The sequence below is a fragment of the Palaemon carinicauda genome, chromosome 30 (genome assembly GCF_036898095.1).
Source record: "Palaemon carinicauda isolate YSFRI2023 chromosome 30, ASM3689809v2, whole genome shotgun sequence".
NCBI classification, from domain to species: domain Eukaryota; kingdom Metazoa; phylum Arthropoda; class Malacostraca; order Decapoda; family Palaemonidae; genus Palaemon; species Palaemon carinicauda.
In genome coordinates, this window is record NC_090754.1 from 70066580 (window position 1) to 70128418 (window position 61839).

General features: G+C 44.1%; 1 protein-coding gene and 1 pseudogene across 1 annotated transcript; both read right to left on the bottom strand.

The window, feature by feature from the left end:
* Positions 1-39963: 39963 nt before the first annotated feature.
* On the bottom strand, positions 39964-60097 carry LOC137623827 (apolipoprotein D-like). The gene is made up of 6 exons (XM_068354639.1): positions 59963-60097; positions 59661-59749; positions 57463-57555; positions 57006-57217; positions 56359-56561; positions 39964-40669 (listed from the first exon to the last, which is right to left on the bottom strand). The coding sequence occupies exons 1-6, from the start codon at positions 60091-60093 to the stop codon at positions 40555-40557; spliced, it is 843 nt and encodes a 280-aa protein (XP_068210740.1). The 5' UTR covers positions 60094-60097; the 3' UTR covers positions 39964-40554.
* On the bottom strand, positions 51583-53718 carry LOC137623879 (uncharacterized; annotated as a pseudogene).
* Positions 60098-61839: the final 1742 nt, after the last annotated feature.

Consider the following 61839-nt stretch of genomic DNA (forward strand, 5'->3'; position numbering starts at 1 on the left):
GGAGGACTGCCGATGGTCTGCCTGCTGCCCCCAGAGGACGTATCAGACGGAAAGCTCGCCCTCCTCTTCGCCATAGAGGCCTTCCTTCTCCACAAGGGAGTTAGGAGGCGTCTCTTCGGTTCTTCGTCTTCGCAGTCCCCCGCAGAGGATCCTCCTCACCGTGCAACGACCGTTGCAGCTGTATCCTTGGACCTCGCTGAAGATCGTTCGCGATCTCATTCACCTGCCAGACCTGCTGACCTCCCGTCTCCGTTCCTGGCCGCTGACGCGTTGTGGGCGCCCACGCACCCTGTTATCCAACGGGCATCGGTCCCTTCAGGGCAAAAGGGGCTTTCTCACATTGTGAGTACTGTAAGTCCCTGCACGCTAGGTATCCCCTGCGTGCCAACGTTCTCCTGCACGCCCACGCGCAATGGCACGCAAGCGCTCACTTGCTGTTCCTGAGACATTACTTCAGAGACCTCCTGTTCCAGGGACAACGCACCAGCGATCTCCTGTTGCTGAGACTACACGCCAGCGCTCTCCTGCGCTCACCTGCGCGCCAGCGATCTTCTCCTCGCCAGCGCACGTGCTCCTCTCCTGATGCGCGCCACGCGCTCCCACGATCTCTTGCACACCCACGATCTCCTGTGCGCCCACGATCTCCTGCTCGCCAGCGCTCTTCACCTACGCGTCCACGATCTCCGGATCTGGGCGCAGGAGGGAAGAATCTTTCTTCTCCTTCCCGTCAGCGATCTCCTACGCGCCTTCGGACCTCTCCTGCGCGCCATCGCGTGCAGTCTCCATCGCGTACACCTGTTCCAGCTACTGCTGTACGCCCTCCTGCGCGCCCACGCGCTAGGGGTATTTCCCCTGCGCATGCGCGCACGCCTTCTAGAGCTTATCGAGATCCTGCGCGCCCACGCGCGGGTGAGCTATCACCTCCGCGCGCAAGCGCTTGCACTCCCTCCAGCGCACTCTCTGCTTTAGCCAGATCGCGCACTTGCGAGCGCCTGCGCGATCCCCAGAGCGATTCCCATCGGGATTCACAGCGCGAGCCCCCGCGCGAAGCTACAGGAACGAGAGCTTCCAGGTCGCCATCTTCACGTCCCCCCTTCCAAGCGCAGATCGGCGCTCCCGCAGGAGGAGGGGAAAACTTCGGATAGGTCCAGGAACCAACCTTCTTCTTCCTTTTCTTTTCAGGCAGGCCCAGTTGTAGTTGTAGTTTCTCCCTCTCCTGTGGACGAGGATTTTCCGTCCTCAAGGGAGTCTACCGAGGTGAGACGTTCTCCCATCGCGCCAATGGGAGAAACCCCACCTCGTGCAGGAGAATCGTCCCTGGTTGGGGCAGAGAAGAGCCCACGGAAATCATTGTTGGAGTCCTGTATTCCTCCCAGGAGGGAACCTAAGGACCATCCCCAAGTCATCCTCAAGGATTCGACCAGAGCCAACAAGACCCGCAGAGAACGTCCACGTGTCCCCCCCAAGAAGAGCCTTTGGGGACGGGAGACTTTGCTGCCAGTTCTCCAGGAGGGGAGCCACAGGAGTCAGAGCATGCCTTCTGGCAGGTTCTGACCCTGATAAGGCATCTCAACGGGTTCCCGGATCCTGAGATTCCTCCTCGAGAGGGCAAGGACACGGTCCTGGACAGAGTCTTTGGCACTCAGAAGCCCGCTAAGGCTAGTGCGGCTTTGCCCTGGTCCCAAGGGGTGAAGAGTGCCAGGGATAAGGTTGAGGGCCAGCTCTCCGAGCTTGCCTCCTCCAGCCGTTCCACTGCTGGTAAGAAGCTCCTCCCTCCTCCTCGTATCCACCAGAGGAGGTACTTTGAGATCATGGAGGAGTCTTGTCTAGCTCTCCCCTTGCACCATTCGGTGGAAGAGCTCACCAAGGGAGTCCCTCTAGAGAGGCTCTCTTGCCGGCAAGTGTCTTTCTAGGCGACAGAGATCCTAAGTCAGGAGAAGGTTGTGAAGTGTGCCATGCAGGCTACTTCGTGGCTCGATGTCTGGCTGGGGTCTCTTGGCATCCTGTTGCGATCCGAGGACCTGTCTAAGGAGAGCACCAGGAAGGCCTTGGAGACCTTCCTCCTTTCGGGCACCAGCACCATTGAGTTTCTGGCCCACCAAGTCTCGAACTTGTGGGCCAATTCCATTCTGAAACGACGTGATGCGGTGGCAGAGAGGTTCCACACGAAGGTCCCAGCCGTCGAGGTCAGCAGGCTCAGACATTCTTCCATTTTGGGAAAGAATCTGTTTGAGCCTAAAGACGTGGAACAGGCAGATGAGAGGTGGAGAAAAAACGGATTTTGAGCGAAGCGAAAAATCTATTTTTGGGTGAGATAGCCATGGCGTCCTGATGGAAGGTTCCTGTTTGGTAGCTTCCTTGGGTATAAGACTACTAAGATATTCCCAGAGAATTTAACCACAGGTTATCACAGAATTCTAACTTCTGGAGCGAGTATCTCAAAGGTTTCCCTTTAAGACATCGTAATACAACAGGGGACACGCATGTCTGAACATGCCACATAGCTATCTCCACCCCGAACAGAGTTAATGCTTCGGTGTGTAAGGGCTGAGAATAGCTGGGAGCCGTTCCACAGCTAATCTCACTCGTGGCTACTACTGATACTCGAGACGTAAACAAACGGACGCCATTGCTCTAATGACGTCACGCCCGTCTTTATCCTGACGCCAGTTGCTGCCCATCACCATGATACAATTGTGTAGGGTGGGAACAAAACTGGACGAAGTAGTAGGGAGGGTCCATCAGGACGCCATGGCTATCTCACCCAAAAATAGATTTTTCGCTTCGCTCAAAATCCGTTTTTTTTGGGCTCAAGCCATGGCGTCCTGATGGAAGAGTACCAGAGAATCAATGTATCGTGGTAGATTTTCCCCCAGTGTTAAGTGCCTAGGCATTGACAAAACAGCAAAGTAATCTTAGGTAAAGAACCATAGGAACGAAGTATCCTGCCCCCCATTGGTAGGAAGTTCCCATGGGCTATGCCGACGTCAAAGTGGTATTGAAGGGCTATTCATCCTGACAGAAGAACTTTTAAGAACTTAGAGATGAAGCAGAATGTTTGATATTTGTATAGGAACATTCTGAATTAGGCCAGTGGTGGTTGGGCACTGTGTATAGAGTTCATCTCTTGGTTATCAGAAGTAAGTATTCGTGTAGGAACCTTACTGAGACAGGGTGAATATAATTTAGGATTAGACATCTTAAATTCTTCATGACCATAAGAGAGGAGGAATAAATAAAACTATGACAGTATGTATTTCATAGTAGGTAGGAGCTGAAAGAGACGCATAAGTAATAAAATAGAAATTTTATTTCACAATGCAGAAATTAAATAATTTACAGCAAAAGTAAAGTTCATTTACAGTAATAATAATGTACATAGAAATAAAGGCTTGCTCTTGAATCTGAAAAGGAATTTCAGGATTAGTAGGTACTCGTTCTCGAGGAACGCAAGTCTTTAAACAACACATCATGCTCAAGGCATGCGGCACTTGTGTGACACTATGACATTTCACCTGGGATAAGAACAGTTATAAAAGCACTAAGTGTTTTTAGACATCACTATGAATCGCTCGAGGGTCAACATAGGCACCCGAAGAGTTAGAGTCCCAAGTAACTCACTGTTCTACGCAGAGTTAGGTGCAGGTTTCATAACACTACCTGCGGCTACCACAAAATGTTTGACTTCGTGCACTTGTTTCGCATAATGTTTAAAGAAAACTCGCGAGGACTTCCAGCCCGTAAAGTTTTTAAGGCTTTCAAAGTCCATGCTCTGAAAGAAGTTCAGAGACGATGCCACTTTTCTAGGATCATGACCAGCGGGTGTACTGTTCGGATCCGCTCTGCGAATGAAGTAGGTGATTTTCGCTCTTAATTGTTTCAGTGACAGGTCGCTGCCCGATGTTTCTCCTTTGAAGAGTTGGCCTCCACCAAAGTTCGAAGTTCTGCGAAGATAGACCTTGAGACTCTCTACTGGACATAGAGAGACATCCTCCTTCAGGGGGCATATTCTCCAAGGGCCCCATCTTTTGGTGGGTAATTCGTTTTTAGCGAGAAACGTCGGATCAGGGGAGAGGGTCACTTCTCCTGAATCAGCAAACAGGATGTGTCCCTCTTCTCTTGATAATGCCACTATTTCGCTGACTCGAGCTCCCGAGGCGAGAGCAAATAAAAATATAACTTTCTGAGTCAGATCCTTGAGGGGGCATGAATCGTTGTCCAAGTTAGAGGCGAAATGGAGTACCTTGTCTAGTGACCAGGAGATCGGTTTCGGAGGGGGTGCTGGGCGTAGGCGAGCACATGCTTTTGGTAATTTGTTAAAGATGTCGTTGGACAGATCAATTTGGAAAGCATATAGAATTGGTCTAGTCAAGGCCGATTTGCAGGTTGAAATCGTATTGGCAGCTAATCCTTGTCCATGAAGGTGAATGAAGAAGGACATACAGAAATCAATGGTGATTTCTTTAGGATTTTTTGCCTTGACAAAGGAGACCCATTTCCTCCAGGATGATTCATATTGCCGTCTCGTGGATTCGGTCTTGTATTCCTCTAGGAAGTCTAGACTTTTCTTCGAGATCCCAAACCTCTTCTTTGCGGCAAGGGAGAGAAAATCATGAGATGAAGGTCCTTGATTTTCGATGATGAAGCGAAGACAGTCGACTTCTGTACTTGTTGAGAGAGAACTGGGCCCGGGAGAGGGATCAGCTTGGGCTGCAGCTCCAGGACCAGGGGGTACCAGTTGCTCCGGGGCCACTTGGGAGCCACTAGGGCCGCTGTCCCTTTGAAGGTTCTCAGTTTGGAGAGGACTTTCAACAGAAGGTTGGTGGGAGGGAACAGGTATATCTTGGACCATCTGTTCCAGTCCAGTGACATGGCGTCCACCGCTTCTGCTTTGGGGTCCTCGTACGGGGCTACGTACAGAGGAAGTTGATTGTTGTCGCTCGTTGCAAAGAGATCTATCTGAAGTTCTGGGACTTGATGAGAGATGAAGGAGAATGATCTTGCGTCTAGAGACCATTCCGACTCTATCGGGTTTGTCCGAGATAGAGCATCCGCTGTCACATTGCGGAATCCTTGTAGGTGAACTGCAGACAGGTGCCACTTCTTCTTCTCCGCCAGACGGAAGATTGGGAGAAGCACCTGATTTATCTGGGGCGATCTTGAGCCTTGGCGATTGAGACAACGAACTACCACCGAGTTGTCTAGGGTTAGACGGATGTGGATCGAGGGCGGCGGGGATAACTTCTTCAGAGTTAGAAGGACCGCCATGGCCTCCAAGATGTTTATGTGGAACGTCTTGAATAGTGGAGACCAGGTCCCTTGAGCTTGTTTCAGGTGGGAGTGACCTCCCCAGCCTTCCAGTGAGGCATCCGTGTGGATGTTGAGTGATGGAGGAGGGTGTTGGAGAGGAATGGACCTTTTCAGGGCCTTTGCTTCCGACCACGGCTTTAGGAGGCGTCGAAGTCTGTTTGGAAGCCGTCTCTTGAGGTCTCTTCGAGCGATGGATGCCGAGCGTCTCCAGACTCCCGCGGCATCCTTTAGCTGTGCGCGAAGCACTGGGTTTGTCACTGAGGCGAATTGTAGAGAGCCTAGAACTCGTTCCTGCTGTCGTCTTGAAATGCGTTTGGATTTCAGTAGTCGCTTGACAGACCCTGCTATTTCCTTCCTTTTCTTCTGGGGGATGGAAAGGCGGTGTGACTGAAGATTCCAGTGGATTCCCAACCACTGAAACTTCTGAGCTGGAGAGAGGCGAGATTTCTTCTCGTTGATCTTGAATCCCAGGTGTTCTAGGTACTGGGTAACTTCGTTGCAAGACTTTGCACACTCTTCGGGCGATGGAGCCCAGACTAGCCAGTCGTCGAGGTAGGCCATCACCTGGACGTTTCTTAGGCGGAGCTGTTGTACTATGGCATCCGCCAGCTTTGTGAAGATCCGAGGGGCCACATTGAGGCCGAATGGCATGGCCCGGAAGGCGTAGCTTTTCCTTTGGAGTCGAAATCCTAGGTAGGAGGAAGCGTGATGGTTCATTGGAATGTGCCAATAGGCATCCGCCAGGTCTATAGAGACCGTGTAGGAACCTTGAGGCAGAAGGGTCCTTATTTGTTGAAGCGTCAGCATCTTGAATTTGTTGTTCTCTATGAACTTGTTGAGGGGGGATAAGTCCAGAATGACTCTGAGTTTGTCTGAGTCCTTCTTGGGAACGCAAAACAGTCTCCCTTGGAACCTGGTGGACTTTACCTTCCTTATCACCTTCTTGTTCAAGAGGTCTAGAACATATTCTTCCAGAATGGGGGTCGATTGTTGGAAGAACCGCTGGAAGATTGGGGGTGGTTGCGTCCAACTCCAGCCTAGACCGTTCTTGATGATGCTGTGTGCCCAGGGATCGAAGGTCCAACGATCCTGGAATTGGCGGAGTCTTCCTCCCACCGGAAGCACTTCATTGCTTCTGGTGTCCCGAGGACTTGTTGCCTCGGCCGCTAGCTCCCTTTCCTCCTCTACCTCTGGAGGGACGACGAGATGCGTCTCTGCTTGCACCCCTGGACGAGCCTCTACCTTTGGCATGAAAGGTAGTGGATGGTTGCTCAAAGGCAGGGGTGAAGACCGGTGACTGTGACAACACCGGTTGGGGGACCAATTGAAAGGTCTGCTGTGGTTGGGCAACCACTTGGGAGGTAGCGGGTCCCGGAAACTGACGTCGTTGCTGACGTTGCTGGGGTTTTGGCTTTTGTGGTTTCCTCTTAGGCTGAGGTCCATCGTCCTGAGAGGGTTTCCTTTTTCTGGACATGCCCCACTTGTGGAGAAGGTTCCTATTCTCCGTGGCGGCTCTGTCAGTTATTTCCTTGACAAGGTCAGAAGGAAACAGGTGCTTTCCCCAGATGTTGGAGGAAATCAGCCTCCGGGGTTCGTGTTTCACGGTGGCACCGGCAAACACGAATTCACGACAGGCTCTACGAGCCTTTATGAAATGGTACAAGTCCTTCATTACTGTAAGTAAGTGGGATTTGGCTAGTACCATTTAGTGATCAGGTACTCTTGTGTCACAGGCCATCACTTCCAGTTGGACTTGATGAGAAAGAGATGCCGCAAGCCTCTCCTTCGTGTCTTGTTCCCGGCGAAGGAGGTGATCATTGAGCTTAGGGAGGTCTTCATTAAACTGACGTCCGGCGACGTCAGGATCGAGCCTACCCACGACGAAAGTATGCTGAACATCTTTCCAGTGTCGAGCGTCAGGGGGGGTCACGATGGAGAAGGGTCTGCACTCCTCCAGTGCAGGGCAGGGTTTTCCTTCTTCCGCCGCTTTAAGGCATGCAGCTAAGGCCTTTTCCAAGAAAGGAAGAACCGCAGTGTCAGGTGCGACGTATGTAGGATGCTTCTTGCTCAAGGCTGGAAGCTTTGAGCAGGTAAAGCCCCTACTCTTAAATGCGGAGGCTAGCATAGCCTGGGCCTTTGCGAGATCGAACACTATCTCTTCTTTAGGTTCGGTCTCTTCCTTCGAGGCAGGTTCGGAACAAAGCCGGACGTAACAGTCCGGGTAGGCCTCGAAGCTTGGGAAGAACTCCACATCTTCCAACGGGACCGTGCCGATCTTGTCACTAACAAAGATCCTGCCGGTCGCAATAACCATATGCTCTGCATACCTCCACGGGTTGGCATTAGAGCAAGCTGGGAGATCCTTGACCGAAATCTTCTTCGGTTCTCTGGATCCAATCATTGACCTGATGGACTCCTGGTTCTCCTTCAGTCTGTCGTCCATGACAGCTCTAATCAGCCGGATCAGTTCTTGGGTAGAAGAGGAAGGATCCGGGGTCGAGGAGGTAGACGGAATGGACACATCCGTCGGTGTAGGAGTAGGCGGAGGGATGGATGAGGGAGGAGCTCCAAGCTCCGACTCGGTGTATTCCACCTTGTCTTCGTCCTCTTCGGCTCCTTGAGCCATAAGCGTCTTCTCCGTGTCTTCCGAGACGTCAGAGATCTGTTCATCATCCTCGGAATCTAAACGACACTCGTGCATGGACTGAGCCATGACCACATCAGGTTCCACCGTAATTTGGACAGTGGGGATTGCTTCTTTTGGAACCACTGAGTCAGGGGAGGCCTTAGGGAACAACAGGGACCTCAGTTCTTCGGTGGCCAGGTACGGTCCGGTAGCATTTTTCTGAAAGCCACGCACCCACTTGCGCAGCTTTTCACGAGAAATGTCTCTAACCTCCGCTGAGGGAGGGTTATGGAAGGCCTCAACTAGGTGGGCCTGGCAGACCGTACAATCCAGTGGATTCCAGAACTTCAAATCCCCTTTCTTGTCTGCACAAGGGGCTTGAGTCCTGCAAGCCGTATGCCCGTAAAACTGCGGGCGTTTCACAGCGCAGAAGGCGAAGTCACACTTCATCTGCTCCTCCTGTGGAAGAAAGAGAAAATGAGTATGGGGGAGTCATAGGAATGGCTCTTAAACTAAGTTAATATTAATCATTAATTTTAACTTAAGGAAGGTGTGATGCATAGAGAATGAAAACAGTAAAGGAGAACACGCTCCATGCATCTCGCCCGGCTGGTTACCATAAGCTTGGTCCTGGGATAATCCAAATGACCGAGATCATTGGATATAGTTTCCTAGGATTCCCATTATTTTGGAACTCCATGGAAAACCAAGGACAAGATTGGGATCGAATTCATTCGGTTCCCAGTTAAGAGCCAGAAGGCCTCATTAAAGGTAACTGCTTCTGGCAACCAGCCGTGCTAAGATGCACATAGCATGCTGGAATTAGAAGAATGCAAAGAGACAGCATGATCACTAATAGAGCAGTACTAGGTACTGATCTTAAAAGCAAAAGCAGCTTATCTATTTGCTATGTAGGGCTATCCTAGTCTTATGATAGCTACAGTGAGGGGGTGCAAGTATTCTTGACGCCTCTGGGGCATCCGGCAAGCCGCCGGCACGCCGGAGCTCGCTCCCGCATAGATTCTGGCATTAGAACAGACAATTTTCAAAAGTCAGTTAGATACCAGGATGGCGGCCGCCGGCACAACGGCGGCACGCCGGCAGGAAGCGGCGGCTCCGGCAGCCGGAGGATGCCAGGTTGGTGACTGGGATAAGGATGGTACAGGTAGTATCGGGTTTCCGGCAGTATATGCCGGCACTCCGGAGATCGACCGGCAAGCGGACGATTAGATAGGAGTAGGAGAGCCGCCGGTAGTAGCCGGCGGCAGCCGGCAGTCCCTCGGTACACGGGGGGCTGGCAGCAAGGGTAGGGAAGTCACCAAGAAGGAGGCAGGTATTGCCGACAGTAGAGGCGGCAAGAGACCGGCACCCGGATAGATAGAGAGACAGGGGGAGGGGGGAAGGGATGCAGGAAGTACCGTCAGGGTTCCAGACATCCCTCCCCCTCCCTGAGAGGGTGTACCCATGATAGAGGCAGGCTCTAACATCCATAAGCAGGGGTCACTAGGGACCGGGAGCTAGGTAGCCCAAGGGAGGGCTAGGGAACACCCAAGAGGGGAGGGGGGGGAGACTCCCATATGCAGAACTATACTAGTAACTAACCTTATAGGACACTATGAAGGTATATGTACCAGAGCGGACTGCACAGGGAAGCTCGGGTAGCCCTACTCATCCACCCTAAGGAGGAGTTGTAGGACAGGGGACAGATGAGTATAAACTAACCTAAGCATAGGCAAGGCTATACAAGAGATAGGTGGGGAGGGAGAAGAGAGAAGTCTTCCCAGGAAGGGTTTCTGTACCAGAGCGGCCACTAAGGGAAGGGAGGACACTCCCTAACCTAAGATCAGGCTGATCGGCTAAAACGGTGCAAGAGTACAGTTTCAGCATGGAACAGAGAAACCTTCCTAACCCGACCTAGAACAGGGCTAAAAGTCCTGAACTAGGCAAGGAAGAAGACATATCGCTATCGCAGGAAAGTCATAGACTATCCAGCCATAGAGGTAGGCTAGCCTAACCTCACTCTCAGACGCAATCCTAAAGGGGGTTCATTCCTTTAGGGAGGACCGAGAGGTGATATATACTCTATTAGACAATTAATCCCTTTACTCAGAAAAGGGATCAAGGCTAAATAGAGGGAATGCCAAGGCAGGGGATGAAGGAAGCATATAGGGGTCCTAAGGTTAGGTTAGGCTAGAAAGAATCACTGACTAGCCTATCCCCTATATGGTCCCTGAAGGCGAAAACATTTGCATCACTGTCAAAAGTATTGTAAAATAATAATGCCACTATCTTCATAACTTAGTCTAGGATCACTAATAAATCATGCATGAACACTTGTATGTAGGCTCCTGGCCTGGGGGCTATAGTAGCCGACTGGTATGAGGTCAATCGATGACCGATAAAAAGCGTCTAAACACGATATAAAAGTTCCTAGCTATGAAGACTAAATAAACTAATGTATTCGATTAGTATATAATGCCGGAAGCGTTGTTGTGGCTAACTAAATAAGACATGCAAAACAACAACGACGCCATAAAATGGCGGGTCCGGTAGAGGCACAGCTCTGCCACAAAACATCAATTATTTCGCAAAATAATATTTACTTTACGGCCAGAGCTTAATTAAACAATACTGGAACCTTGTACTCAACTTTCCAGAAGAAGGCGAGGCTGAAGGTAACGACATAGCGAAGATGCAAAGCGATAAAGATAACACAAGGGAAAATCCGTCTAAGTAGGGCAGCTACTAAACAAAGGATGAAGACGGGCGTGACGTCATTAGAGCAATGGCGTCCGTTTGTTTACGTCTCGAGTATCAGTAGTAGCCACGAGTGAGATTAGCTGTGGAACGGCTCCCAGCTATTCTCAGCCCTTACACACCGAAGCATTAACTCTGTTCGGGGTGGAGATAGCTATGTGGCATGTTCAGACATGCGTGTCCCCTGTTGTATTACGATGTCTTAAAGGGAAACCTTTGAGATACTCGCTCCAGAAGTTAGAATTCTGTGATAACCTGTGGTTAAATTCTCTGGGAATATCTTAGTAGTCTTATACCCAAGGAAGCTACCAAACAGGAACCTTCCATCAGGACGCCATGGCTTGAGCCCAAAAAGTCCAACCAGGACTCTCTCCTACATAGGGCACTTACATCAAAACCTTATAAACCTCCAGTACCTCAACAACCTCGCCCGTCCAAGACGACGAAACCGACAGTGGCAACAAAGGTAACGGTGTCGAAGCCCTTTCCTGTCAAGGACAAGAAAGGCAAAAAGTCCTCCAGGGAGGGAAAAATCCTAGAGGGAGTGGCTGAGGCCACAAACGCTAGGATTGGCAATCCCCTTGCATGTCCACCAGTGGGGGGATGCCTACAAAGTTGCGCAATCAGGTGGCAGCAATCGGGGCCGATTCCTGGACGATTTCCGTAATCAGTCAGGGATATCGCGTCCCGTTCACAACATCTCTACCTCCCCTGACAGCGGATCCAGTGTCGTTGAGCTCCTTTTCCATGGGATCGGCAAGGGGGCAAGCCCTACGGGCAGAAGTCGAGACCATGTTAAAGAAGGGCGCTCTCCAGGAGGTCGTCGACGGTTCCCCAGGCTTCTTCAGTCGACTCTTTCTTGTAAGGAAGGCGTCTGGAGGCTGGAGACCAGTCATCGACCTCTCAGCTCTGAACAGGTTTGTCAAACAAACCCCGTTCAGCATGGAGACGTCGGACACGGTCAGACTTGCAGTGAGACCACAAAAGTTCATGTGTACACTGGACCTGAAGGACGCGTACTTCCAGATCCCAATCCATCCGTCTTCAGGGAAGTTCTTAAGATTCAGCCTAGACAAGATCTACCAGTTCAAGGTGCTGTTTTTCGGTCTCTCCACAGCTCCTCGAGTGTTCACCAGAGTGTTCACCCTGATTTCTTCGTGGGCACACAGGATCGGCATCTGTCTCCTCCGTTATCTGGACGACTGGCTGATCCTGGCAGACTCTGAGTCGACCCTTCTTCGACACCGAGACAAGCCTCTGAGTCTCGAGAACTCAGCGACTGGTATATCTAGGCATGATATTGGACACCAATCTCCACAAAGCCTTCCCATCAGACGACAGGATAGCAAGGCTGAGGAGGGTCGCAGATCCTTTCCTCAGACGAGAAGAACTCCCAGCCCAATCATGGTTACGTCTCCTCGGTCACCTTTCTTCCTTGGCCCGTCTAGTTCCAAACGGTCGCCTCAGGATGAGATCCCTGCAATGGCGACTCAAGGACACTATTCCCCGGACGTCATGGTCCCTATGGGTCCTGCGGAACGGACGGACCTTCAGTGGTGGGTGACAGACGAGAACCTACGAAAGGGAGTGGATCTTCTCGTCCTCCCCCTGGATTTGATGCTGTTTTTGGACGCCTCAAAGAAAGGGTGGTGGGCCCATGTTCTGAACCACAGGACCTCAGGCCTGTGGTCAGAATCACAAAAGTGCCTCCACATAAATCTGTTAGAAATGAAGGCCATATTCCTGGCACTTCAACAGTTCCAACAGTACATGGCGGGTCACTCCGTGGTGGTGATGAGCGAGACTTACCTGAGTGGTCTCCTTTATGGGGTTTTAAGAAACAAATACTGGATTTATCCGTGCCTCTTTCCAGCCCTTCAGCATTGCTCTTTGAAGTAGGACGACGAAGTGGTCTGGAGATTGTGTTCAGTCTCTGTCCCTCTGGACACAACAACAACAGAGCTTGGTAATGCGCTTGAGGTTTCTTTTGTCTTGGGGAAAGAACCCACCCTTACTGCTGCGCGCACGCTCACAGATTCTCATCTTACTTTTGTGATTCCTAATACCACAGCGCTTAAGACTTCTCGTCAAGCTCGTGCAGGATTATTGGCGAGTGTATGTGCCTCGTCACATGTAGCTTTGGCTTGTGGGTATTTAGACCTTAGTTTAGCGAGAGATTCATGTGCATTGGTGTGCACCCATCCACCAAATAAGCTCCTCTTGCTGACCAAAGTCTACGCATTACTTTAGATTCTTAACATCAATCTCGCAGAGAGCTGCAACGAGCACTACTTTGGTAGCACACACATTTCCAGCTTAAACAGTATGTGCGTGCTCTTCTTTGGCAGCACTAGATCTTGGCCAAGGGAATGCTACCTTACGATAACCCCTTCGCCCGGAAGGGGTTCATAAAAAGCACTTTGCAACTGCTCCAGTGCATTTTCCCTATGGGTCCTGCGGAACGGACGGACCTTCAGTGGTGGGTGACAGACGAGAACCTACGAAAGGGAGTGGATCTTCTCGTCCTCCCCCTGGATTTGATTCTGTTTTCGGACGCCTCAAAGAAAGGGTGGTGGGCCCATGTTCTGAACCACAGGACCTCAGGCCTGTGGTCAGAATCACAAAAGTGCCTCCACATAAATCTGTTAGAAATGAAGGCCATATTCCTGGCACTTCAACAGTTCCAACAGTACATGGCGGGTCACTCCGTGGTGGTGATGAGCGAGACTTACCTGAGTGGTCTCCTTTATGGGGTTTTAAGAAACAAATACTGGATTTATCCGTGCCTCTTTCCAGCCCTTCAGCATTGCTCTTTGAAGTAGGACGACGAAGTGGTCTGGAGATTGTGTTCAGTCTCTGTCCCTCTGGACACAACAACAACAGAGCTTGGTAATGCGCTTGAGGTTTCTTTTGTCTTGGGGAAAGAACCCACCCTTACTGCTGCGCGCACGCTCACAGATTCTCATCTTACTTTTGTGATTCCTAATACCACAGCGCTTAAGACTTCTCGTCAAGCTCGTGCAGGATTATTGGCAAGTGTATGTGCCTCGTCACATGTAGCTTTGGCTTGTGGGTATTTAGACCTTAGTTTAGCGAGAGATTCATGTGCATTGGTGTGCACCCATCCACCAAATAAGCTCCTCTTGCTGACCAAAGTCTACGCATTACTTTAGATTCTTAACATCAATCTCGCAGAGAGCTGCAACGAGCACTACTTTGGTAGCACACACATTTCCAGCTTAAACAGTATGTGCGTGCTCTTCTTTGGCAGCACTAGATCTTGGCCAAGGGAATGCTACCTTACGATAACCCCTTCGCCCGGAAGGGGTTCATAAAAAGCACTTTGCAACTGCTCCAGTGCATTTTCCCTATGGGTCCTGCGGAACGGACGGACCTTCAGTGGTGGGTGACAGACGAGAACCTACGAAAGGGAGTGGATCTTCTCGTCCTCCCCCTGGATTTGATTCTGTTTTCGGACGCCTCAAAGAAAGGGTGGTGGGCCCATGTTCTGAACCACAGGACCTCAGGCCTGTGGTCAGAATCACAAAAGTGCCTCCACATAAATCTGTTAGAAATGAAGGCCATATTCCTGGCACTTCAACAGTTCCAACAGTACATGGCGGGTCACTCCGTGGTGGTGATGAGCGAGACTTACCTGAGTGGTCTCCTTTATGGGGTTTTAAGAAACAAATACTGGATTTATCCGTGCCTCTTTCCAGCCCTTCAGCATTGCTCTTTGAAGTAGGACGACGAAGTGGTCTGGAGATTGTGTTCAGTCTCTGTCCCTCTGGACACAACAACAACAGAGCTTGGTAATGCGCTTGAGGTTTCTTTTGTCTTGGGGAAAGAACCCACCCTTACTGCTGCGCGCACGCTCACAGATTCTCATCTTACTTTTGTGACCAAAGTCTACGCATTACTTTAGATTCTTAACATCAATCTCGCAGAGAGCTGCAGCGAGCACTACTTTGGTAGCACACACATTTCCAGCTTAAACAGTATGTGCGTGCTCTTCTTTGGCAGCACTAGATCTTGGCCAAGGGAATGCTACCTTACGATAACCCCTTCGCCCGGAAGGGGTTCATAAAAAGCACTTTGCAACTGCTCCAGTGCATTTTCCAGTGATAACACCCCCCCCCCACAGCAACAGCTTGTTAGTGAGTTTGACTGAACACTTGGTTATTAGGTAGTAGGTTGGCCAGGGCAACAGCCACCCGTCGAGATAATACCGCTAAAGAGTTATTGGGTCCTTTGACTGGTCAGACAGTACTACATTGGATCCTTCTATCTGGTTACGCTTCATTTTCCCTTTCCCTACAAATATGCCGAATAGTCTGGCCTATTCTTTACATATTCTCCTCGATCCTCATACACCTGACAACACTTGAGATTACCAAACAATTCTTCCTTTTTCAAAGGGTTAACTACTGCACTGTACTATAATTGTTCAGTGGCCCCTTTCGTCTTGGTAAGGGTAGAAGAGACTCTTTAGCTATGGTAAGCAGCCCTTCTCGGAGAAGGCCGTTCCAAAATTAAACCATTGTTTTCTAGTCTTGGGTAGTGTCATAGCCTCTGTACCATGGTCTTCCAATGTCTTGGGTTAGAGTTCTCTTGCTTGAGGGTACACCCAGTCACACTATTCTATCTTTTTTCTCTTCCTTTTATTTTAAAGTTTTTATAGTTTATATATGAAAAATTTATTTTAATTGTTGTCTGTTCTTATATCTTATTCTAATTGTTAATTGCTTCTCTTACTTCCTTGTTTCTTTTTTCTCACTGGGCTATTTTCCCTGTTGGAGCCCCTGGTAATCCCCCCGTTCTACCTATGAGGTGAGAGTCAGGCAATATCTAAAGGTTAAGTCAGAAGAGTTTCCTACTCCAATAATTCTTGCCTGTACAAGTCATATTGCTTGGTTATCACACAGACTACCCAGGCCGTCCCTCTATTAAGCTTACGCACAGCACGGAGGCAAACCCTTGATCAAAATCCAGTCAGTTGGTTAGGACTTCCACCCACCTAAAGGCGAGTCTTTCCCTATAAAGAGCGAAAGGGTTTGTATGGAATGTCGAAACAATAAAATCAAAGTAATTTGTATTTTTCCTAACAATGCAAACCTTGAACTCTTTATACAGATTTGTCCAAACCCCAGAAAGTCCTGCTTGCAATCTAAAGTGATGATATAGCACAGGTGTGTGTGAGCTACCCCCCCTAACTGGCGATGGATAGTTGTACCTTGCTTATGGCCAGTTTCCAGCTTTGCCAAAAGGATATTCCCTATAAAGAGCTCAACGTTTGTATTGTTAGGAAAAATTCACATTACTTCCAAATTTGTTATATTTATTCCTATGTGGATACAAGTTTCTTAGTTATTTATATGGGTTACTCCTATGTTGAATCTCTACGTCCAAAAAGAAAGAAAAAGGTGCATAACTCGCAGCAATATAATAGGCTACTAGACAACTACACTGCTGGGCAGCACTGCAAGGCAACTGTACGTCTCTCCTGTTTGGGTCAAGAGGAGGATCTCTCCTCTTAGTACTGCTCTACGATCATTACTTTTAAAGCTGGTTTACTTAATACTTTGATCTGCATAGATCCTTTTGTGATTTCACATTTATCCTTTGTGTCAGCATTTGCACCAGAAGAATGACTTTTTGCTATTGGAGATATCAACGTTGAAAGTTCTCACCCAAGAACACCACACTCGAGTTGAGACTGCCGTCCCCCTCTCCACCTGAAAAAGCCATATTGAAAGGTTCCTACCTTTCTCCATACAAGTCTGGTTTGCCTCGTACGCATACACTAAAATTATATAATTTCTGAGGTTTCTGGCATTGTTCTTCATGTAAGAATTTAACAGGTTCACCCCAGAATTTGTCCTTTTTAAAAGTGCTGTGAGCATATTTATAAAATCTATTTTTGGGCGAGATAGCCATGTCGTCCTGATGGAAGGTTCCTATAGGTAGCTTTCTAAGGGATATTTGGCTATAGTGATATTCCCAGAGAATTAACTTTCAGGTCTCCAGAATTTAACTCCTGGCGCAAATATCCTTAAAATTTCTCTTAAGGATATCGCATATACTGTATCAGGAGACGTATATCTTGATACGACACATAGCAATCTTTACCTCGAATAGCGTTTTCGGTTCGAGGGGGAAGAGTGGCAAAAATAGAAGGAGAGCCTTACCCTTCCTCCCATACTACTATTGAGTATCTAGATGGCGCTGTATCCAAGATGGCGCTCATTCCTTGTAGCATTAAGCATGGTGCTACCGATATAGTAATTTTGGGAGGGATCCTGCCAAGGCCTTTTCTATCGAAAAGGAGGGCAGGTCCATCAGGACGACATGGCTATCTCACCCAAAAATAGATTTTTCGCTTCGCTCAAAATCTGTTTTTTGGACTCAGGCCATGTCGTCCTGATGGAAATTAACCAGAAAATTACTAGAAAGTACTGTATGTGTGGATTTTCATAGGTGCCTTAACCTTGGGACAATTTTTTCTATGGTCATCCGGACCATTGAGACAAATGACGTTACCATTATTCGTCATTACCACTAATCATAGAGAATGTTAGTGCTTCCTGCCCCCCTGCAGGGAAGTCATAGTCATACTAGACAGTAGAAAATGAGTCTCAAGGTTTGCATACTTTGTATGAACAACATAAGTATCCACTAGATATACAAAAGGTCTCACGATTTGTATATATTGTCGGAACAATTAAGTGTCAACTATATCCATTGTTTGTAAGCATACAATAATGAGGTTTACTTAAATAAATAAGAGAACTCTGGCATATTTAATGTGCTAATTGCAGGGCGAAATAGGATGCAATTACACTCTAACAGACATTTATTTAGAATAAATGACCAAATTGAAAAACAAATGTAACGAGTGTAATGTGTTAAGGAAATTATACGTACTGTACAACATATACAGAAAATATTTTTCTCCCGGAAGGGGAAGAAATGATGAGTGCCACTCTAAAATTGAAAATTTTGATAAATTTTCCCAATATAATTTCTGTAAATGTATACTATTAACACTGTGTACTATGTGCACACGGCACAAGTGTTATCAGCACGGGTTAGTTGCAGGAAGTTCGTTCTGTCGGAGGCCACCATCAGGCATGAGCCGAACAGACTGATAGCTTCCTCCTGCTGGGGTAAGACCCTCTTCCCTCAGACCGAGGTGGATAAGGTTCTTCAGGACGCAGCGAGGGCAAACCAGAATTTGCAGGTAAGGTGGGGTCTCTCAGCCAAAAAGAGGTTCGAACCCCAGAGACACACATTCTTCAAGAAGAAGCTGAGGTTTAGTCCTTACAAAGCGGCCCGGGGTACCTCGTCCCCACAGCCTTCCGCGGCCTCGACTTCTCGACAACAGGCGCCTCCTCAGCAGGTAGTCTACCTCGCTGCTCCCCCTGGTACACAGCCCAACCCCTCTTGGATGCCCTCACCTGCATACAACCCTGCCTACGAACCCTCCGGTTCCTTTCGTGGATACCAAAGAGGGAGTTCCAGAGGTAGAGGACAGTTCCGCCAACGCGGCGGGCCCAGAGCAAGGGGTTCCCGTGGAGGGAGGGGCCCTAAGTTCACTCCCTCCCAATGATGTGATGCCGGTAGGAGGGAGACTTTATCACTTCCGGGATCATTGGACCTTCAGTCCATGGGCTCACAGCATAATATCAAGGGGCTTGGGTTGGAAATGGTCACAGGGATCCCCTCCTCCACCGGTGACCTTCTTCCAGAGACCCACTCCCATCCTGGAAGAGTACACTGCGGAGTTACTCAAGAAGAGAGCAATCAAGCGGGTTCGATCCCTGAAGTTCCAAGGCCGCCTGTTTACAGTCCCGAAGAAAGACTCGTCGGCGTTGAGGGTAGTTCTGGACTTGTCGAAGCTCAACTCTTACATCCTTTGCGACAAGTTCCGTATGCTGACTATCTCTCAGGTACGGACCTTACTTCCCCGTGGGGCCGTCACCACCTCTATCGATCTTACCGACGCCTATTATCATGTCCCAGTAGCTCGAAACTTCTCTCCTTATCTAGGCTTCCGTCTCGGCAAGAGAGCCTTCGCATTCAAAGTCATGCCCTTCGGTCTCAGCATTGCCCCCAGGGTATTCACGAAACTGGGGGAGACGGTGCTCGAGCAACTCAGACACCAAGGGATACAAATCGTCGCCTATCTGGACGATTGGCTCATTTGGGCCCAGTCGCACCAGGAATGCAAAAGAGCTACGTCGAAGGTACTCCATTTTCTCGCCAAACTGGGCTTCCAAGTCAACCTCCGGAAGTCCCGCCTACAACCATCAAGCCTCTTCGAATGGTTAGGCATCCGTTGGGACCTCTCAAAGCACAAGCTCTCCCTTCCTCCCAAGAAGGTGAGGGAGATAGCTTCCAAGGTCAGGAACTTTCTCAAACACAAACAGGTGTCCAGAAGAGCTTTAGAACGAGTCCTCGGCCTACTCCAGTTTGCCTCACTGACCGATCTCCTATTAAAAGCCAAACTCAAAGACATCAATCGAGTTTGGAGAAAGAGGGCGACAATACCTTTAAGAGACAAGACCTCGAAGATCCCCTCTGTCTTGAAAATGAGACTACAACCATGGTCCGATCGGAGGAACCTCTCCAAGTCGGTTCCTCTACAGTTCCCCTCTCCACAAGTGACAATTCATACCGACGCGTCTCTGAGTGGTTGGGGGGGTTACTCCCAACATCAGATGTGTCAGGGCTCTTGGTCACCCGCCATGAGACAGTTCCATATCAATGTTCTCGAAGCCATGGCGGTGTTCTTGACCCTGAAGAGAATCTCCCCTCCGAGGTCGACCCACATCAGAGTAGTCTCAGACAGCACGGCCGTAGTCCACTGCCTCAACAGGGGGGGGTCCAAATCACCCAACCTGAATCAGATCCTGGTCACTATCTTCACCTTGGCAGCCGACAAAGACTGGTTCCTGTCAGCAACTCACCTAGCAGGAGTCCAGAATGTGATAGCAGACGCATTATCCAGGACGAGCCCACTGGAATCGGAGTGGTCCCTGGACATGCACTCCTTCCGGTGGATACTCAGGCTGGTTCCAGGTCTCCAGGTAGATCTATTCGCGACCCGACTCAATCACAAACTCCCGTGTTATGTGACACCGAACCTGGACCCTCAGGCTTATGCCATGGACGCATTAACCCTGGATTGGAACCATTGGCAGAAGATCTTCTTATTCCCTCCAGTGAATCTTCTACTGAAAGTCTTGCACAAACTCCGCTCCTTCAACGGGGTAGTAGCTTTAGTGGCACCTCACTGGCCAAAGAGCAGTTGGTTTCCTCTCCTCCTCGAGTTGAAACTCCGTCCCTTCCGGATCCCATTCCCCAAACTGACCCAGGTGGTCCAAACACGGACTGTGTCAGATTCCTCAAGGATAGCCAAAACCCTAACTTTGTGGATTTCATGAAGTTTGCGGCACGTAGGGACGCAAACATCGACCCAGATAATGTCCTCTTTATAGAATCAGACAAAAGGGACTCAACGATTCGCCAATATGATTCGGCGGTTAAGAAACTAGCGGATTTCTTAAGGACTTCAGACCATTCGGTTATGACTCCTAATTTAGCCATCTCCTTCTTTAGGTCCATTTTTGACAAAGGCCTAGCAGCTAGCACTATAACCACCATTAAGTCAGCTCTGAGGAAAGTCTTCCTGGTTGGGTTTAACATTAACCTGGCGGAGTCTTATTTCTCATCTATTCCAAAAGCATGTGCTAGGCTTCGACCTTCGGTCCGTCCTCAAAAGGTCTCTTGGTCTCTAAATGATGTCCTCAAACTGGCCTCCGACACGGACAACGAATCCTGCTCTTATATCACTCTTCTTAGGAAGACTTTATTTCTAACAGCTTTGGCCTCGGGTTCCAGAATCTCAGAACTAGCAGCTCTCTCACGAAACTCAGAGAACATGGATTTCCTCCCTTCAGGTGAGGTACTTCTTTCACCAGACAGGGCGTTCCTAGCTAAGAACGAGGACCCCCAAAATAGGTGGTCCCCTTGGAAGATTATTCCTCTTCTCCAAGATACTTCTCTATGTCCGGTCACCACTCTCAGGGCCTTTTTAGCCAGGACTGCTACCCGATCGTCTGGCCCCTTGTTTATCAGAGAACAAGGAGGTACCATTTCCATACGTGGCATTAGGCAACAGATCCTATACTTCATTAAACAAGCCAATCCGGGATCATTTCCCCATGCTCATGATATCCGATCGATAGCTACCTCCATCAACTATTTCCAGAATATGGACTTTGATAACCTTAAGAAGTACACGGGTTGGAAATCTCCTATGGTCTTCAAACGCCACTATCTAAAGAACTTACAGGCTCTTAAATATCCAACGGTTGCAGCTGGGAGCCTTATCTCTCCCCATTGATCTTTTGTTCTTCCTTTCATCCATCTCTTCTCTTCTCCCTCCTACCCGCCACTCGCACCACGACGCCGCTTCCTTGGTGGTTCGTTAGCCCTAAGTGTATTACATATTAGGTTAATATGATTGTAACTATTATTGTTTTCCCTTGTTATTAAGTTGGGATATTCTTAGCCATGTCAGTTTTGTTGCATGTTTTCCTCTGATACTCAGAGGTTTCCTTGTTATCATGTTTGTTTATCCTTACTCTCACTATGCCCTGTGGCTAGTTTATATTTTATGCCTACTTACCTGAATTATATATGATTTTCTTTACATGGTGTTGTTTCTCTCCCCTTATTAAATTAGTAGTTATTGTTGGGCTTGGAAGGCATTCTCTGGTACATTTTCGCCCGGCGCCACAGGTTCGACCCAGAAAAGGGATTTTGACGAAGGAAAAATCTATTTCTGGGGAGAGACCTGTGGCGCCCGGCGAAACCCTTCCCCTTATTTTACACGATCCCACCCTTTCCTTTCCAAGCCATCATGGTCAATACAGAAGGATGTTGTTCAGATGGCGCTCGCGTCGTGGCGTGGGTGGTGCGGCGATGGGGATGTGTCTAGGGCCTCTGTATTGGCCCATCCCTTTGGCGAAGGAATTAACTAAATGGAAGATAACCTGTGAATAGTGGATTTCACGCGCCTTTGCTTTATACACGACACCCAAAAGGTGCTCGCGCGAGGGTTGTAACCTCAGCATTCCATGCTTTTATCTTTCTCTGGTATAATTGGAAGGTTTTTATCAGAAAAGGTATACAAGAAGGACTTTTCGCCCGGCGCCACAGGTTCGACCCAGAAATAGATTTTTCCTTCGTCAAAATCCCTTAATTCCACACCTGAGATTTTGAACAGTCTTAGTGTCACCATGGTGACACTCACTTAAAAGGTATCGCACTGTAAGTGTCAACGCCTTTTCACCCTAATTGATAGTCCCAATCAATTAACTGTTCATCGCAGCACTAGACGACAGATTTTAATACACTACCTGCCGCCACCACATAATGCTTCAGTTTGTGGACTTGCTTTGCGTAGTGTTTGTAGAACACTCTGGATGATCCATCCAGTATATGAGTGAAGACTCTCAAAGTCCATATACTGAAAAAAGTTCAGTGATGAAGCAATTTTTCTCGGATCATGACCTGTGGGTGTACTGTCAGGATCTGCTCTGTGAATGAAGTAGGTGAGCTTCGCCCACAGTTGTTTTAGGGATAAGTTTGATCCTGAAGTTTCTCCTTTGAAGAGCTGTCCTCCCCTGAAGTCTGAAGTTCTACGAAGGTAGACCTATAGACACTCTACTGGACATAGAGAGACATCTTCCTTCAGAGGGCAGATTCTCCAGGGACCCATCTCTTAGTGGGTAGCTCGTTCTTGGCGAGAAAGGCTGGATCAGGAAAGTGATTCAGTTCTCCCACTTCTGTGAACTGAATGTGGCCCTCATTTCTTGATAAAGCTACTATTTCACTAACTCTAGCCCCTGAGGCTATAGCAAATAGGAAAATAACCTTCTGGGTTAGATCCTTGAGAGAACAATCTTCATTGTTCACAGATGAAGCATAATGTAGGACCTTGTCCAAAGACCATGAAATGGGCCTCAGAGGAGCTGCAGGCCTAAGTCTAGCGCATGCCTTCGGGATCTTGTTAAAAATTTTGTTCGTCAGGTCCACTTGAAAGGCGTATAGAAGAGGTCTAGTCAGGGCTGACTTGCATGTAGTTATCTTGTTGGCTGCCAGACCTTGTTTTTTGAGGGTGGATAAAGGACAGATGGAAGTCTATTGAAATTTCTTTCGGTCCTTTTGCTTTAACAAAAGCAACCCGCTTTTTCCAAGACGATTCATATTGTCTCTTAGTTGACTTAGACTTGTATTCTTCTAAGAAGTCTATACTGCCCTTTGAGATCCCAAATCTTTTCTTAACCGCTAGGGCAAGAAAATCATGAAATGAAGGTTTTGGGTTCTCTGTGATGAAACGAAGACAGTTGACTTCTGAACCGGTGAGATAGTGCTGTGTTCGGTACAAGGACCAGCCTCAGCCTCAGTTCCATCATTAGAGGGAACCAGTTGCTCTTGGGCCACTTGGGGGCCACTAGATCTGCCGTTCCCTGGAAGGATCTCAGCTTGTTGAGGACCTTCAGCAGGAGATTAGATGGAAGGAACAGGAAATTCCTGGTCCATTCGTTCCAAACTAGGGAATGGCGTCCATTATCTCCTCTAGAGGGTCCTCTTATGGGGCTACATATCGAGGTAGTTTCTTAATGTCGCTCGTCACGAAGACGTCGATCTGCCGGGACTTGTTCCAATCTGGAAGAGAATAAGTCTGCGGCTGTGGACCATTCTGACTCTGTCGGTTTGAGCCTGAATAGAGCATCCGCTGTCACATTGTGGATCCTTTGTAAGTGAACTGCTGATAGGTGCCATCTCTCTAAACAAAGGATGGCTAATATCACATGGATTATATGGGACGATCTTAAGACTTGTCGGTTCAGACATCTCACTATCACTTCGCTGTCCAAGATCAGCCTGATGAGGACTGATCTGCGAGGGGAGAGTTTTCCCAACATCATGAGGACTGCCATGGCTTCCAAAATGTTGAAGGGAAAGGCCTTGAACAGAGATGACCAAGTCCCTTGGACTTGACTTTGATGGGAGTGAACTCCCCATTCTTCCGACGAGGCATCCATGTGGATGGTCATCGACGGCAGAGGTGGTTGCAAGGGCACGGTCCTCATTAGGCTCTTGGCCTTCGACCATGGGTTGAGAAGTGATCGAAGTAAGGCCGGTATCAGTCATTTTAGATCTCTTCGCGCGTTTGATGCGTATCTTCTCCAGACTCCTGACGCATCTTTCAGCTGTGCTCTTAGCACTGGGTCTGTTACTGCTGCGAACTGGAGAGAGCCCAGTACTCTTTCCTGTTGGCGTCTTGAAATCCTGTCGGATTACAGTAGTCTCTTGACAGACCTTGCAATCTCCCTCCTCTTCCCTGAGGGAATGGAGAGACGATGTGACCTCAGATTCCAATGATTTTCCAGCCATTGAAACCCATGAGCTGGAGAAAGTCGAGACTTCTTGAAGTTGATTTTGCATCCCAAATGTTCCAGGCACTGGGTTACTTCTTTGGATGCTTGCAGACAAGCCGTTTCGGATGCTGCCCGCACCAGCCAGTCGTCCAGGTACTCTGTTACCTGAACAGCTTCTAGGCGTAGTTGTTGCACGACTGCATCTGCAAGTTTCATGATGATACTTGGGACTGTTTAGTCCGAAGGGTATGGCTCTTAAAACATGCTTAATCTTCTGTAACTTGAATCCTGGGTAGGAGGAGAGGGGGCAACTGACTAGAAGGTGCCAATAAGCATCTGTCAGGTCTATCGAGACTGTGAACGCCCCTTTTTGTAACAGGGTCCTTATGTGTTGAAGGATTAACATCCTGAACTTGCAGTTTTTTATGAACTTGTTGAGTGACGACAAGTCCAGAATGACACTGAGTTTTCCTGAGTCCTTCTTGGGAACATAAAACAGCCTTCCCTGGAATTTGATGGACTTTGCTTTCCTTATAGCCTGTATGCTCAAGAGCTATAGGGTATATTCTTATAATACGGGGTTGTAGTGTTGGAAGAATTGAGGAAATGATGGTGGAGACTTGTTCCGTTTCCATCCTAGTCCAATCTTGATTAGGCCATGGGCCCAAGGATCGAAGGTCCAACGATCCTGAAATTGTTAGAGCCTCCCTCCTACCGGAAGCATCTCCTTGCTTCGATTAGTAACTATGGGATGTTGTTGAGCAGGCCGAGAGGAAAGTCCAGACTTCTTCGTCTTCCTTTTAGGTTGGGGACCCACATCCAGGGGAAGACTTCCTCTTTGAAGAGATGCCCCACTTTTGGAGAAGGTTCCTATTCTCCGTGATGGTTTTCTCGACTACCTCTTAGACTACGTTTGGAAAGAGGTCTTTACCGCAGATGTTAGAAAATATCAGCTTCTTGGGTTCATGTTTCACTGTTGCAGCAGCGAACACGAACTCTCTACAGGCTCTTCTAGCCTTCATGAAAGCATACAGGTCCTTTACTAGGGTGGCCATATGCATTTTGGCCAGGACCATGAGCATGTCTGGGGTACTTCGTTGGCATGCACACATCTCTATGCAGTTTTGTAGGGATAAAGAGGCTGCAAGTCTCTCCTATGTCTCTTGTTCCTTGCACAAGAGGAAGTCAGAAAGTTTAGGGAGATTCTCGCTAAACTGTCGTCCAGCAATGTCCGCGTCCAGTTTCCCTACTGAGAAGGTTAGGTGGACTTCCTTCCATTCCTTCTCCTACATGGGCAAGGCTAATGACAGAGGCCTGCACTCCTCTAGTGCAGGGCATGGTTTGCCTGCCTCCACTGCCTTGGCAACAGGTTTAAATGCCTTCAACGTAAAGGGGAAGGTTATTGAAGCAGGAGCAAGAAAGGTAGGGTGTTTCTTGCTCAAGGCGGACACTTTCGACACCGAATAGCCCGCCTTTCTCAGGCTACTTGACAAGAGAAGCTGTGCCTTATCGTGGTCGAAAACCATGACCTCCTTCGGTTCCGTCTCCTCTTTTGACATTGGTTCATGCTTCAGGCGAATAAAGCAATCAGGCTAAGCGTTAAAGCTTGGCCAAAACTGGATAGTCGTCTAAGGGGACAGCTCCCATCTTCTCTGAGATGTAGAGTTTGCCGTTCAAAATCGGCATAAACTTCGCATAACTCCAGGGATTGGTTTTGGAGCAGGTTGGGAGGTCTTGACCTCTGGGTCGCTTGTATGACCCTCGGGAGGCGATAAGTGGAGCTTCACGGAGCTCTCTCTTGAATTTCGCTTGCCTTGCTTCGCCTCGTTTGCAAATGTTCTCCATTAAATCCGTAAGATGGGCCAGTGCCTGGCTCATGTTGTCCAATGGAGGGGTAGAAGGTGAAGACATCGAGGGTAACGGCTCCGGTGCCGGCACGGACGGAAGAAACTCCGACTCTACATCATCATCATCATCTTCCAGAGATAGAGTAGACTCCTCCTTGGGATGATCCTTAAGTAGATCCTTTTCAGTGTCCATAGACACTTCTGACATCCTTACCTTCTGGTGGATGTCTATACTTTGCAATGCCTCCCTGACATCCGTCTCGATGGCAATCTGGACGCAGGGAGGTCCGAGTCGTGCTTGGGGCACAACCATTTCACTACCCGCTTTCGGGAACAGTAAGCTACGCATCCTATCGTTTGGTAGGTATGGTACCGGAGAGTTCTTCTGGAACCCTCTTATCCACTTGCGCAGCTTTTCACGTGCCGAATCCCTCGCCTGCGTTGACTTGGGGTCGTCGAAATCTTCGGTCACCAAGGTCCAGCAGATATTGCAGACTTGGGGGTCCCAATATTGCAGGGATTCGGTAATGATGGTGCAGGGGGCATGAGACCTGCACGCTTTGTGACCGTAGAAGTTTCTACTCCTATGGTTGCAGAAGATTGCATTGCATTTCATCTGGGGTTCCTCCTGTAAAGGAAAATAAATGAGTATACGATTGTTTATCTCACATGATAAACAGATATGCAATTATTCATATTCTAATCATTATAGCTTAGGATAGTAAGCTAGAAAGAAATAGGGAAAGACACATACTTGTGTATCCCTGCCAGCGAATTGTTCTGACCTCCCCCCAATATTAAAGATATAGAGTTTCTTTTATCAGGGCAACTCAAAGAGAAGGGTTCTAACCTCTAGGGATAGAAAAAGTGTACACTGCCACTGACCCTTCTAATTATTTAATATTATGGGGTAAGTATTAACTGATTTCCAATCAGAATATTGAAGGAATTCTATTCTTTCAATATAGGATTGGTCTTAGCAAGACTGTACAAGGGTACACAAGGTATGTTGGAAATCAACTACTGTATAATAAATACTATAGTTTTCTGTTTTTTGCAGTATATACTGTATTGCAAATATACTGGCTACTATATAATCATATACTGTAGTTCAGCCAGCGTGTTGCCAGCATGGCTAGCATCTGGTGGCACAGTCCGGCCGGCATGTCGCCGGGTGGACTACAAATTAGAAAAAGACACATACTTGTGTATCCCTCCCAGCCAATTGCTGTGACCTCCCTTTCCAATATTAAGACTATAGAGTTAACTGATCAGGGAAAACTCATAAGAGAAGGGTTCTAACCTCTAGGGATAGAAAAGTGTAGTACCACTGACCCTTCTAAACTATTTAATATTGTAGGGTAAGTTGTAAAAGGATTTCTAATCAGAGTATTGAAGGAATTCTATTCTTTCTATATAGGATTGGTCTCAGCAAAATACTGTGCAAGGATGCACAAGATATGTTGGAAAATAACTACTGTATAATATATACAATAGTTTTCCATCTGCAATTATACTGGCTACTGTATAATCATATACAGTAGTTCAGCCGGCATGTTGCCGACAGGGCTAGTACCTGGCGGCACCGGCCCAGCCAACATGCTGCCGGCTGGGTTAGTACCTGGCGGCACTAGCCAACAGAGAGAGAAAAAAGCATCGAGTGAAGGGCTGCCTTATTAAAATGTATGTTTACACTAAATAAGGGTGTAAGTATATAATCTTACTGCCTTCCTCCAGAAAGAGGGTTCAAATGAAAGGGGAGAATGTATCATTCAGGCTTCCATCCAGCCGCAGGATCCGTTGCCGTAATTTGCCGGTTTCAGGACTGTGGATGGCAGTCCAAGGGAGGACTGAAGAACCTTCAGTAGCAGAAGGGTCTCCCACCGGCATCCATCATAGCCGGCACAACCTTCCCAGATCCTTGTGTCCATATGGGAAAGACTGAGTGACTAAACAGCTGCTTATGCAGTAGCCCGGCCGGCCCCGCAACCCACCCGGCAAGCGGTGAGATTGCAGGACAACGGCCACAGGATTGCGATGGCTAAGTCATCGCTAAAGGACAGAGAAGGGAAGGGAAAAGGGTCCTGTATCCAGTGTAGAAGGTCGCGGCAGGATTTCCACCACTTCCACACAAAGGTGAAACAATGTTTCAGTATCGGCGCCATCCTAGGCGGCAGAAGAATAACCTATCATCAGCCTAGGGTCTCCCGAATCTATCAAGTGTAGAAGAAAGCGGCAGAATTGCCGCCGCCTCCACACCAGAGAAAAACAATGTTTCAGTATCGGTGACATCCTAGGTGGCAGAAGAATACTATTCTTCAGCCTAGGTCTACCGACACAGGACTAGTCTTCTACCACTTCAGTTGTGGCCTAGGGAGGCTTAGCCTCCTATGCCGGCAGGGGAGTGACTACTCACCCTGCTGCTCTGCCGCCGGCAGAAAGACTGAATACTCTGAGGTTCTGTCGAAAACCAAAGCCGGGATCTCGCCGGCAGAGGTGGGAGACAAAACCCTAGCCTAGGCAAGCCGGAGTGAACTACTCTATGGCAAGACCAGGTAGAGTTGCCGCCTGCGGTGGCACTCAGAGGGAAGGAAGGATTACCCTTAAATCTCCACAGGAGACAAGTATCGAGTTATATAATTCTAGATGTACTATCTCCCGTTGAATCGATAAAATGATACACGAGGGTAAACGGGGATAATGTCTCAAAGTATACTACAGCGCCTAGGCTAGGTAGCTTAGCGCAAGACGAGATCTGTTACCTAAATCGCCGAAACTCTAACGTATACGATCGACAAAAGGAAGAGGAAATTATGCATAAAATATGTATCTCCACAAGTATAATTGTGCCTAAATAGCTTTCATAATTTATTAATGCTATTACAACCAGGAAAGTCATTCTGCTAATTAAATAACACATGCATAACGAACGACAGCGTCCATGGCGCCTCCGGTGACAGGCCTAGCTCCTTAACACAATAAATTACTCTAATTTCACTGTGAAGCAGGAGCTAAAAATTATACACTGTAAAGAATAAATGCTCAACTTTCCAGATGCAAAAGAAGCTGGAGAATGCATAATAAATCCTCACAAAAGTGATCAAAAACTTTAGATTAACAGGGAACACCAACATGCTACAAAAATAGGAATGAGCGCCATCTAGATACCCAATAGTAGTATGGGAGGAAGGGTAACCTTGATAACGGCTCCCCTTATATTTTTGCCACTCTTCCCCCTCGAAGTGAAAACGCTATTCGGGGTGAAGATTGCTATGTGTCGTGTCAAGATATACGTCTCCTGATACAGTATATGCGATATCCTTAAGAGAAATTTCAAGGATATTCGCGCCAGGAGTTAGAATTCTGGAGACCTAAAGGTAAATTCTCTGGGAATATCACTGTAGTCAAATAACTGTTAGGAAGCTACTTGTAGGAACCTGCAATCAGGACGACATGGCTATCTCACCCAAAAATAGATTTCCCTTTTTCTCTAATGAGGAATTGTAATGTAATGTTAATCACTCTCAACTTTGTTCAGGAATTGCCATTACATTTTTCAATATTTCAGTGTACTTGTGTGGGCTCTTATGGGCAAACCTTAAATCAAGGGCCTCCATCCAGGCACCAATAGTGCATGATCTGCAGATAACTTGTAATCTGTTTAGGAACTGGACTGTTGAACAATGGTATCTCTTCCAACTAGAGGCATACCAAGAAGTGCCATGCCTCCAAGACCTTTGGTGATGTCTCTTGCAATTCATCCTACCTAAGAGCTGCTTTCATATGCCCCTACTGTCAAGATTTGAAGTTTCCACATCTTGCATACTTCACTCCCGCAAGGGTTCGAAGAGGAGAAAGTTCAGCCTTCTCAAACCTCGACACTAAGGCTTTTTTCCCGATTAAAATTTACCTCCCCAGAATTCTCCTCCTACAAATACTTTAGCTGCTACTCCTGTAATGATGTGTCTAGTATCTCCTTTTCCTCATCCTTAGACTAGTGGTTCCCCTTAATTAAAGGCTACTACTAACCTTCAAATAATCCTTTTCATTGAATGCACACTAAGTCCTTTGTGTTCTATTTAAAACCTGCATGCTGGCCAATGAAATGATTGATGTCTTGCTCTCTTCAGTAGAACTTAATTCCTTATGGGTTTCTGATCCAATAGCCCTCTGAACTTTTGCTTGAAACCAAAGTGGTGTAAATTGGATAGTAATCTGCTGCTCACCACTAATGCTTTTTTTCTTGTCCATGGCTGGATTGATCATATCCTTATTCTTCCTCCAGTTGTGTTAGACCTTAAGTACTGTTCAAGGCACTAGGTTGAACTGGTCTAGAGAAATAGATTTTCTTCCTCCCCCATTATGGCAACTTGTCAGTTTTTAGAAAGCTTAGAAGCCAATATGAGAACCACAGGTGCTGATGTTAAGAGTGCTGTCATCTCATATTTCTTGACACAGACACTTTATTACTTTCACCCAATTACCTTTGAGTTTTACCATCTGGAGAGGAAGAGTTTCTAAGACCAGAAATTATCCTCTATGATGTAGGAGGATACCAATGAACAATTTACACAGGGATTAGGATTTCCCATTTATATTTTCCTGTTTTTAACTTCTGGATTTAAAACTGATTATGGAGACCTTAGTCATCTCAATTTTAATTAGATAACTCCCTCAAGATGATGGTGGAATTGGTCAGTATATCAATACACAAAAGGGGAACTTTGAGCAATCTCCAGCCAGTAACTGATACGTTTCCATTCACTCTTCCTAAAAAATTCCTTGGTTTCACATGGTGGGATTTGGGAACATGTGTTTCACTTCTATGGCCCATGCTTTGGACTATAGTACATAATATACTTTGACATCTGTGGCTGCTTGAGCCTAAAGGCTGGTCCTCCTTTAAGTTGGTATTTAAATGAATAATTTATTTGCCTTGGCCTCTTCCAGGGAGGAATTGAAGAGGCACCTGCCCAGTACATCTCCCACAGTCCACTGTATTACCTGGAGTTTTGCAGTATTCCTTCGGGCTCCATATCTTTTTACTCTAGCTGAGTATTACCCATTTGCACTCGAGTGCTGAATGGTTTGAAAGGCCCAAATTCTGGGTGACATACCGGAGTTTTATAAATCCAATCCAAGACACTTCACCCTTGGACAATTTTCCTCATAGTCCTTTAACAGCGTGAGGACTTTGTAGGTGATACTCAATCATCTTGTATTGACAATGAATAAATCTTATTCCCTGCAGATGGTTTTGTTTTCACTTTTTTCTCTCTTCAACTTCATTAAGCTCTTTGCTAGAAGCAAGCCATGAAGTCATTATTCATCAGGGTACCACTAATAGTGGATATGCTTCAAGGCTTTGTGGTGCTACAAAATAATCTGGGCACTACCAACCAAGATGTTTTGTACATTTCAAGCAAATGCCAGAGCATACTTCTGTTAAATTTGCAGTTGAAGGGCTTCTGGTCAAGATTTTGTAATCTACATCAACTTTGAGATGTCTGCTTGAGATTTGAAAGGGGAATACAGTTTGAATTTGTCTTCCGACAATTGATATCTTGCTTGGGCAGCAAGAAACATTCACATTTGACTTGACATTTATTCCAGCAGTCTGCAACATGTTACCAAACTATGTGCCTATCAGATCTTGATTATGGAATGGTCTCTTCACTAGAATGTCTGCTGTTCTCCACTGCCTGGTCCAGGAGCTTATACTGGACTATATTTTCAACTTTTGAACATCTTGGATACCTACTGCGATCTTCTTCTGAAGCTTGGTTTCAGAGTTTAGCTAGCTACCAGGTGGGGAGGTCTTAGCTTCCTTTTAGATTCAAGAGTGATTTTAAAACTATCAGTCTAGTCCTTAATGTTTCCAGGGTGCCTGCTGTTTGGCAAAGTCTACTACAGTTACAATTCCATCACTTTCACAATGGTTCCCGGTTCATCCATTTTTGTAATGAAGGTTGTCTTTTTTTTTTTTTATTCAGCAGCAGCAGCAGCATCATCTATAGCTGTCCTGTTCGCTTGTAAAGCCTCTACTACATTCCGTTACAAAAAAAATGGGAATGATTTGCTGTTTATTACAAGTTCTCCATTTGAAGCCTTTTTCCTGACTTCTAAGTTTACCTGAGGAATGATCTGCTGCTGACTCCCTTTCTTGGCCATTAAATGTAACAGGTTTCATTTATCAGTGGTGTTTACCTTCTGTATTCCAATCAACTTTTAGAAGTTTCAAGCTGGGATTCAACCATTGGTACCAAATAACCTCATCAGAGCAGACCTACTATAAACTTTAAAAACTTTTCTTACTGGATTGAACTGGTAAAAATAGTATTAGTAGCCAAAGTCAGTAAATTTCATGCTTAAGTGTGCATTATAGATATTGACCTGCAAGCCTTATAATTGCATCAAGAGCTCCCTAATAAATCTTAGTCCTTGCTTGGGCCATTTATTTGTTCGTAGATATCTTTACTATTTCCTACTTAGCCTATTTCTCCAGATGAAAATCTATCTATTTTCTTGACCAAGAACTATTCGGCCGATTTATCTCGTATGGTTTAAGGTTTTCTTTACTTTTTCTTGCCTATTCCATACAGGTCATAAAAATATTTTGGTCTCAATGAATTGTTTTGTATTGAATTTTGCAAGTTTTCTCAAAATTCAAATGCAATTTACTGTAATGATTCAATATAATTCATTGCTTTATACAAGTTCCTATCACTTGATGACCAAATACAGCTATCACTCTAAATCCAGATATTTCAAGGCAAATATAATGGCTATTGCCCTTGGAAAAAGTGATTGAATTTTTATCTCTTTGCTTAACCTTCTTTTGATCAATTAGCCTGTTTATTGACCTTTCTCATGGAAGTATTAGCTGTCGTCATTGAGAAATTGTTTTTTTTTCTGGCCATGTGGAGAGAGGTTTTTTATCTTTCATGACTTAAATTGGGTGTAGCTGGAGACCTGTTTACTCAAATCTGATATGAAGAATTTATTGACATTTCTTGATTGAGATGTGCAGGAATTTCTGAACATTTTTACTTAATGCCTGAATTACTGCATAACTTTCACATAAAGTAGTAAACATTTTCTCAACCATTATTCTGATTATTCTCATTTCAAATAATTCGTTTTTATTCCCATACAGAATTCATGCCTATCCCTTTGGGATAAACTATTTCCATAAAACATTCACAAGCATAGCAATGAAAAAGAAAATCATGTATTCAAAGAAATTCTAGATCTACTGGTATGAAAGCATTCATATCACACAATTGATGTCTTGAGATGTGTTAACAGGTCGTTTGACCGATGTAGAATAATTGCATATCATTACTGCAAATATGACATACATTGCCAGTAGAAGTGCCATGGTTTATTTTATTTCCCAAGCAAATACTTAAGATTACAATTCATAGGTAAAATATTTGATATTTTTAAATATTTAACTTAGCCGGTGAATATATAATAGCTGCAACTCTGCGGCTCGACAGAAAACACACACAAAAAACTCGCGAGCGATCGCTATGAAGGTTGCGGGTGTGCCCACCAGCGCCAACTGTCGGCCAGATACCACTCTTGCATGTAAACAAACCCTTCAATTCTTCTCTGTCGACGTTGACGACAAGACGTATTCATACTCGCTGTAGAACCTGGAGTTTTCTCATCATATTTGGTGAAGTACTTTACTTTGGTTTGAGCTTTCGCAGTGCAGGTGTTTTTTCCTCAACATAAACTCTTGAACTCTTTATTGAATCGGTTTATTTGTTGATGACTTGGATTGCTTTTGGAATTTTCTTTGACTAATGCAAAATGGCTGACCCTTCTCAAGTACCTAGATTTCGAAAGTGTAATGCTAGGGACTGTAATAGGCGTCTTCCAAAGGCTTCTCTCGACCCACATACTGTTTGTTCCAATTGTCGGGGTAAAACCTGTCAATTGGGAGATCGGTGTGAGGAATGCGTGGGCCTTTCGGAATTCGATTGGCTCGAATACGATAAATATGCACGTAGACTAGAGAGAGATAGGGTAAGGAGAAGTTCATCTAGGTCTGTAGATTTTTCCTCTCCACATGCCCCTGAACCTAATCCTTCCCCTGTAGTGGTTGTTCCTAACCCCCCTTCTAGCACTCAGGAACCGTCTATGCAAGACATGTTACGTGCTATTCATGCCTTGGGGGAAAGAGTTGAAGCGTTAGCAACTGATCGTAATCAACTCATGGCTGACGTGAAGGAACTTAAGTGTCATAGTGCCACGGCGGAAAGTGGGAAAGTGATTAGTGCGCAAAGTGTTGTGAACAGTGTTGCGACCGAGGGTTCGTCTGTTCGTGCCTGTCGTTCACCTAGTCCGGGACCTCTTGCAAGCTCCCAAGCCCAGGGGAGAAGTAATGTCGTACGACTTACGGGTTCGAGAGGCCTTGATCAGCGAACAGACGTTCCCTCTATGGTATCAGGCGTATCTCACCAAGATCGCCCCTACCATAAGACGAGAGAGCCCATTTTTTCCTCGTCTTCCGAAGGCTTTTCACGCAAGAAACCGTGGAGCAAGGTTTCTAGGCCTCTTAAACGGAAGTCGGTCCCTTCAGGACAGGTCCAACGTCCTGGATGTAGTCATTGGGACAGTTCAGACCCGTTGCAGTCATCAGATGACTGCTCGCCGCCTAAGCAAGGCAAAGTTGTGCCGTCTCAGACGCTAACCCCGTCGGTTACCGCACCCATTCCCGTGGACCCAAAATGGGTTATACTGCAGGACATGCAGTCTAAGCTTGCATCCCTTATGGAAGACTACAATGCCGATCAGGTTTCCGTTGAGCCTAGCCGTTTATCTCATCGAGATCCTGGCCTTCAGCCACCCAAACGTTCTTTTGTGCATCCTGTTGACGTTGGTGTAGCCAAGTCACGTCAAGCAGTTGGGGTAGAACCACACTCGATGCGATCTCGTGTGGATTTTCAGCCGCATTTGGACGTTAGGCAACTTGCTGATGCGCCTGGTGACGTTCAGGACGTTCGCCAACCATCGGAGATGACTTGTTTTGACGCTGAGCGTCAACTTCCGCAACCTAGAGTTGTTTTGACTGCGCAGACTAGGCGGTCTAAGCAGTCTCGGGTGGACGCTGTGCGTCCTCACGCACCTGTTGTTGTTGACAGTTCTCAGATTATCAAGCAGTTACAGGACGCTGCGTCCTGGTCCGCCACTTATGCACCAGTGCGGGTGGATGCTGCGTGTCAAGCATTGCCAACCCCTTTGCTTGTTTCTCATCAGTTGTCAGATGAGGAACTTTCGGATGAGGACGTTGCTGACCCTCAGCCTGAGGATCATCCTTCAGATATTGATGAACCAAGAGCAGTTCCGCCATCTAAGAAAGTCATGCTCATTTTTAAAGAGTTGTTTCCCGAACACTTTGTCTCTGTGGCTCCTCGTTCGCCGCCGTCTGAGTTTGTTTTAGGCGTACCTGCTGACATTCCAGCCTTTACAAAACTTGTAAAAAGAGCTTTACGGCTTTTAGGCGATTGGTTGGAAACCAAGAGGAGTTTAGGGAAGACGGCCTTTGCCTTCCCCCCATCTAAACTCTCGTCTAGATCGAGCGTCTGGTATGCCACGGGAGAAGTTCTCGGCTTGGGAGTCCCTGCCTCTGCCCAGGGCGACTTCTCAAGCCTTGTAGACTCTCCCCGCCGCCTAGCCATGAGACGCTCGAAGATTAGTTGGTCATCCTCGGACCTTGACCATCTACTTAAAGGCATTTTTAGAGCTTTTGAAGTTTTCAACTTCCTTGACTGGTGTTTGGGAGCCTTGAGTAGGAAAATCTCATCGGCTGATAGAGATGTCTCCTTACTCATTATGTCCTGCATGGATAAAGCCATCCGCGATGGATCCAATGAGCTCTCCTCCTCGTTTACTTCAGGAGTCCTTAAGAAGCGAGAGTCTCTTTGCTCTTTTCTGTCGGCAGGAGTGACTCCCTGTCAACGATCTGAGCTACTCTTTGCCCCCTTATCGAAGTTTTTGTTCCCTGAACTTTTGGTTAAGGACATAGCTTTGTCCCTCGTGCAGAAGGACACCCATGACTTGGTAGCGTCCTCTGCTCGCAAAGGGACTCCTTCGACTTCCTTTTCGGCTAGACCAAGGATAGACACTCCAGCGTCCAGGTTTATTCCGCCCTTTCGTGGCAGAGCCCCCAGCAGGGGAAGTACTCGTGCCGAAGGAAAGAGAGAAAAGAGGAAAGGAGCCAAGTCCTCACGTGGCAGAGTCTGACTGCCCGCAGCTTCAGACAGCAGTAGGTGCCAGACTCAAGAACTTCTGGCGAGCCTGGGAGAAGAGAGGCGCAGACCAACAGTCTGTGAGGTTGCTCAGAGAGGGGTACAAAATTCCATTTGTACACAAACCTCCTCTAGCGACTTCCCCCATCGATCTCTCTCCCAATTACCGAGAGGAAGCAAAGAGACAAGCCCTGAAACTAGAAGTGTCTCTTTTGCTAGAGAAGGGAGCGGTGGTCAAAGTCTCGGACCTTCAATCACCGGGGTTTTACAACCGTCTCTTCCTAGTACCGAAGAAGACAGGAGGTTGGAGACCGGTGCTAGACGTCAGTGCTCTGAACGTCTTTGTCACGAAGACAAAGTTCACCATGGAGACCACGAAATCAGTCTTAGCAGCGGTCAGAAAGGGAGACTGGATGGTCTCTATCGACCTAAGAGACGCATACTTCCACATCCCCATTCACTCAGATTCCCAACCTTTTCTGAGGTTTGTTTTCGACAATGTGGTGTACCAGTTTCGGGCCCTGTGCTTTGGCCTAAGTCCTGCTCCTCTCGTGTTTACGAGGCTTATGAGGAATGTGGCAAAATTCCTTCATTTATCGGGAATCCGAGCCTCCCTTTACTTGGACGACTGGCTTCTCAGAGCCTCGTCCAGTCATCGCTGTCTGAAGGATCTCAATTGGACATTGGATCTGACCAAGGAATTGGGACTTTTGGTCAACATGGAAAAGTCACAGCTGATTCCATCCCAAACTATACTGTATTTAGGGATGGAGATTCGCAGTCCAGTTTTTCGGGCTTTTCCGTCTGCCCCCCGAATAGATCAATCCCTGCTCGTAATCCAAAGGATGTTGAAGAGAGAACGTTGCTCAGTCAGGAATTGGATGAGTCTAGTAGGAACTCTATCATCCCTGGAGCAGTTTGTCTCGCTAGGAAGGCTACACCTCCGACCTCTTCAGTTCCATCTAGCTTTTCACTGGAAAAAGGACAAGACGCTAGAGGCGGTGTCAATCCCGATTTCCGAAACAGTAAAGGCATGCCTGAATTGGTGGAAAGACAATATCAGTCTAAGAGAGGGACTTCCCCTAGCAGTTCAGAAACTAAACCACGTTCTATTCTCAGACGCATCGGATTTGGGTTGGGGTGCGACACTGGACGGTCGGGAATGCTCAGGTCTGTGGACCTCAAGTCAGAGGAGCATGCACATCAACGGCAAGGAGCTTTTGGCAGTCCACCTGGCCTTGATGAGCTTCGAGAGTCTCCTTCGAAACAAAGTGGTGGAGATCAACTCGGACAATACCACAGCCTTGGCTTACATTTCCAAGCAAGGAGGCACCCACTCCCTGACACTGTACGAGATCGCAAGGGACCTGCTCATTTGGTCAAGAGATCGAGGCATCTCCCTGGTAACGAGATTTATCCAGGGCGACTTGAACGTCTTAGCAGATTGCCTCAGTCGGAGGGGTCAGGTAATTCCTACAGAGTGGACCCTCCACAAGGACGTGTGCAAGAGGCTTTGGGCGACTTGAGGTCAACCCACCATAGACCTCTTTGCAACCTCGATGACCAAGAGGCTTCCAATCTATTGCTCTCCAGTCCCAGACCCAGCAGCAATACATAGAGACGCCTTTCTCCTAGATTGGTCTCACCTAGACCTATATGCATTCCCACCATTCAAGATTGTCAACAAGGTACTGCAGAAGTTCGCCTCTCACGAAGGGACAAGGTTGACGTTAGTTGCTCCCCTCTGGCCCGCGAGAGAATGGTTCACCGAGGTACTTCGATGGCTGGTAGACTTTCCAAGAAGTCTTCCTCTAAGAGTAGACCTATTACGTCAGCCCCACGTAAAGAAGGTACACCAAGGCCTCCACGCTCTTCGTCTGACTGCCTTCAGACTATCGAAAGACTCTCTAGAGCTAGAGGCTTTTCGAAGGAGGCAGCCAGTGCGATTGCAAGAGCGAGGAGGGCTTCTACCATTAGAGTTTACCAATCGAAGTGGGAAATCTTCCGAGACTGGTGCAAGTCAGTATCTGTATCCTCGTCCAGTACCTCTGTAGCCCAAATCGCTGATTTTCTCTTATACCTGAGAAGGGTTCGCTCCCTTTCAGCTCCCACGATCAAGGGCTACAGGAGCATGTTGGCTTCGGTCTTCCGGCATAGAGGCTTAGATCTTTCCAACAATAAAGATCCACAAGATCTCCTTAAGTTTTTTGAGACCTCTAAGGAACGTCGTTTGGCTACTCCTGGATGGAACTTAGACGTGGTCCTAAGGTTCCTCATGTCAGACAGGTTTGAGCCTTTACATTCAGCCTCCCTGAAGGATCTCTCTCTTAAGACTTTTCCTGGTGTGCTTGGCCTCGGCTAAAAGAGTCAGTGAGCTTCATGCCTTCAGCAAGAACATCGGTTTTTCGACAGAAAAAGCCTCTTGTTCTCTTCAACTTGGTTTCCTGGCCAAGAATGAACTGCCTTCTCGTCCTTGGCCTAAATCTTTTGATATTCCTAGCTTATCAGAGATCGTAGGCAACGAACTAGAGAGAGTATTATGTCCCGTTAGAGCTCTTAAGTTCTATTTAGCTAGTACTAAGCCTTTACGAGGTAAATCTGAAGCGTTATGGTGTTCGGTTAAGAAACCATCCTTACATATGTCAAAGAATGCTTTGTCATATTTTATCAGATTTTTAATACGAGAAGCCCATTCCCACTTGAGTGAGGAAGACCGATCTTTGCTTAACTAGACGCACGAGATTAGAGCTATAGCAACTTCCGTGGCCTTCAAGCAAAATAGATCTCTGCAAAGTATCATGGACGCGACCTTTTGGAGAAGCAAGTCAGTGTTCGCGTCATTTTACTTGAAAGATGTCCAGACTCTTTACGAGGACTGCTACACACTGGGTCCATTCGTAGCAGCGAGTGCAGTAGTGGGTGAGGGTTCTACCACTACACTTCCCTAATTCCAATATCCTTTTAATCTGTCTCTTGAAATGTTTTTAATATTGTTTTATGGGTTGTTCGGAAGGCTAAGAAGCCTTTCGCATCCTGGTTGATTGGGCGGGTGGTCAAAGTCATTTCTTGAGAGCGCCCAGATTAGGGGTTTGATGAGGTCCTGTTGTATGGGTTGCAGCCCTTGATACTTCAGCTCCTGGGAGTCTTTCAGCATCCTAAGAGGATCGCTGGGCTCCGTGAGGAAGACAGACTTACAAGGCAGAGTAATCGTCTAAGTCAACTTCCTTACCAGGTACCTATATATTTTGGTTTTGTTATATTGATAACGGTCAAAAACTCTTAGCTTATACGCTGTAAACTTAATTAACTCTGGTCTCTACCCACCGCCTTGGGTGTGAATCAGCTATTATATATTCACCGGCTAAGTTAAATATTTAAAAATGATATTTTAATTATAAAATAAATTTTTGAATATACTTACCCGGTGAATATATAAATTAAATGACCCTCCCTTCCTCCCCAATAGAGACGCAGCGGGACGAGAAGAATTGAAGGGTTTGTTTACATGCAAGAGTGGTATCTGGCCGACAGTTGGCGCTGGTGGGCACACCCGCAACCTTCATAGCGATCGCTCGCGAGTTTTTTGAGTGTGTTTTCTGTCGAGACGCAGAGTTGCAGCTATTATATATTCACCGGGTAAGTATATTCAAAAATTTATTTTATGATTAAAATATCATTTTTGTAAGGTATTAATGAGAAATCAGAACTTTGAAAAATAGTTTTAAAGTATGATGTACAATATATGGTAGAAATCAACACTCTAAACTTCAATTTAATCTTTGACATTACTGTAAAATATTTGTACTGTTGCAGAATATTAATAATTATTAACTCCAAAATGAAGTAAATGCACTGAAGCCTATTAAAAATTTAGAAAAAACTATAAATGCAAAATATTTCCTGTCACATTTCAAACACATCTATGAATACTGAATGTCAGTCAGTAAAATGGCTTTAGTATTAGGAAAATATTTTAACTTTATTAACGTTGTTTTATGAAATAAAACTAAATACTAATCGTAATTCAATTGCAGTTTTCCCACACTTGAATCGCCTCCCCAGTCCCAGCACTAAACTATATGGATCCAGCATTATATAAAACAAACAATAAATACTAAAACTACAGTAGTAAAGAAATTACAGAAGTGTATAAATATACTTAGTGGCAACATGAAAACTTAACAAAATTATAACAACAATAAAGAAGTGTATAAATATAACAACAACCCTTGCAGTTCCCTTGTTGTACAGTATAGACTGTGGAACATAGTTAATTGATGTGCATAACAAAGAATTATTTATTTCTTGACAGGGGTGTGAAGAACATGCCATAAACGTGTTGCAAGTGACTGGCCCAGGGTAATTCTCTCGTCATTGGGAACAACTTGCTGTCGTTTTACATTAGTTTTCTTCCTGTGGAAAAACAATTATAAGGCTAAGATGTGTTTACACTTGTTTGAACAATATAATACTTGACAAATTTTCATGCAAAACATTTACAACCCTATATAATGTTCACAAAAATCATCCTAATGATTTGGTCTCTATAAAATGAGTTGCCTACTTGTATGAAATATTAAAACTTTTCCTTTTTCTTTCAGGTGTGGCTGTGCTTGAGGGGGCAGCATATGTCTTTGCCCAGACAAGGCTGGCCACTCCTGAAGCAAGTTCCTGTCCCAGGAGGACACGCACCCTCACCGTCTTTGCTCTACGTGCAAAGGGCACTCCTTACCCAGCGTGTAGGAAGTGGCCATCCTTTCAGTGGAAGCGGTGTGGCAGGAAGAGTAAGAAGTCCAGACCTCTCTCCCTCTCACCTTGGTATCCTCCCAGGAACGGTCAAGTGTCTGTGTCTTCTGTGGCTGTTTTTAGACTTAGGTCTGCCCTCTAAGGACAGGCTAACTGGAGGTGTTGGTGAAGGGTGCACAGCAGTAAAAATATTTTCAATTGTGCTGGGGTTGGTGTAGGACTTTCCCTTCTAGAGCCGACAGGAGTATCGTGTCCCTGGAACCTTCTTCCTTCCTCTCTCATCGGAGGTTGCAAAGGGTGGTATAGAGTTTTTTCCCCTTCAGCACTTTTTCCCTCCAGGGAGAAAACACTCACTCAGCATGAAGAAAACCCTGGTTTTCTTTCTCCTCCAGTGTCCTTCTGCCCTACAAGGTTCAATGGCCTCAAACAGAGTTCTACTCCCCTAGCAACGCGGAAGCGATAGCATGTTCCGACACCTGTCCCCCTTCGCTCTACGGAGCAGAGTGCTGTTAAACTAGCAGGTGATCTTGTTGATGTCCTGCAACCCAGCACGCTCACATAATTAGGTTCTCGTGAGACACTACTAATCTTTAGCAAGTTGTTACCTGTAACTCATCAAGCTAGCAATGTTCGTCAATACTTGCTAGCAAGGTTGATGCCCACATCTTCACCCCTTTGCAAACCCCTCATTGTGTCTCGCTCAAGCACAGGTAATTTGTGAGGCACAAGCTAGCATGCCAGTTCACGCTAATAAAGTGAGTGACGAGCTGTCTCATAATAGCGCTCGGGTAAATAACACGTCCTCTAGGAGTTCGTGAACGCACTTGTTCTTCCTTTCGCAATCTAGGTGTGGTCTTGACAGCTTAACATCATGCACCTGTTCAGGTTCCTGCTTCTGTACAGGAGCATACTTTTAGTGGACCATTAGCACAGGGCGTATCTCGCGAGACTCTCCAGCAGGAGATTTTAAAGGCAGTGATCCTTACCTTCCCAAATACCTTTGACAAACACAATCGTGTTTGACCCTGGGGAAGGATTTGTTTACCAAGGTGATTCTTCTCCGTCTGACCTGAGATTGCATTTGGGTAACCCACTCTGGAAACAATTCCATCTCTGGTCCCGGTGGGTTCCCGCTCAGGCCAGTAGGCCTTCCTTTTGATTATAACTCACTCTGCTTCTGTAACAAAAGAGGAACACATTTCAAGGTGGCAACGTTGCCAAGAGATGCCGAGAATGAACCCTAACCCAGCAGGGGTTCACTCAGAGTAGGAGAGGCTGGGTTTGATGCTCATCAAGCCAACCATTGAACAGCGTCACTCACGACAGGTTACTGTGACACCTTTCACCTTGGGACTTAGGGGATCGAATTCGTTCATCGAATCATACAGGCTCTCGCCAATCAAAGTTGTTCCTCTATCCTCGGAGGCTACCACTGTGGAGGTGCCAGCTCCTCTGAAGCTTTTTTCAACTTCTGAAGCATCAAAGATAAATCCTTGTAACCTCGCCGCATGAATGGAAAAACGTCAAAACAGTGCCGAAGAATTGGGACTTCAAAGTCTTGAGGGACCCATAGCTTCAAAGGATGAAGGCGGCAAAGCCTTCAGATCCTATACACTACTGGAGGTCAATGTTGTCCCTCCTAGATCTTATTCCCCAAAAAGCTAACCCCGGCTCAGAGTCTGACCATTCTCCTGTATTTCCAACAGCTGCAAGCCCCCCAACACACAATAGAGCAAGTTGGAATCTGTGTTTTGGTAAGTGCTTGCTTGCATGCGCTTGGTCAATAGAATCAGGGTGGCCCCGCATTCCCCTCCTATGGGGAGAAATTGGCAATTGACCTCCTTTGTCGATCTCCAGGTGCCTCTAGGCAACAGTTAGTGCTATCGTGGTCTAAATTGGCAGGCAGGTTCATTGATAAAGTTGATTTTCACATTGCAGCTAGAAAGGACTTTAAGGCTACTGTACTAGGTAGTCTTAAGTAATTCTTCCCCAAATTGTGAGAAAGAGGAAGTACTATGAAATCCTTAATCACCATCAGTCTACTCTGTCATAGACCAGGTAGTTTCAGCCGTCCCAAGGTCTGAGAGGCTAGCCTTGCAATCAGTGACGTTCTTGTCGGCTGAGGCTCTAAGCTTCATTACTAAGGAGAATCTCGCTGATCCTAAGAAGCAGTGAGTGTTTAAGAATGTTGTCCTTTCAGTACAAGGCTAATGGAATTCTTAACCCATAACAATGCTTGTCTACTGAAGAGGAGTGATGCTGTGCCATCTAAATTCCAGCAACAGATGCCAAGGAGAGATGCTCTTTCAAAGGCTGCTCATGAATGGCAGAGGCAAAGGATAGTGACATTGCCCTATCAAGCAGGACAACCCTAGAGACTGACCATATATACACATGATCAGTGCCCAAGACCCCTCTCCACCCAAGCTATGACTAGGACTAAGGAGGGCCAGGTAATGTCTGCTGATAATTCAGGAGATAGACCTATAGGTTCCCCCAAGTCCCCTCATCTTTACCTCACAAGAGTAGTGACTTGTAGCGACCAGAGGAACTAACAAGTTTGAGCAAGACTCAAACCCCAGTACGGCGATTACCAGTCAGGGATGTTACCACATAGTGATGGAGAAGTGGAAGAAGGTGAGCGAGGACTCCCTCCTTCATTGAGCCATCACGACTTGGGGAACTTCTTCGGTACCCGTGGCGCCAAAAGCCTCTCCCGTTTGAAGACGGACCCACAAAAGTTTGAAAGCCCGACCTTAGGACAGTCTACGTGCTTTGCAAGGAATATATTGTTCCATTCACCAGCTAACCACCTCCCCAGATTCATCCTCCAATACCATCTGCATCCTTCGTAGTGGGATCCATGAAGGATGCTACCTTACAGGCATTAGTCCAGACCATGTTAGAGAAGGGCACTCTTCAAGTTAGTCCTCGATGGTTCTCCAGGCTTCTTCAGTTTACTCTTTACAGGAGAAGGCATCTGGAGGCTGAAGAACAGTCATCGACCTCTTGGCCTTAAACGAGTTGTCCTCCAAACTCCGTTAGAGATGGAGACTACAGCCATGACCAAGCTGGGGGAGTTGATGATCATGTTAGATCTGAAGGATGTGTACTTTTTTTCCCAAATACCAATTTGTCCATCCTCAAGCAATTACCCAAGAATTATATCTTATGGAAAGGTATACCAGTTACGAGCGCTGTGTTTAAGCCTGTACACAGCTCCTTGTGTGTTCAACTAGGTGTTCATGCTGGTCTCAGCTTTGGCTCACGTTAACAGCATTCATTTTCTCCACTATTTAGATGTTTGGCCAGTATTGTCAGACTTGGTGAAGATCATCCTCTGCCACCTAGCGATGCTTCTCAAGTTTTTCCACAGTCTAAACCTAGCAAAGGCCTTTTTGGAGCCCACGCAGAGCCTAATATACCTGGGTATAAAGATAAGATACCCTATGAGGAAAAGTCTTTCCATCGCAGCAGAGTTGAAAGAATTGAGGATGACTCGCCAGTCCTTAGCTCTTCTGTTGCCACAAGCTCACCTTTGGCATCAGCTGTTGGGTCATCTGGCTTCAATAGAACGCTCGGTTCCCAACAGTCGTCTTTGGGTGCAGACACTTCAGTGGCATCTGAAGACCTGTTGGTCCCCAAACAGGGATCTTCCCAATGTGTTCATTTTGGTGAGATCAGAGCAAAAGGAAGACCCAAATCTAAGTTAGTGGATCTCAGACTCGATCATTCTCGAAGGGATATATCTTCTTCTTTCCCCCGAGTTGATACTCTTCACGGATGCATAAAATGAGTAGTTCCCGGACTGTGGTCCAAGGCAGAGACCAAAGATGCCACAAACCTCTTGAAACTAAGGGTAAACTTCTCTGGCATTTTCAACAGCTTCTTTCAGGTCACTTGGTTGTGTTGATGAGCGACAACATAGCCATAGTGGCACATATGAACAAGCAGGGAAATATTATTTCATAAACTTTCCCAGCTAGCTATGGAAATACTGCGATGGACAGGACAACTTGATATCCCTGTCGCCAGGTTCATTCCTAGAAGAACAACATAGTGGCAGACAAACTGAGCAAGAAGACTGGGATTGTAGCTACCAAGCGGTCTTTGGATCAAAGAGTAGCGAACATCTGTACCATAACCTTCCGAAGTACTGCTTATTTGTACTGGACCTCTATGCAGTCTTCCCAGATGCCTTACAACACCTGTAGGATCACTTAGATGTTTATGTGTCCCCCCTCCCCCCCTTATCCAACTGATAATTCTCAACAGGGCGATATTGTCGACCAGTTAGTCAGTGATAGAAGTATTTAGGAAATTTTACGTGTTACCGTATCTCCTACGCCAATCACACGCCTAGATTTACTATCAGGCTCCGGGATCCCTACGTCTCAAGGTGTGGAGGTTATCTAGCATCTCTGGGAGAGAGGATTTTCAACACCATTGGGAAAACATAAGCCTCGATACCTTAAGAGGTCCTCAACCTCAGTCTACCAGGGTAAGTGGGTAATCTTCTGTGGTTGGTGTTGTAGACATTTATATACTCCCAAGGAAAACTGCTCCATCTCAGCGGTAAAAGGCTATCGTTTGGCCTTGAGCCAGGTCTGTAGACTATTGGGGATAGAGATTTTCTCTTTGCAAGAGCTGTTTATGCTCATATAGAGTTTTAATCTAGCTTATCTTCAGTTGGTAGCGAGACCTCCTTTTTGGCACGTAGTCAAGTATCTGCGCTAACTAAAAGCAGCACTGCACGAGTTTATGTCGCGACCTTATCTTGAAAATTATCTTTCTTCTCTCCTTGGCCTCAGAAAAGAGAGTAAGTCACATGGACTCATTTACGACATCTTCCGTTCATGGGGAAGGGGAAAAGTGACGATCAGCTTCGGCCCTGAGTTTGTGGTGAAGACTCATAATCTTGTGGAGTTTGAGCCAATGTTCCATTCTTTCCAAATCAGAAGTCTTCAGAAAGTATCTAGTGACCCGGAACAATTGCTGTTACATCCTGTAAGGGCCCTAAGGCGTTACCTCAAACGAACTCTAGGAGCTCGTCCTCAGGTCAGATTGGGCAGGACATAGATTGAGCCATTAATCCGTCGCTTTCTCAATGACATCGACTGAGACCTCATGATGTCAGGGGCATCAGTACGTCCCTGGCACTTAAAAAGATCCTTTCAGTGATTCATGTTCTACAAGCAGGGGTATGGAAGAGACAACCAACCTTCACTGCTAATGGGCAAGATGTGACCCGCAGGTCCTTAGACACTCTCTTGATAGGCCCTATGGTAGCTGTGTTTGCTCCTTATAGAACTAACAGCAGTCATTAGAGAAAGCAGTTACGGTGTTAATTAGGATAAATATAAAAGGAGCCTTTCATCTTCTCCTCTCTTGGGGTATAAAATCCACAAATTCTGTCGGCGAGGATTCTTTCGACAGCAGGTATGCCACTTTTCGACTTGTAGCCAGAATATATTGCAAACATTCCAGAATATTTTGCATATATTCAAGTCACGTCCCAAATCTCCTGGATGAGGGGGAGTTGGGACACCGGTTTTCAAGCATATAAAACGTGTCTTGTTATTATACATAGCCTTGATGGTCACAATTGTGTTCCAACAATCCTACTGTACTCACTTTGCATGGGCCATAAACCAGTTGGTTAGAGGCCATAGGTGTAAGTATGCACATCTCTTACATTATGCACAGATGCTGCATCCCAGGGAAAATTTTCAGCTAGTTGTAGGGACTTCCACCCACCATAGTGCGAGTCTTCCATGGTAAAGAACGAAAGGTTTGTTTACAGTGTAGGAAAAAATTCGCAAATTAGAGGGTAATTTGTATTTTTCCTAACCATACATCCCTGTAATTTTACCCACCATCAGACCCGATGTTGATACCTTTTTATAAGTATGTCGGGTAATTCTTTTCTTTTTCTTATAATAAAGAAATACAGATTTGTATAGTTGGAAAACATATAAATAACCTCCGAATTTGTGATTTTTCAAGTAGGCCACAGTATTTGTGTACTATTGAGGAACAACACAACTAAGCATTATTGTCATACAGCCATTCTCAGCGATTTTCAGGTTATTTTTTAGTGCATACCCCACAAACAAATAGAAGTACTGCACAATCTGTACTATGTTCATAAAGTGAACATTTTTTTTCTTTTAATAACAGTGCTGTACTACAACAATGTGTTTTAGTGCCACAAGAAAGAGGCAGAAATAAAATTCTGCCTATCCTTCAACACTAACAATATTGGTGGAATGTCATAAAAAAACCAGCAATAATTGACCAACATCTCACAACTCAAAGGTTGATTAATGATGATCAGCTCAAGAACATTTTGCGATATCTGGAGACACCTGCGCTAGTTCTGAAAGAATGTAATATCTCCAGAACTTGATGCAGACAAAATTCCTTAAACTCAAACCTAACCAAAATTAATTGTCCCGTACAATATATAAATATCCAATAATTACTAAAAGGACAAGGAATCAGAGATTAAAAAACAATTTATGCTAAAAAAAAAAATTACCTTTAACATACTAAACAAAATTTTTTTGTTCCTACACAAATACAAACCTTGGTCCATTAATAGGAGTATGATTTCAGTGAAGCTGGAAAGACTCTGTGGTCTTCCTTAGGCCTGGAGGGCATTTCCTCAGCAGAGAAGCTCTTACTAGTGTTAGCAACATTTAACGCTAGGTCTTCCTCTGAGGAGTTGATGTAGCTCCTCACATTCCGCAGCTCCTTTGTATACAGCTCAAACTTCACCTATGACGCCCTCGAGTAGTATCCACAACTGTGAAGCGCCCCTGTCACCAAGCATGGCTATTATCTGACATCCCTACCAAGCAAGAATTAGTCCAAGAAGGAACTCCCATTTATGGATAACTAAGTAGCTGTCCGTTGCCTCAACAACTCTTGCTAGAGAACTCTCAATGCAAAAACTCTTTCAACTATTATGTTCCTTCAGAAGAGAAATGTGTTGTGTCCTCTCACCGTTAAATGTCTCAGTTAATCAATGTAGTAGCTGACAGTCTTACATACAGAATGGACCTGGACCAGCATTCTCTTCAGAAGATTTTGAAGGTAGTTCTGGATCCCAAACCAACCAGTTTTCTACGAGAAAACCACAAATTTCCAATATATAGGTCCTCAACTTACAAACGTAATAGGTCCCAGGAAGCTGTTTGTAAGAAGAATTTTGTTAATTTTGGCCTAAGGTAGGCCTAATCTGACTAACGTGTACGATTTCCAGCTAGAGAACTCAACAAATAGCCCCATTTCATATGAAATATCATTTTGCTTACTGTAAAAAAAATGATAAAATATAGTTTTATTACAGTATTTCTTTATCTAATTAAAGTATATGAACTTTTACTAAAATATCTGAGATTTATGACCAGTTGGATTTGTGTTTATATCTCCGAATGTTTGTGAGAGAAGACCTTCTGTATGTAGCTCCGAATGTGGACTCTCAAGAAGTAGCAAGAGATGCACTGAATCTGGATTGGAACAGATGGTCGGTGATCTAGCTATTTCCTATAACGAATTTGATTTCAAAGGTTTTGATCCTTCAGGAGACAGCTATTCTAATATCACTACTTCGGCCCAACAACCAGTGATGTCTACTGCTTCAACATCTGAGAGCAAGAATGGATCCACTTTGTTCTGCACAACCATATCAGAAAGTAGGAAGGCAGATTACCTTCGCTTCCTCTTTTCTGACCCAGAACCTTTACGCTTGGATTCTCTCCTGTATTTTCAAGAAAGATTTCTCAGCCCAAAACTTGAATTATTTGACGAGATACCAATCGGTCTTCTTCTTTCACAAGACAATACCAATCTGTGTGGAAGGCAGGGATGGCTTTTCTAAGGAGTCGGCCACCTTGTTCGATAACCTCTTCTTAGCTTCCAATCTGATCCACCTCTTTGAGGAGAGGAGACCCTAGCCATCAACTATACTGTCATACAAATCAGCTTTAACAGAACATCTTAGCATTCCTTTGATGTGGCCTTCAACTCGGCCAGTTTTTGGTTTTACACAGACCATCTCTCCACCCAGTTTTGTAGTCCTTGATCTCTGGATAGGGTTCTTGAGTATTTGGTTAAGTTACATAATTCCTCCATCCCATTGAAAAACTTTTACAAAAAATAATTTTTAATAGCTTTAGCCTCAGGAACAAGTCTGTGAACTGGTAGCCTTTTGGAGGGAGTAGAAATTCATTACATTACTCTCAAGTTGTTTTTTAAATCTTATTATTACTAGCTAAGCTACAACCCTAGTTGGAAAAGAAGGATATTTATAAGTCCAAGGGCTCCATCAAGAAAAAATAGTCCAGTAAGGAGAGGAAATAAGGCAATAAACTACAAGAGGAGTAATGAACAATTCTAAAATGACATTTTAAGAACAGCAACATTGAAATATATTTTTCATTAAATCTATCAAAAGACACTGAACATAAAAACATTTGTCACAAGTTTGAACTTTAAAAAGTTCTCTTGATTCAACTACCTGATTAGAAAGATCATTCCACAACCTGGTCACAGCCAGAATAAAACCTCTAAAATACTGTGTAGGACTGAGCCTCATGATGGAGTAGGTATGACTGTTAGAATTAACTGCATACCTTGTATTAGGAACAGGATGGTAATGTCTGGGCAGATCTGACCGCAAAGGATGGTCAGAATTATAAAAAACCTTATGCAATATGCATAATGAAGTAACTGAAGGATGGTGCCAGAGACTGATATTTAGATCAGGTATGAGAAACTTAACAGACAGTACATTCTTGTTCAACAAGACCAAACAGGAGAACAATACTCTAAACAAGGCAGAGTGAAAGAATTAAAACAGTTCTTTAAAGTAGATTGATCACCAAAAATCTTAAAAGACTTTCTCAATAAGCAAATTTTGTGTAACTGAAGAAGAGATGGAACAAATGCGTTACTCAAAAGAAAATTTGCTGTCGAATCACACCTATAATTTTAAGTCGAACAGTTAAAAAAAATATTATCAATGCTGAGATCCGGATGTTGAGGAGCCACGGTTCTTAACCTACTTATCATCATACTTTTGAGTTTATATAGCCAAAAATAGAAAGCCTTCTTCAGACAAGATATAATTTTTATCTCGGCTGTTGTGTCAGGAGATAGTATCCTCTGTCGACCGAAAATTATATCTTCAGAAATCCACGTGTTCTGAGACAGTTTGTTTCAAAATACCAAGATCAAAAAGTCCCTATGAAAAGGGACTTTCCATATTTAAAAAAAAAAAAAAAAAATCATAAAAAGTACTGAATAAGAAAAATAAAAAGTACTGAATAAGAAAAATCCTTTCCAAAATTAGAAAGATATTGTGTAAGGGCCCTTGCCAGAATGCCAATGTGTGGGATATAGGAAGAAAAATACAAAATCCTGAAAAATCAGCTATTTAATTGCAAACAGCATCTGATGTTCCCAGGCAGAACCCCATTCACGTACTACTGACCGGCCTAAAGATGTTTAACTTTGCTGACCTTGACTAAAATTACTTTCCTCAACTGTTATGAGCCACGAAAGGCAGTCATTCTGTTGACAATACATAACTTTACTGATGTGCAGTGTACAGTATATACCTTCCCATTCCATAAATACCAACTTGAAACATAATTGCTAATAAGAACCGTGAGATATCATACTCCTCATAACAGGTATTGAAAACTCTGCTTTCCCCGTATAGAAAGTCAACCAAATGAGTAGTTATAAAATTAAAATTGCATAAAAACTTTATAAAACAATTGTAGTTGAAAATGCATTAATCACCTCAGAATTTAAAGGAATCATACGTTATGTCACGCCAACCCCATAAGTAATATGAGACTACAATAATGAGAAGTGCTTACTGTACTTCATCAAATGGAGGGATATTAGGATCAGAACAACCTACTTGGTCTTCTGCCTTACAATCTGACTGTCTCATAGAGTAACTAAAATTGTGGAAGTGCAAGTCTTTAGCAGCAGGAGAATCTAAAAGTATGTAAAAATTTGAGGCTCTCTGTTAGGCTTACAAATCTGTGGAGTGCTGCATACTTTCAGAAGCCTTATTGAATCAAGTGCTGGTAATATTAGATAGACCTTGGGGGTTAGGTAAAGTTTGCCAATGGGGTATGAGTGACCAGAATTACCATTATTAAAAGGGGATTCACTGGATTTCTGAAGTTTAACAAATTAATCAAATGGTGCCAAGAGCTAGTGAAGCTCATCACTATCGAAACATGACTGCACTTGTAATGTCCAAAAGTGGAGGTCTGTCATTATCATCATCATCCCTGCTATTATACCACTCTATAAATAACATGAAGCATAAATCCTCAAAAGATCTGAAACTGGAATAAACCGTGTATCACCAGCGTTACAATCCCAAAATAACAAAAACCAAACTAGTTAGCATGAAGCAAAGAGAGTTTAGAGTGGCAGTATAAATTTTATTTTCAATCTAGTTGATTTTGATCAATTTTAAAATGAATATTAAAAACAATCGTATTTGTAGAAATAAATTAAAGGTCATCTTCTTCAGCTTATTCCCATTTCTACATGGAGTCGCCGTTTCAAATGAGCCTTTTCCATCTATTTCTGTATTGCGCCTCTGCTTCACCAATTCCCTTCTCCCTCAAGTCCTCCTGTACACAGTTCCTCCATCTCCTTTTAGGTCTGCCCCTTCTTCTTCTACCTGGAACTTCCATTTCCATGGTATGCTTGCCAACATGATCCTCCTCCCTCCTCAGTAGATGTCCATAGACCATCTAAATTTTCCTTCTTGCACTTTCTTTACATTTCTAAAACCTTTATTGATCCTCTGATGTAGTAATTCCTAATTAAGGGATTTTGACGAAGGAAAAATCTATTTCTAGGCGAGGAACCTGTGTCGCTCCGTGAAATGCTCCTTATAGCACCATTTCTAAGGAAAAAATATTGCTCAATATACCATAGAAAAAAGGATGCATGGAATGCCAGGAATTAACCCAGCTCGCTCACTTCAATGAGTGTCGGTATAGTTACTGGGGCGTGATAGAACCACGACCATAGGTCCCTCACCAGTTAAACCTCTCTTTCACCAACATCCCCTGGAACAACTAGGCGCCGACCTACACCCGACTGCTACCTCTACTACGACTATCCTCCCCTCACCCCCCCCCCCATCCCCCTACCTTCATTCCTCCTTAGCACCAGCGAAGGTTCAGACGTGTTTTTCATTGCTCTGTGTTGTTTTGTGTTTTTGAAGATGTCCGACGTTTTGGAGGTCCCTGCTCCCAAGTTGAGTATTATAGTTGTCTGTTTGGGATTTCTAGGTTGCTAATTTTATCATTTCTTGTCCCTCCAGAAATCCACCCAAGCATTCTCATTTCTGCTACATCCATCTTTTTCTCATCAATTTTCCTTAGGCTTGCTGTCTGTGTACCATAAAGCGTTGCAGTTCTTACGACTGTCTTGTGGAATTTCTCTTTAAGTTTTAGTGGCACTCTCTTGTCGCAAAGGACTCCAGAGGCAGCTCTCGAGTTGTTCTAGCATGCCTGTATATGGTGTTTTACTACTTCTTCCATACTTCCACCAGCACTAATTATAGATTCCAGGTACTTCAACTTGTCTACTCTCTTTATTTCTTCTCCAACCAACCTAATACTTTCTCTACCGTCTCCCTCATTGGTGGATCACATGTATTCTGGCTTGGACCAGCTTATTCTCATTCCTCTGTCCATCAGTGTTCCTCTCCACGCTCTCTAATTTCCAGGTCTTCCCTTCTCTCAGCACACAAAACGATGTATTCTGCATACAATATGCTCCATGGCACTGCCTCTCTTAACTTCTTCAGTCACATCATCTATTACTATATAAAAAAATGAATGGACTAAGTACTGATCCCTGGTGCAATCCTACTCTCACCTCAAATCCTTCCATCACTCCATCAGTGCTCTTCACTCTGGTACATAACCCCCCTGATACATCTCTTGGGGATCAGCCACACATACTTTTCTGGGACCATCATCTTCCTCAGACACCTCCATACTTCTTCTCTCGGGACTCGGTCATAAGCCTTTTCAAAATCTATGAACACCAAATGTAAACCCCTTTACTTTTCCCTGAATTTCTCCAACATTTGCCTCGGACAAAATATACCATATGTGGTTCCACTTCCCTTCATAAATCCATATTGCTCTTTTCCTATTTCAACCTCTTCTCTTATTCTGCAATCCATTACTCTTTCCAATATATTCATGGTGTGGGACACCAGTTTATTGCCCCTGTAGTTACCACACTCTTGAACATCCCCTTTGCCTTTGAAAATTGGGATCAATATGCTCTTTCGCCACTCTTCTGGTATCTTTTCTTGTTCAAGTATCTTTATCATTAAATCGTATTATAAGATATCCACCCCCTCATCTCCTAATGCTTTCCATGCTTCCACAGGGATCAAGTCTGGTCCTGTTGCCTTACCATTCTCATCTTTTTCAGCACATCTACTACCTCTTGCCTAGAAAAGCCTGTTTCCATGCCCATGTTCGGCTGTCTGTCTTCTCTTACTAGCCTTTCATTTTCTTCATTTAAGAGCTGCTCAAAATACTTTTTCCATCACTTACTACACCATTTTGGTCTTTCATTTGCTTTGTGTGTGCAATATCTTTTGTACTTCTACTTATTGCTTTTGACAGTTTGATAATTTTGTTCATTCCTTCCTTGTTCCTGGCTCATCATTCACCTCAGCATATGCCCTAGCCTTAGCTTGGGCTACTTCTTTCTTTACCTCTTAGTTTTTCTCTATAAATCTGTCTCTCTCCTCCTGTAGCTGTGATTCTCCCCATCTCTTCTTGTCTCCTTCTTACCATTCACTGCCTTCTCAATGTCTTTATCCCACCACCAGCTCTCTTTTTTTCCTCCCACACAATACCAGATGTCTAGCATAGTACTTCTTTTCCATGCCTTCTCATTACTGCTGCATTATGTGCCCACCATTCTTGAACATCTTCAATTTCCAAATCAATTTTCCCCAAAATTTTTATCTCAAACTCTGCTTACCGACCTCTCTCCTCAATTTGTACCATTTAATTTTCCTCACACCTTTAGCTTTGATTTTCCTTTCTCTTTCAAGCTTCAGGTTCATGCATAATAGTCTGTGTTGGTGGCTAAATGGTCACCAGGGATAATTTCTCAGTTTTTAACTTCCACCAGTTGTAACCTTTTATAAATGTCATCATTTCTTCTATAAATAATGAACCTAGTCTTCTCTGCTCAAAGCAATTTCAAACACTACAATTAACATATTCTTACCTACAAAGAGCCATGAGTAAATTAACTGGCAAACTATGCATCAAGAAATTTTGTTAATTAGTGTAATGAATGAACTTAGAAGATGGCATTATATTCTACAACAAAGTTAGGTAACTTATAAGTCTTATTCAAGTAAGCAATTGAGTTTAGTTAAAACTTATTGAACAGTTTTATAGTTATTCTAATTGAGAGTGATAACCATTTCATGCATAACCTGAATTTAGAGGTTTTCTTTTATGGGGCACAATGATTTGGGTCATGACTGTGCTAAATCACCCTCCTGAATAAATAAATTAACGCATCTATGTTAAAGAGGGTCTAATAACTAAACGTGAACCTGAAGCTGGAGAGTTGAGGTGTGTAATGTAAACTACCTTCTGATACTTCTGAACTTAACTTAAATCATTATTAAGGTATATTTCACCAGTAACTTTATGCAAAGATAGAAAAGGTGATACTTCCTCACTTTTATTCTTACTTCTAAGTTTTCTCTTTATTTTCCTTTCCTGCAGGAGAATCCAAGTGAATATCAGCTGATTTCTCGGTTTGTTTATCCTTTGAAAATGGGGTAGTAACATAACATGTAGACTTTTATTAGATTTTGAATTACTAGCACCTTTATTAACCCAGTTAACATTGTTACGTGTGCTCATGGCCGACCTTGCAAGCAAACGGTATCAAGCACTGTCCTCTGAAACAATCAAAACAACCCAAATTAGCTGAACCTTCATTCACCCCTCAGAATCTCAGGGAATCATACAACATGCTATGCCATCCACATAAGTAATACTGTACGAGACTGGTGGGTGATATTAGGATCATGACAACCCTTTCGTCTTCTGCCTCACAATCTAGTTTAGTATTAGAGAGTGACTAGAATTGTAGTATTGCAAGAGTTTAGCAGCAGAAGGAACTAAAGTACTATTTGCATAAATTTTTGGGCTCTGTGTGAGTCTTTTTAATCTGTGGATCACAGCCTATGTTCAGAATCCTTATGAATTAAACACTAGTAATTAGAATGATTATGGGGTTGGGTTAGGTTAGGTTTGGCAACAAAAGGGAGCAAGTGATGTCAAGAGCTTGTGAAGCTCATCATTATTGAAAGATGACTGAACTTGTGTTGTCTGTGGGTAGAGGCATGTCGTTATTGTTGTCATCCTGCTATAATCGATTAGCCTAGTCTTCCCCAACTTATCCACTGATCTCACAGCAAGTTCCTTTTGCGAGAGGACTGTTAACTTGATCGGCAACCATTAAGACAATTTTCCATGGGTGATACCTAGAGTGAAACTCTCTTCACAATGATTCTAAATCACTGAATTGTCCCCGAAACAATGCACAAAGAGAATGCGGATCATTATCTTTCAAAAATAATTCATGTGCACATTTCAGGCTATAACTGCTGACTATGCCTGGGGAAAACATCTTAAACAATCTCAGAGCACCTTTTACGCTAAAGAGATTGCCCCTGGTTGACAGATAACTGAAAACTATACTTTGTAACTCGACAACCTGGGCTTCTTACCCCTTACAGTACTACCAGAGAGCTCTATTCTTTTATAAATGACAAGAATTTGTTGAAGGGAGAGAAAATGGGGAAATTTGGAAATACTACAGGTAAGTGCTGCTTAAACTGGTCTTCTGGAGAATTAGCAATATGAACATCAGGGAAGATTCATAAAAATAAAATTGTTAGGCACAAGCTAAACATCTACAGTATACTGTACAGCGAAGTTGAAAATGGTTTTAAAATGTATAGCATCTACAGTAGAGCATAACCATTGCTACTTGCAGTTTTAATTATCTCCAACACCATCTTTTGATATTTTTGATTCCTCAGTCTTCACTAACATGATATGTTACATAGTTTAAGTGCTGGAATCCTCAAATATTTCTTCACGTAGAGTAATTTACTATATGCTATTACTATTAAAACATTACTATTACACTATTGTCTGTTTCCAAATTTTAAAAATATGGTACTGTAGGTGCTTATCAATAGCAAGCCCTGTGAGCTTTTATTTAAAACCTGCATTAAATACCTTGCTTGACTACGCCTGCGGTGTGCTGCCGAGTCAGATGGTTGTGGGGGATATGATACTGGATGAAAATTAGCTGGCGAAGGCTGCTGCTGCTGCTGGTGTGTTGCAACTGCAGAAGAGGCTGCCGGCTGCTGGTAGGTTGTTCCTTCTTGTTGACCATCCTCAGGGTAATAATCGTCTTGGTACTGGTAGTAATAATCATCCTGATGAAGCATATACAGTAATGCCTATTAATGAAGCTTCAATGGAACAAGACACACTGATTTAGTTTAGATAGAATTGAACTTGAGAATTTGGACAAAGTAGTTGGATGGCAAGAAAACTATAAAAAAAAAAAAAAAATTGTTGGAAGTATTTTAAGATATTAACTATAATTTGAACGGAACTTACAAAAAAAACCACTGCAGGTATCGTGAAAAAGTAATGAAAAGCAACAATAATGAAATGTAAAATGGAATACAGTAATCAACTTCACTACAGTAATTCAAGAATAACTTTATCAATGAAAGTAATAGCCATTGCGGAAAATTTATTGCTAACTCAGATACTGACTCGATTGTACTGCATATTATACAGTATACAGTACAGCATTTTACCAAAAAAAGTGACAAAAATTTAAGACATCATTGATACAGTTAATACAGTACCTGTTGATTAAACCGCCTGTTGTTGTCCACATACTGGGGATTACTACTGTAATAATCATAATCAGGAGTGTTGGAAATCTCCAACCCACCACAAGTCTGGTCAACCCGCTCCAATTTTCTGATGTCGACTCCTAAACGATGCATGATGGCATAGGCTCGCTGCAGTACTAACGGGGTTGGATTCTTATCGCGAGTCAGAAGCCAGATAGATTCTGCAGTTGAAAATATTTACATTAATAATGTAAAAAAAATATGACTGCTTTCTTTGCAACATTTTCAATATCAATATAATTTGGCAGTCACATTTATATGAGGGGCATTTGATATTAGTTTCACAATCATAATTATACTGTTATTTAAAATTTTATGAATTTTTTTTCTTAAAGGTCATTAAAACAGAATGTACTTAATTAACAAAGTTAATGACAACTATTGTCTTCTCTGCAATACATCTTACCTAATTTCTCTAGGAGGCCATTTGGATCACATTTGTATTCAATGGCAAAACTTTCATAGTCTGTAGCCAAGACTTGAAACTCATCTTCCATAACTGTGAAGAATAAAAATTTATAATTTTCTTATGGCAATATATTTTTTTCATCAATAGGACATTTCCTTTAAAAAAAAAAAAAGGGATATTGGAGACAAATGAAAAAGCTCCCTCCTTTTAAATAAAACCCAACACAGTACAGGAATATAAACATCCCACATAAAATCATTGACAACCTTATAGATGGCACATCTTTAGAATCACACAAGGCAGTAAAATGCCGTGACAATATAATAATTTTACAATATTTGAAAGTTTATTAATATCATTACTATTACAAAGTTACAACCCTAACTGGAAAAAGAATGCTACAAGCCAAAGGCTCCAACACAAAAAGCAGCCTAGTGTGGAAAGGAAAGAGAAATAACAAATTACCGGTATAAATGAGAAAGCATAAAAAATTACAATATATATTAATAATGGATATATAAATCCAATACAGTATAATGTAAACTATAAACCGATACTTTCGTCAACCTGTTCAACGGAAAACCATTTGCATTAGATTGGAATTTCTGAAATTCCACAGTCAACTAGCAGATTGGGAAGATATCACAATCTAGTCAAGCTGAAATAAAACTTCTAGAATTTTGTGTAGTATTGAGCCTTATGATGGAAGAGGCAAAACTATTAGAAATAACTGCATGTCTACTAGTATGTACTGGATGGCACAGTCAGGGGAGATCTTATGCAAAGGATTCAGAATGATAAAATATAGTATGCAACATGAACAAAGAACTATCTGAACGACAGTACCATAGATTAATATCCATCACAGCGATAAGGAATATAAAAGACCATGTTTTTATCCAACAATTTAAGATGAGTGTCAGCATCTCAAGACCAGACAGGAGGAGATGGCAAAATGAAAGGATTAAAAAAAGTTTCTCAAAATAGACTGATTACCAAAAAAATCCCTAAAAGACCCAGATGCCCAGATGTGTTTCACAAAAGTAAATTTGCCTTCAAGAATCACACATAGAATTCTAAATTAGTTATATACAATTAAAAAAAATTGACAATGTAAAGATCTGGATGTTGTGGAGCCACTGTCCTTCACAAACAGTACTCAAAATCATACTTTGGACATTTGTTGTGGTTCAATTTAATCCCCCATAACTTGCCCCATGCACGAATTTTAGCTATATCTCTATAAAAGGGATTAAGTAACCACGTTCAAGAAATAGAATTGATCGAGAGAGAGAGTAGCATCACCAACAAGAGAAAAGGCTTGGATGATAACAATTATACTGAAGTGAAGAAATCAAGAGAATTATGATTTTCTATCCCTAATAATTTTCAAATAAAATTACATGATGATTCTACACCTATCAAATTATCACAGCATCAAAAAAATGGTGAATAACACAGTAACTTCATTAAACTTGTGACTATCCTGTTGAAAAGAAAGTAAATAAATAATTAGAGGATTTGTTGACTCTTTCTCAGTTAAGCGATAGTTCTCAATCAGTTACCAGTTACGATGAACTTATGTTATACTTGTTAGAAAATCAAACTATTATATTCTTATTTTAAAGAGCTTGATAGAGAAAATGCTGAGCTGTAAATGAAAGACACCAAAGAAAAGTGAATCAAGAACGTACAATGAACACTAAAGTGCTGAAATCCACTATGACCTCGTTTAGTTGTTTGTATCTAATACCTGTATTGACCTTTCAAGTTATTTAGACATTTATCCACCCCCTGCATGGAAAGATGGCAAAATACTATACTGCATTAAATCTTCGTTGAAATGCGAATCCATTTCCACTCTGATTCAAATTAAAACCTATCTTCATTTACAGTACTCCACAATAGTTTGCTGATCCATCTTCATCTATTCTGCTTTTCTTTTTGCTTATTGTTTTCCTGTAATATACAACTTCATCCCTCATGATGCATATGTCACCTCATTGATTTTGAACAACTATTTTCTATTCTTCTATTTGTAATTTTTATCTGATGAGGAAGTGGGTTGTTCTTCTATTTGTCTATTACTGAAATAAAAAATGACTAACAAACCAGAAGAGATGCTAATCTATAATCTTCCAATTTTGCAAGCAAGAGTTGGTAACATGAAACTTTTTGAATACCAGCAAACTTACATGTGAGCGGAATGCTATATTTAATGATGGAAGGTTTTCCAGGAGTCTGTAATGTAAGTTGGGAATCGTATTCCTCTACTCGACCAGTTCTGAAAAAAAATTAATCAATTTTATTAAGGAACTACAAAAATCCTTACAACAAAATCTTGTGCAAAAAGACTACTCCTCCTCCTCCTCATAGGAAAAGCTTCGAGAATATACAATGCTCATGCGTTCGAAAAATGTGATTAACAGATTAATGATACCTGAACATCTTTGTAAACACAACAGAATGTTGATTTTAAGAATACAAATATGCTTACATGGTGGAACTGAAGATCATCCTCATCTTGAATTGACCATTTTTTCGGTCTCTGGAATAGAGCGTCTTCCAGCATCTTCCAGGAGCCTCCCAAGAAGCTTGCAACTTGTCTTGCTGGAACCAGAGGCCCATATACTGGAAAGAAGTTAAAATAAAATATCATTTACATATTATATTCAAACTAGGTTAATTGACTCACATGCACTAACTTCCAGATTCTCACAGAACTGCTTTTAATGAATTTTCATAAATGAAAGGTTACTACAGAAGAAGATTGGGGTGATGTGACCAAAAAAATGGATGGTAGGTAAAAAGAAATTTATAACTGGGAAAAATGTATATTTCACAGATATACATTGCATGGAAGTTTATTATTATTATTACTTGCTAAGCTACAACCCTATTGGAAAAGCAGGATGCTACAAGCCCAAGGGCTCCGACAGGGAAAACAGCCCAGTGAGGAAAAGGAAAAAGGAAAAATAAAATATTTTAGGAACAGTAACATTAAAATAAATATTTCCTATATAAACTACAAAAACTTCAAATAAAACAAGCGGAACAGAAATAAGATAGAATAGTGAGCCCAAGTGTACCCTCAGGCAAGAGAACTCTAACCCATGACAGTGGAAGACCATGGTACAAAGGCTATGGCACTATCCAAGACTAGAGAACCATGGTTTGATTTTGGAGTGTCCTCCTAAAAGAGTTGCTTACCATAGCTAAAGAGTCCCTTCTACCCTTGCTAAGAGTTAAGTAGCCACTGTACAATTACATTACAGTAACCCTTTGGGTGAAGAAGAATTGGTTGGTATTCTCTAGGGGTACTATTCTCGTTGTGTTAAAAAATAATTCAATAGTGCCTTGACAATTTTGCCTGAATGCATAGGGAGATTGAAAAACTCGACAATCCAGAACCGTGAGAAAATATAAGCCTGAAAAGGAAAGGGTATCTAAGAAAAATCTACAAACAACAGCAGATGATGGGCACCATTCTAGCCCATTAAACACAAATTTACAGTTTGCCAATGGCTTTTATCCAGAGTGCTAATACTACAAACCTTCAAGATCTCAAAAAGTACCAATTATTATAAATTCGACATCATCATCGAAGCGCTTATCGTCCTTCTATAATTACCCATGAATGGAATTAATGGTAATATAACCTGTCTACTGGATACATTTAAGAATGTTCATGGGAGTTCGAAGTTACTCTTTTGATATTCCGGAAAAAAGCAAGAGTATGTACAGGGTAAAGAAAGGTTTGTCACTCCTTTGGCAGAGACTGATTATTATTATTATTATTATTGTTATTATTATTATTATTATTATTACTTGCTAAGCTACAACCCTAGTTGGAAAAGCAGGATGCTATAAGCCCAGGGGCCCCAAAAGGGAAAATAGCCCAGTGAGGAAAGGAAACAAGGAAAGATAAAATATTCTAAGAACAGTAACATTAAAATAAATATCTCCTATATAGGCCTAAACTATAAAAACCTTAACAAAACCAGAAGAGAAATTAGATAGAATAGTGTGCACGAGTATACCCTCAAGCAAGAGAACTCTAACCCAAGGCAGTGGAAGACCATGGTACAGAGGCTATGGCACTACCCAAGACTTAGGGAACAATGGTTTGATTTTGGAGTGTCCTTCTCCTAGAAGAGCTGCCTACCATAACTAAAGAGTCTCTTCTACCCTTACAATGAGGAAAGTGGCCATTGAACAATTAAAGTGCAGTAGCTAACCCCTTGGGTGAAGAAGAACTGTTTGGTAATCTAAGTGTTGTCAGGTGTATGAGGACAGAAGAATCTATAAAGACTAGGCCAGACTATTCGGTGTATGTGTAGGCAAAGAGAAATTAAACCGTAACCAAAGAGAAGG

Excerpts from the sequence above, each read along its gene's own strand:
- LOC137623827 (XM_068354639.1), bottom strand. The coding sequence starts at position 60,093 with ATGGGCCTCTGGTTCCAGCAAGACAAGTTGCAAGCTTCTTGGGAGGCT. Across the intron at positions 59,750-59,962 it reads ATGATCTTCAGTTCCACCAT|AACTGGTCGAGTAGAGGAAT; the intron begins GTAAGCATATTT and ends ATTTTTTTTCAG. Across the intron at positions 57,218-57,462 it reads TGGCCTCCTAGAGAAATTAG|AATCTATCTGGCTTCTGACT; the intron begins GTAAGATGTATT and ends TTTCAACTGCAG.